This window comes from Elgaria multicarinata, chromosome 13, assembly GCF_023053635.1.
Source record: "Elgaria multicarinata webbii isolate HBS135686 ecotype San Diego chromosome 13, rElgMul1.1.pri, whole genome shotgun sequence".
Taxonomy (NCBI): Eukaryota; Metazoa; Chordata; class Lepidosauria; order Squamata; family Anguidae; genus Elgaria; species Elgaria multicarinata.
The window spans coordinates 11,046,512-11,117,886 of record NC_086183.1 but is presented as its reverse complement, the minus strand read 5'-3'; the positions used below and the strand labels follow the sequence as shown (position 1 = coordinate 11,117,886).

Sequence of the window (71,375 nt, the reverse complement as noted above, 5' to 3'; positions counted from 1 at the left end):
TAGTTGGTCTTAATCATGCTCAGTAGTCACAGAATGCTGACTGACTGTTGCAGGGTAGGGTAGAGCCGGGCTGGTGGGGGAACAGAAAATTGGGTGGGTGAATGGAATGGAGCACAAAGGAAGATGTGATGGCTGGCTCACTGGGAAACTGAATAGGACATTCCACACGGCAACATTTTATTGCAGTTCCCACTTATATACACATATTGCATAAATAAATAAAATAAGTTGTGAACTAACTCACTAGAAAAGCCTTGTTAGCATGAATTCTTGGGTTCCTTCAGCAGCGAGGGTTGCTGCTGCTATGATGTTGTGTACTTTACCTAAGGTAACATATTAAAATTAAGAGGCCATGTGGAAGGAGTGAATGACATAACCACTCTCACAAACCACTGCTTCTCCTCCCTGGGAACTGACGCCACTAGTACAGGGAGTAACCAAGTCAACTGCCCCTCCCATGATCTCTTCCCTTTCTAAGCATTACCAGAGCAGTACATGATTTTATGGAAGTGGCAATCACAGCACCCATGTAATATAAGAATGCGTTGCTCCTCTGCTGTGCTTTTTTGGTTTTTTTTCTTGAACATCCAGCCAGGTGAAGAATTTTGATGATCTTGAAAGCTTGATGACTTTGTCACGACCTTTTAATTGGTCTTAACAAAGGCATTACCCAACTGTTCCTTACAAATGCCCCAGTATCTCTGTATATCTCTATCTTATTTCACTTCATGCATCTTTGCAGTAGTTGAGTAATTTCAGACTCCGAACTTAATTTCTGATGGGGATCCTCCCTCTTTAGATGGTAATGTGCATTACTTCACTGACTTCAAAATGTGATAAGCCAGACTTGGTTTGCGGGGATGCCTCCTGCTCATTCTGTTCCCAAATCCTGCCCTGACACATAGGGTGACCAACTGTCTGGATTTCTCTGGGTTTTTGTTCTATCCTAAGTGTCCGGGGGATTTTCTGTAATTTTCTATGAACGACATGTTTTCCCTAAGGCCACCCTTAATGTGACAGGGGGAGGACATGAACACTTTCCAGAGGTGCATCATCCCCCCCTCACTCCTCCAATTGGAGACTTAAAGGAGAAAGCATGTCATTCCTGGACATTATAGAAAAGGTGATGATTGGCGTGATGGTGGTGGGGGAAATGACAATCATAGAATCATAGAATCATAGAATAGCAGAGTTGGAAGGGGCCTACAAGGCCATCGAGTCCAACCCCCTGCTCAATGCAGGAATCCACCCTAAAGCATCCCTGACAGATGGTTGTCCAGCTGCCTCTTGAATGCCTCTAGTGTGGGAGAGCCCACAACCTCCCTAGGTAGCTGATTCCACTGTCGCACTGCTCTAACAGTCAGGAAGTTTTTCCTGATGTCCAGCCGGAATCTGGCTTCCTTTAACTTGAGCCCGTTATTCCGTGTCCTGCACTCTGGGAGAATCGAGAAGAGATCCTGGCCCTCCTCTGTGTGACAACCTTTTAAGTATTTGAAGAGTGCTATCATGTCTCCCCTCAATCTTCTCTTCTCCAGGCTAAACATGCCCAGTTCTTTCAGTCTCTCTTCATAGGGCTTTGTTTCTAGACCTCTGATCATCCTCGTTGCCCTCTTCTGAACACGCTCCAGCTTGTCTGCGTCCCTCTTGAATTGTGGAGCCCAGAACTGGACGCAATACTCTAGATGAGGCCTAACCAGGGCCGAATAGAGAGGAACCAGTACCTCACGTGATTTGGAAGCTATACTTCTATTAATGCAGCCCAAAATAGCATTTGCCTTTCTTGCAGCCATATCGCACTGTTGGCTCATATTCAGCTTGTGATCTACAACAATTCCAAGATCTTTCTCATTTGTAGTATTGCTGAGCCAAGTGTCCCCCATCTTGTAACTGTGCATTTGGTTTCTATTCCCTAAATGTAGAACTTGGCATTTATCCCTATTAAATGTCATTCTGTTGTTTTCAGCCCAGCACTCCAGCCTATCAAGATCACTTTGAAGTTTGTTTCTGTCTTCCAGGGTATTAGCTATCCCACCCAATTTGGTGTCATCTGCAAATTTGATCAGCGTTCCCTGCACCTCCTCGTCCAAATCATTAATAAAAATGTTGAAGAGCACTGGGCCCAGGACTGAGCCCTGCGGCACCCCACTCGTTGCCTCTCCCCAGTTTGAGAAGGTTCCATTGATAAGTACTCTTTGAGTCCGATTCTGTAGCCAACTGTGGATCCACCTAATAGTTGTTCCATCTAGCCCACTTTTAGCTAGTTTGTTAATCAGAATGTCATGTGGTACTTTGTCAAAAGCTTTGCTGAAGTCAAGATATATGACATCCACAGCATTCCCACAGTCCACAAGGGAGGTTATCCTATCAAAAAATGAGATCAAATTAGTCTGACAGGATTTGTTCCTGACAAATCCATGTTGGCTTCTAGTAATCATTGCATTGATTTCAAGGTGTTTACAGATTGACTTCTTTATAATCTGCTCCAGAATTTTCCCAGGGATGGATGTCAGGCTGACTGGTCTGTAGTTCCCAGGTTCCTCCTTTTTGCCCTTTTTGAAGATAGGGACAACGTTAGCCCTCCTCCAGTCGTCCGGCACCTCACCCGTCTTCCATGATTTTGCAAAGATAATAGACAAAGGTTCTGAGAGTTCTTCCGCTAGCTCCTTCATTACTCTTGGATGCAGTTCATCGGGCCCTGGGGATTTGAACTCATTCAAGGAAATTAGGTGTTCTTTGACCATTTGTTTATCAATCTCAAACTGCAATCCTGCCCCCTCAACTTCTGCTTCACTTTTTCCAGGGGGGTCATAGATCCGCTTTTGGGAGAAGACCGAGGCAAAGTAGGAATTGAGCACTTCAGCCTTTTGTTTGTCGTCTGTTATCAATTTGCCATCCTCATTAAGCAGTTGAACCACCATTTCTTTCCTCTGTCTTTTACTACTCACGTATCTGAAGAAAGCCTTTTTATTGCTTTTAGCATCCCTCGCTAATCTCAGCTCATTCACAGCTTTAGCCTTCCTGACGCCATTTCGGCACTTCTGCGCCACTTGCCTGTACTCTTCTTTTGTAGCCTGGCCTTCCTTCCACTTCCTATATGTATCCCTTTTTGTTTTCAGTTCATCAATAAGCTTTTTGTGGAGCCACATTGGTTTCCTCTGTTGTCTTCTATCTTTTCTCCTTGTTGGAATTGTTTGTAACTGTGCCTTTAAAATTTCATTTTTTAGATACTCCCACCCATCCTGCACTCCTTTTCCTTTTAGGCTCCCTTGCCACGGGACCTTACTTATTATAGTTCTGAGTTTATTAAAATCAGCTTTCCTAAAATCCAGAGTACGTGTATGGCTACGCTCGACTTTTGTCTCCTTCATAATCAAGAATTCAAGTATGACGTGGTCACTTTCCCCCAGAGTTCCCCTCCTCTGCTTCAATTTGGGCCACCATTAGAGTGGGGGGGAATAACACCCACCCACTCGGTGTCCTCTTTTTTGGTTTCCCAAATATGGTCACCCTATGACAGCACCGCTGCACCAATGGGGAAATGCAGGATAAAAATGAGTGGATGGCTTTGTTTTGTAAAACCCGATGAAGTAGGCTGTGACCTACAAAGGCTTCTACCTTATAACCACATCTTGCCTTTTTTTTAAAAAAAAAAAACCTTATCTGTGTCTCAGAAGGGAAAAGGGAATTTTCTTCCTGCTTCCATGGCAGCAGTGATATTGCACCGGATTCTTTGGCTGGTTTTCAATGCTGTGGGCAACTTGGCCGGGCTCAAATACAAGCCTGACTCATCTTGAAGCTTAATGCTGTTTTCCACTAAGTAGGTCATCAGGATATACTGAATTTTGCAACCTCCTTCTCCTAGTACGGCTCTGGGAATGAAGGGCCATGGCAACAGCGCTCCATTGGCATTTATAGATACTAATCCAAGCTGGGAAGAAAGGTACAGGTCCGCCGTGCAGGGTAGCCAATTTTTCTTTTCTTTTCTGGCGAGGGCTCCCACACTTCCTGAGTTTAACAGCTGTACGGCAGGTAGAAATGAAGCAGATGTTTTTCCTGCCAGGAAAAAGGTGTCCAATAGGGTGACCATATGAAAAGGAGGACAGGGCTCCTGTATCTTTAACAGTTGCATAGAAAAGGGAATTTCAGCAGGTGTCATTTGTTTATATGTGGAACCTGGTGAAATTCCCTCTACATCACAACAGTTAAAGCTGCAGGAGCTATACTAGGGTGACCAGATTTCCTTTTCAATACAACTGTTAAAGATACAAGAGCCCTGTCCTCCTTTTCATATGATCACCCTAGTGTCCAAGGTACGACTTCAGCCTGCGACAGGTGCTACACCTGAGTACCTGAGGAAAACCAGAGAGGAGAGGACAAATTCTCTGAGGAACATTGTCTTGTGTAATATCGCCCCACTCTGGCGAAAAGAGGGAACTACATTTTTAAAAATCCAACACCCGCTCCAACTCAGGTTTGAAGTGGTTTCAGCCAGGATTCTATCAGCTCATTTTATACCCTTTGTAGATCAGCTCTGCGTAAGGTGGCCATGTGGCCTACTTTACATCGAACTGTCCAGTCCAAATCCACTTTTAAAAAAGGTGGGGAGTGAGCCCGTGCTCTCCAGGGCCATAGCTAGACCTAAGGTTTATCCCTGGATTGTCCAGGGGTCAAACCTGTTCATCTAGGTGACACACAGGGGATCCAGTGCTCAGGCAGGGGTGAACCCTGGATGATCCCAGGATAAACCTTAGGTCTAGCTGTGGCCCTGATGTTGTTGGAGTTCCACTCCAACCCCGGCCTGTGTGGCCAATGGCGAGGGATGATGAGAATTGATGTCTAACAACCTCTGGAGGGTCACAAGCTCTCCACCCTTGGATTAAACATAAAGAAAGAGTTGGGAGAGCAGGGCCAGCCATGACAATATAAACATTTTCCAGTTTAGGAAATGCCCATGAGATCGAACCACTGCGAAATCCAAAAGGGGTTCTTCATAAATTGCACCCAGCAAATAATTGCTGTCAGATAATGGGCCAATTTCTACAATCACAATAACTACGACATAAAGCTTTTCCTGGATTTATCACTTCATGTTTTAAGTGGGGTATTGTATACTGAATGCTTTGTCGTGGGCTGGAGGGATTCTCCTTGCAGGTAGAAAATGTCAGAGAAAAGGACTTCTTCAAACAGCGCATAATTAAACTATGGAATTCACTGCCACAAGATGTGGTAATGGCCACCAATTTGGATGGCTTTAAAAGGGGGTTAGAATAATAATAATAATAATAATAATAATAATAATAATAATAATGGAATGCACTATACAGTCAGACATAATACAGCTGCAAAAATAATTCACCAACAACTGGCCATCAAATTCAACCTTATCAAACAACCTACACCATACTATATATACTCACCCAAAACAATCTAAGAAAATGCAGATCATAAAATATATTGGGACAGAACAATTCATACTTACAAAACAATACCTTGCAACCAACCAGACATAACGGTCATAGACAAAAAAGAAAAACACACATACCTCATCGACATAGCAATACCAAATGACAAAAATGTTGTTGAAAAGGAAGAGGAAAAGAAAGAAAAATATACACCACTGGCCATGGAAATCAAAGAACTATGGCAACAGGAAAAGGTCACAATTATTCCGTTAGTCACATCAGTCACTGGCATCACATCAAAAAACTATACAGAAAACCTTCAGAAACTGGGCCTACCAAAATACATTCACACCAACATCCAGAAAGCAATCGTACTTAAAACATGCTCAATTGTCAGGAAATTCCTGAATCTGTAAAAGACAGCATGACTTGGCAGTGCCCATCTAGAAAAACCGCCATGAGTGAGAAAAGGATTAATAATAATAATAATAATAATAATAATAATAATAATAATAATAATGATGATTTTATTACCCACCTCTCCATTTGGGTCGAGGCAGGGAACAACACTAAATACAATATAATACATAAAATTAGTTAAAAGTGTCTATAAAACCAATACAATATTAAAATAATTACAGCACCTTAAAATTCTTAGGTTTAAAATTCATCTGGGTAGGCCTGCCAGAAGAGACTAGTCTTTACGTCTGTCTTAAACTCAGATAGAGCCTTAAGCTGACAAATCTCCTCTGACAGGCCTTTCCACAGTCTGGGGGCGGCAGAAGAGAAAGTCCTCTGGGTAACAGTTGCCAGCCTAGTTGTGGCTGACTGGAGTAAACCCTTCCCAGAGGACCTGAGTGTGTGGGGCAGAATGTATGGGAGAAGGTGATCCCTCAGGGAACCTGGACCCAAACCATGTATACTTCGCCCAGAAACGAATTGGCAGCCAGTGAAATGATTTTAGTGTTGGTGTAATATGGTCACCCCTAGGTGACCTGGCTGCCCTATTTTGAACTAGTTTAAGTTTCTGGACTAGGCACAAAGGTAGCCCTATGTATAGTGCATTGTAGAAGTCGAGCCTTGAAGCATGCACTACCGTCTTTAGGTCTTCCAACTCTAGGAAGGGGCACAGCTGGCATATCAGCCGAAGCTGATAGTAGGCACTCCTGGCTGTCACATCTATCTGGGCTGTCATTTGGAGTGATGGATCCAGAAGCACCCCCGAGCTGTGAATGCAGTCTTTCAGGGAGAGTGTAACCCCATCCAGAACTGGCTGACACATGTCCAAACCCAGGTAAGGGCCCTTGACAGTAAGCACCTCCGTCTTGTCTAGATTCAGCTTCAGTTTGTTTTTCCACATCCACCCCATTACCGCCTCTAAGCATTCATTCAGAGGAGACACACTATCCTTAGCTGACGCTGTTGTCGAAGGCATAGAGAAATATATTTGGGTGTCATCAGCATACTGATAGCACCCCGCCCCATGCCTCCGGATGATCTCTCCCTGCGGTTTCATGTAGATCTTATGTGAACCACCCAGAGAGCTTTGGCTATGGGGCGGTATACAAATGCAATAAATAAATAGAATAAATAGATGCTGAACAGCATTGGGGATAGGATGGCGCCTTGTGGTACACCATACAACAGCTCCTTCTTTGAGGAGCAACTATCCCTTAGCATCACCATCTGGACCAGAACCGTTGGAGCACAGTGTCCCCAATTCCCAATCCCCTCAGGCATTCCAGAAGGATACCATGGCCGATGGTATCGAAAGCCACTGAGAAGAGATGGCTATCAGTGGCTATTAGTCCTGATGGCTAAGTGCAACCTGCAGTATCTGAGGCAATAAGCATATGTACACCAGTTTATTTATTTATTTATTTATTTAAAACATTTGTATCCCGCCCTATATCATTAGGATCTCAGGGCAGCCTACAGATAAAAGCATACAGTATAAAACAATAAATATACACAGCTAAAAACAAATTAAACCATGAACCAAGTTAAAACAATATATAATTTAAAACAGTCAAAACAATTAAAACAGTTAAAATAATGTGCCATCTTAGTGAATTTCACCATTAAAGGCTTTGTTAAAAAGCCATGTTTTTACTTGGTGTCGAAATGAAATCAGCGTTCGCGCCAATCGGGCCTCCAAGGGGAGGGCATTCCACAGTCGGGGTGCCACAACAGAGAAAGCCCTCTCCTTTGTCCCGTCATAGCGTATGTGTTGCTTTGGTGGGATGCGGAGAAGCGCTCCAACAGATCTCAAGTCTCAGGCAGACATATATAAGGAGAGGCGCTCCCTCAAGTATCAAGGTCCCAAGCCGTTTAGGGCTTTAGCCGTTGCTGGAGAACATGGGTGGGAGGGTGCACTGTGTCCTGCTCGTGGGTCCCTGGTTGACAGCTGTTGGCCACTGTGTGAACAGAGTGCTGGACTAGATGGACCCTTGGCCTGATCCAGCATGGCTCTTCTTATGTTCTTAAAAAGGATTGTCCCTTGACATGCTGTTTTTCTATGTACATGGATTTCACACACACGCACTGGCGGTGGAAGTGTTAAAATGCAATTTCTCATCCACCTGTTTACCACCATGTAATGTGTGTGTGTGTGTGTTTTCTGGTGTGGTAGATGATCATGTGAATCCAGCCTGAGAGGATATCACATAGGATTCTGCAGATAGCTTTCTTGGAATCATTACCTAAACCACTTCATTAATAAGGGAGTAAATTGTGATGAAATCATGTTTCATTTGCACTAATCCCGGATGATTGGATATTCTTTGGAGAACAGGGTTAAGGCAGATGTGCATGGAACTGATTTTCAAGATTCAAACTGCTCTGTACAGACCACAATGATTTAGGGTTCACTTCACTCGCCCTACATACGTGCTCCGAAGGGGCACGGCTATGATCACGGTTAACTCCATGATGATTTATTCAGGTGAGATGTATGCTGCACCACTAGATCGATATTAGATGAGGAATTCCCAAATGGTAAATGTACAGTGGGCATAATAAGTGCAGCTGGTGTTGGGAATAATGGAAGCAAAATGATTAACTGAGCGGGGGTGGGGCGGGGCGCTGTCTTCAGGGCGAAGTATCGTTCTATTACTAGTGTTCAGGTGTGAATGCTGTTGTTGCTGACGTAGCCAAAATGGCACCACCCGTGCCAGGATTTGGAGGGTCCCTTGGGCAAGACAGCCTCAGTGCCCCCCTCCCTCAGGGAGTCTGTCTTGTCAATGCCATTGTTGCCAGCTTCTCTTGCTCCTCATCTTCCTTGTCATCATAGCTACCGGTTGCTTGCTTGGCGGGGGGGGGGGGGAGAGCCAGGGAGTACGCAGGCTGTGGCGTCTCCTGTTCCTCCTTCCTTCTCATCATCGCAGAGAGGCAGGCAGGTTGCAGTGGAGAAGAGGAGAAGCAGTTCCAAGGGGCGGGATCTTGTTGGTGGGCTCATCCTGGGGCATGGGCCCTTAGCTGGTGCCCGACCATACCTACCCTTGATGCTGAGGGAGATATCAGCAGCGAAATCTGAAAGTTTTGCAGAAGTAAAAAAAAAAAAACCTTAAGGGGGGGGGAAACTTAAGGAAACACCCCCAAAACTGCCCAATGAGGACAGAGCACGCTCAGTAGCCGTGGAATGCTCACTGGCTGTTGTTGGTGTTGCATTTATATCCTGCCTTTTTGCCTCCAAGGAACCCAAGGCGGTGTACATAATCCTCCATTTTATCCTCACAGCAACAACCCTGTGAGGTGGGCTGGGCTGAGAGTCTGTGACTGGCCCAATGTCACCTAGTGGGCCGGGTGGGGACTAGAACTCGGATCTCCCAGCTCCCAGTCCAACACCTTGGCCGTTACACCATACTGGCTCTCAGTTGGAAGTGGGGGGACAGAAAATGGGGTAGGGGGTGGAATAGAGTGCTTGGAAGACCAGCACTCCGCACGGCCACATTTTGTTGCAAGCCCCACTTGTTAGAACTTGCATTCTTGTTCAAAATAATTGTCCAACCTTTTTTGCAGACCTGGGTGAAAGTACAGCCAGGTTCTGCTTTGAGTTGGACTGGATCAGCAGCTCCCACAATTGGAAACCAAGTCTACATAGAAACATGCTGGGGCTCAGACCTGGATTAATAGTAACCCCTTCTGGATTTGAAGCCCTTCTCCTTATTTATTTATTTATTTATTTATTATTACATTTCTATACCGCCCAATAGCCGGAGCTCTCTGGGCGGTTCACAAAAAGTGTGGTTGTCAGGGCTTGGTGGGGATTACTAATGAGTGAGAGAAAGGCACTCTGTGTGTGCTCAGAGGCACTTCCCCCTCTTTTATTACTTCCTATGCTCCAGAGTAAATCGATGGAATGGCTTCTGCTAGATGAGAGTTGTGGGATCAGGGCCGTCTTAAGAGCATTAGAGGCCCCCGGGCAAGGCAGTGCACTGGGCCCTGCCTACACAACCACTCACAGGAATAAAAATGTAAATTATCAATAAAATAAACTTATATTTATTGGTACCTCCAACAAAATCAGTGTTTTGACATTAAAAACACACACATGCTGTACAGCAAAGATTAAACAGTACAAACGTTTGGACAATATAACATGAGCCTTGAACTTGAAAAACAAAAAATTCAACATAAAAATGGTACTTAGTTGGTAAATCATACTGACAGGGTTAAGATTAGGGTGGATGTAGATGTGGATGATATAGTTGAAGGAGCAGTACTAGTGGCTGACATTGCACTTGGATTGGACCAAGATGTTAACTTTGGAAGTTAGTTCGTTTTCTCTTTCTTTTCTGCTGCTCTTTAAAATTCGTGTTAAATTCTGGTCTGTGCATAGATTAGCATGGGGCCCCTATGCTCGTGCCCCCCCCCCGGGCAACTGCCCAGTGTGCCCATGCGTTAAGATGGCACTGTGTGGAAGGGAGGAGCCAAAAGGCAACCATATATAATTGGTATATGGTTTTTGTAATGACTATATGCCACTTGGGTAGAAAAGTGACTCATAAATAGATAAAATAAAATAAAAATTCTGGCATTTGGAATAAATGCTGTACCATGCCATTGTAGTCAAAAGTCTCTACCGAAATTAAAATCATTACACGATTGTAATTTGATGAAACGTTAGCAAGTGCTAATGAGTTTGCACAAGACTCCGAGGGAGGCCTTGGCTGGGTTACCGCCATTCCCTTTGATCTCAAAGCACTGGCAGCCGGAGAAGCCGGGCAGAAGATTCTCATAACGCAGGAGCCTGTTCCCAACCCAATGTGCTGCAATTGCTGGGTCAGATGATGACCTTCTCAGGGTACCATCCCAAATGAAGAATGTGATGATTCTGTGGTTTTAAAAAAATGAGCCTAGAGGATTGGGGCCCGTGTAAGGGCTGAGAGGTTTGCTGAAATATCAGTCAAACATGGTGGGTAGATTTTGTAGGAGCCGGGAAGGTACAATAGAAACAGTGGTGCAGTTATGTAATTCTAGACCCTGGTTTTATAGAAACTAGGGTGACCAACTGTCAGGATTTCCCCGGATTTGTCCTGGTTTTTGTTCTTTCCATGGTGTCAGGGGGGATTTTCTATAATTTTCAATAATGTCCTGGAATGACACACCTTCCTCTTTAAGGCTGCCATTAGCATGGCAGGAGGGAATGACATGCTTTCTTGAGGCACGTCATTCCCCCACCCCGAGCTCCAATTGAGGTCTTAAAGGGGAAAGTGGGTCATTCGTGGACATTATAGAAAAGGCCCCAATTGGAGTGGATGGTGGTGGTGCAGAATGAAATCCTTTCCCCTCCTCCACTCCAATCGGGTTCTTTAAGGTGGCGGGGGAATAACGTACTTTCTGCAGGACTCAGAAAGCTGCTTCCCCCCCACACACACACACTAGGTGTCCTCTTTTTTGGTTTCCCAAATATGGTCACCCTAATAGAAACCCCCTTTAGATAGCTATGTGTATTCCTGAAACAGACAACTGTGACCAACATCTGGGGCTTTCCTCCAAGTGCCTCCTCCAAGGGGGGCTTGGAAGGTGGCTACAAGGGAAAGGGACTTTTCAGTGGTGCCCCCCCCCCCCCGGTGATAGACCCGCCTGACCACCAACACTGCTGTTTTCTCGGCGCCAGGTTAAGACTGTCTTCTACTCCCAGGCATTTAATGCCATATGATGGGGCATCATGCCTAGTGGCCTGAACATGTCTAGTATTCTATAGTAATGTTTTTTAGCTGTTTTAAATGTTTTAAATTTTGTTTATTTAAATTTTTATACAGTTTTTTTTTTAATCTGTTCGTTGTTGTGAGCCACCTGGAGAGCTTTGGCTATTGGATGGTATAGAAATGATGATGATGATGTCCCAATTCCTTCTACATTCCAGATATGTTAGAAGAAGAAGAATAAAACTGTTTGCCAACCTTGATAAATAAATAAATAAATAAATAAAATATTCTGTGCAATTGTGCATTTTAAACTAATTTAAATCATAGCACCATTATGACTACAGGAATAAAATGGAGTTTTATTCTGCTACGCTGTTGATCCCTTCACCTGCCATTCTCTGGCTGGTCATTTGTGTGTGTGGGGGGCTGGCCTGTGGGGCCCAAGCTGCCCCCACTGAATAGAAGTATGAAGGAGATCAACATAAGGAGATTCATTTATTTATTATATTTCTATACCACCCAACAGCTGAAGATGCAAAGAGTTTGAGAGCTCCTTTGGGCAGAATCCAACTAAAGCCCTACTTAGAGTAGTCCTATTGAAATGAGTGGGACTGAAGTTAGTCAAGACTAACTGAAGCTCCATTCATTTCAATAGGAGTACTCTAAGTAGGACTTTAGTTGGATTCTCCCCCTTGACTCCTCTAAGCCTAACAGTTTGTTTTCTCCTTCCCCCCACCCACCACCACCGCTAGTTTTTCCGAGTCCAGTGGCATCTCCCTGGCAACCGAAAACGAGGCGTCTGAACCCCAAAGATCACGTGACATCAGGAGAGGCCTGTTTCGCATCCAGCACAGCATGGAGAAGGTCACCGGTGGCTTGCGCCCCTCTCAGAGCCGGTCAGGGGGATCCGTTGCAAGCGCTTCATTCAAGTGGAAGAAGACAGTCCCTGATCCACCAAAGGAAGAAGCAAAACCTTCTTTTAGCAAAGGGCCAGCGATATCCCTGATGGCAGAGAGAGCTGGCATCCGGGCCAGAGCCAACAGCCCCTCTAGAGTGTCCGTGTTGCTCGAGGCCTGGGAGAATGGGCTTGTCGGGATGGACACCACTGGCCCGTCTTCCTCAGCAGACACCAGGCGTTCCCGTTCCCCAATGCATACCAGGCGCTTACTTTCACCCCAAGTTTCTTCCTGTCCTCTTTCCCCAGCAAATGACAGGAGTTCTCTTTCATCAACAGATTCTTCGGCAGACTCCAGGCAATCCCTTTCTTCAGCAGATACTGAGGGATCCCTTTCTCCAGCACACCCCGGGTGCCCAGCAGACACAAAGAGATTCCATTCTCCATCATATAGCAAGCAGCCCCTTTCTCCAGCAGAGACCAGACGATCCCGTTTCCCAGCAGAGTCAAGGAGATCCCACTCTCCAGCTGAAACTAGGAGGTCTCTTTCTCCAGTAGATAGATGGCGATCCCTTTTCACAGCAGAGAGAAGGAGATCCCAGTCTCCAACTGAAACAAGGCAGTCTCTTTCTCCAGTAGATAGCAGGCAATCCCTTTTCGCAGCAGAGAGAAGGAGATCCCAGTCTCCAGCTGAAACTAGGCAGTCTCTTTCTTCAGTAGATAGCAGGCGATCCCTTTTCACAGCAGATAGAAGGAGGTCCCAGTCTCCAACTGAAACAAGGCAGCCTCTTTCTCCAGTAGATAGCAGAAAGTCTCTTTCACCACCAGACCCTGGACAAACCTTTTCCCCAGCAGAGACAAGGAGATCCCATTCTCCAGCTGAAACTAGGCGGTCACTTTCTCCAGTAGATAGCAGGCGATCCCTTTTCAAAGCAGAGAGAAGGAGGTCCTGTTCTCCAGCTGACGCTAGGCGATCATTTTCGCCAGCAGATACCAGGCGGCCCTTTCTTCTAGCTGACACAAAGGAGTCCCATACTCCAACAGATAACAGGCATCCTCCTTCGCCAGGAAACACCTTTTCCCCAGTGGAAAGTCAGCATCCCCTTTCCCCAGCAAATACAAGGGACTCTTGCTTCCTAAAAGATACCCAGTACTCATCATCTTCAGCAGAAGCCCAGCATTTGTCTTCTTCAGCAGAGAGCCAATGCACAGAAGATAACCATCACTCATCTTCCTCAGTGGATATACAATATTTATCTTCTCTACCAGACATCAAGTCCTCATATTCTGTGGCAGATATCAGGCGCATATATTCCTCAGCAGATGCTAGGCGCTCAACTTCCCCAGCAGGCAGTCGGCAGCCATTTTCCTCAGAAGAAACCAGGCGCTCATCTTCCCCGGCAGAAAACAGGCGTTCATTTTCCTCAGCAGATGCCAGGTGCTCAACTTCCCCAGCAGATACCAGTCGCTCATTTTCCTCTGAAGAAATAAGGCGCTCGACTTCCGCGGCAGAAACCAGGCGTTCATTTTCCTCAGCAGATGCCAGGTGCTCAACTTTCCCAGGAGACACCAGGCGGCCATTTTCCTCAGAAGAAACCAGGTGTTCAACTTTCCCAGGAGACACCAGGCATCCGTTTTCCTCAGAAGAAACCAGGCACTCAACTTTCCCAGGAGACACCAGGCGGCCATTTTCCTCAGAAGAAACCAGGCACTCAACTTCCCTGGCAGAAACTGTTTCTTCATTTCCCTCTGAAGAAAACAGATGCTTGTCTTCCCTGGCCAACACAGGGCATTCATTTTCATCTGGAGAAACCAGGCGCTCATCTTCCCCAGCAGAAACCAGGCAGGCATTTTCCCCAACAGATGCCAGGCGCTCATCTTCCCCATCAGAATCTCCCACATCAGCAGCAAGGCGCTCTCGTTCCCTCAGCCCACGGAGAGATTTTACAGCTCATGGGCCTGTGTTTGCTCAAGTATATTCCCCAGCTCAAAAGCCAAAGATCCTGTTAAAGACTGAGACACATGATGCTACCAATAGCACCATAATAGCAGAATCCCAGGGGGGAAAGTGCTGTCGTGATGTTCCTAGTACCCTTCAGGCCACTGGATTTCAGAGAGACAGCCACATGCCAAGCACAGATGGGTCTCAGGAGGAAAACCTTCCTTCTGCTGCTGTCAGCACTGGGATAACAGAATCCCAGAGGCAAAACCATATGCCAAGCAAGGCTAGCTCCACTACAGACACTGAATCTCCGAGCAAAAGCGATCTGCTCCATGCCATGGCACTTAGATCCCCAACAGAAAGCTGCTCATCAAGACCTGCCGACGCCACCTCATCCTGTGGATTGACAGGGGGAACCTTCTTGCACCCCAAACCTTTTGGGGGATCCAGTCCATTAAATCCCAAGCCCGGTGTTGTTAGCTCCAGCACTGTCACCAACTCCCAAACCCAATGGTTCGGGCCCAAGGGCAGCAGCATGGTTGTCTTTCGATCTGAACAGCAGGTCATTGTACCCCAAGCTGGAAGTGCCACCGTCTACAATTCTGGCCGAGAGATTATTATGTCCAGCTGTGGGGCAGGGAACGCAAGCCAGCCCCAGCCGGAGAAGCCCCTTGCATTGAGCTCTATCAGCTGCATCCCACCGGAACAAAACTGGCAGGGCCAGGAGGAGCTCTCTGATGCCCAGTTCCTCAAAGAGATCCCTGCACCCCTCCCCAATGTTTGTGATTCCTCAGCGGCAGGGCCACAGCCAGAAAGCTGCATGACTCAACCCAGAAGTGCCGGTGTGAGAGAAGCCCAAAGGCAAAGGTGTATGCTTGTGCCAAACCCTGCGCTCACATCAGACGGAGATGCTACCACACTCGAGGAGGGAGTTGTTCCTTTCAGCACGCCCCAGAGAGACTGCAGCCCATACAGCGAAGCTGAATTCCAGAAGCACAGCAACCTGTTCACGGAAAGCAGGTCTGAAAGGGAGCAAAGCATGCCCGATACAGATGGCCCCTTAGCAAACGGGTCAGAACAAGACAGCAACCAATCAAGGGCAGAGGAGGCTGGTGCATCTAAATCCCAACGCATCCAGTGCCCATCAGATGTTGCAGCTGAAATCGGCGTGTTTGGGACTGGATCCCTGGAAACTGCTCTGACGGACCAGAAAGGCACCAGCCGAACTGAGCAAAGGGCAGAACAAACAGCCGGGACAAAAGTTTCCTCGGTATTTGCCCTGGAACCAAACGTCCCCCTTGCTGAGACGACAAGTTCCGCTTGTGAATTCCTGAGCCAGAAAATAGGGAGCAGTAACAGGACGGCAGAACAGGAACCGGAGGAAATTGTGGAGATGGAGCTTTTCGTAGACACCCTCCGCAACATGGAGCCCGCTGAGATCCGGAAGCCCTTGAAACTCCACCCCAGGGCCCCGCGCTCCTCCGTGCTGGCAAAGCATGCACCTCTTCCACCCATCCATGAAGACCACATCACGCCCAAGTCAAAGGTTGCTCTCCCGATGGCTCTGGGGACGCTGTATGCTCTCGCCGAGGAGAGAAATTCAGAGGAAGGAAAAGAAGAAACCAAGGAGGAGGAGGAAGAAGAAGACATGGAGGAGATAGAGAACCCATATCTCAGTGAGGATGAAAAAGTGCAGGGAAACAACTACACCAGGAAACCTTACCCTTGGGAAAACAAGTTGTACAAGACGGAGGAGGAGATTGGATCTTTCTTGGGAATGCTGCAACAGGGCCCCGACGACCTGAAAGCCAAAACCATTGCTCCTAAAGCGATTGTCAATCAGAGCAACTTGATCCGAGCCAACATCCTCAAGGGGATGTCTCTTTTGTCTGGCTTTGTGGACAAGAAGGCTGTGGAGGAGAAGCCTTATTCCCGCTTGGACAACAGCTTCCTCTACAGCAGGTTCATCTGCCCGGAGAAGTCCTCCCCCAAAGCCTCAGCAAAAGGGAAAGAGGGGAGATGCCCACCCCTCCTCCTGACTTCGAGTGTCCTGAAAGTCAACCAGGAATGCCAGACATCTCCAAAAGGGTTTGAGGTGGATGAAGCATATGAACATCTGAGCTTTGAGCCGCCACCATCTGGGCTCCAAGCTGAGCCTTCCTCTAGGGCGCCAGGTGCAAATGATAGCTCCGAGCAGATGACTGGTCTGTCCAAGGAAGAAGAGTTGCCGTCCCAGCCAGAAGCTCAGGTGAGTAAATCCATGCTGTGCAGCTGGGCCAAGCAGTAGAAGCTGGTGACCACTGCAATCATGCCATTGCTCCATTAAGAGGCATTCTCTTGGTTGTTCTGGGGCTTTTGAGAAATGTGTGTCGGGGGAACTCGTGTAGCACGATGCATGTGAACAGAGGGTTCTTCTCCTAGGATCTCCACCTTCATCCTGCAGTGGAACTGGTGGTACAACAACATCCCGATGGCTGCCAAGAGGCTTGACCAAACCTGCATTCAGAAGGGATAATGATTACAGGGCCCAAACCAGAAAAGTCTTTACTAAGCTGCCTGGTTCTCCTTGAAGTCACTGGGTGTTGCACCGCAAAGAAGGGTGCAAAGGGCTTAATCTTCATTATGCTGTTGTTTACTTTCCTTAAATGGCTGCTACCGACTCAGCGATGCTCATTAAGAAAATTGAAGGGAAGCGAAGGGGACCTCTTAGGTCAGGAGGAGAGATCAGACCCGGGTGGCTGAGCCTTTATTAGAGCCACATTTAACCACGAGGAGTGGCAGGGTGGGACCCACATTTAACCCATGATCATGTATGCCCCATTTCCCCCTTTTGCTCTTTCTTTTCCCTTGCCTTGCCTTTCTTTTCTTTTTTTAAATTAAAGAATGCTTGTTTAGGGCACAATCTTATGCATGACAAGACTAGAATGTCCTAGTTTTGCAACCAAGGATTGTCACTTCACACAATCTGTGCTTCCTACATAGCTTAAACCAGCCTTCTCAACCGGGTGCCCTCCAGATGCGTCAGGCTACGCCTCCCATGGCTGACTGGGGGAAGCTGGGAGTTGTAGTCCAATACATCTGGGGGCACCAGGTTGGGGAGGGCTGGTTTAAACCAGTCTTCCTCTTGGTTTGATTCCCTTTGCACCAAAATCCCATCGTTTTACAGACCATCCGTTCAAAGCCGGAATCTGATTCGTTTCCCAATATTTAGCACAAACTTTCTTTCTTTCTTTCTTTCTTTCTTTCTTTCTTTCTTTCTTTCTTTCTTTCTTTCTTTCTTTCTTTCTTTCTTTCTTTCTTCAAGCACCACCTTTGTGTTTTTTCTCCTGTTCTTTCTCCCCACCCTCTAAAAAAGAAGAAGAAGAAGCAAACAAATTGAAAATGGGTGTGGGGGCAGGCTTGACTCGCTTGATGGTACCACAAACCGTGTCTTCCTTGCCTGGGGCTGTGAAACTGTTTCAGCACCGAAGCCTTCCGATAACAAAAGTTGCATCTCTGCTCCCATCTTCAAGCCAAACCACAGGGTTGCGCCACCGTATCGGTGGTTGATTGCCTGGCCTGGCCTTGTGTTGTTGTTTTTTAAATACGCAACTGGGGTGGCAGCTGCCAGATTGTTTGGAGCAGGAGGGATGGGTGTTTCACCCTCCTCCGTCCACACTGGTTTTTGATCCAAACATGATGCACACGCAGGAGTTTCAGCCTGCACCAGGGCTGAAAAGATATGCGATCTTTCCCTGAATGGGGGCAAGTAATGGCTTTAGGGCAGTTTAGATCACGGAAGGGGCATGGAGAGACAGGGTTCAACATGCCATCCGCCACACACCTGAAAGGCTGTCACACAGAAGGAGCAGACTGAAGAAGAGCCCTGCTGGATCAGACCAAGGGTCCATCTAGTCCAGCACTCTGTTCACGCAGTGGCCAATCAGCTGTTGACCAGAGACCCACAAGCAGGACACGGTGCCACAGCACCCTCCCACCCATTTCCCCAGCAACTGGTGTATGTAGGCTTACTGCCTCTGATACTGAAAGTTGCACATAGCCATCAGGGCTAGCAGCTACTGATAGCCTTCTCCACCAGGAATTTATCCAACCCCCTTTTAAAGCCATCCAAATTGGTGGCCGTCACCACATCTTGTGGTAGCGAATTCCATAGTTTTATTATGCGCTTTGTGAAGAAGCCCTTCCTTTTTATCTGTTCTGAATTTCCCACCCATCAGCTTCATGGGCTCTAGTATTATGGGAGAAGGAGAAAAATGTCTCCCCTGTCCACATTCTCCACACCATGCATAATTTTGTACACCTCTATCGTGTCTCTCCTTAGCCTCTTAAACCAACCGCCGCTCCCACATTCGTCTATGCAGTGCACATTCAGGAAGCTGCTAGTGCTGGCGTCGGATCAATGAAACGGCTGCTGCATGGCCATAGTGTGGAATGGCACATGAGGAGGCATTTCTACATCGCTTAGCATTTTTAAAAAAAGTTTGCATGAAAATTCCGCAGTTTTGCATGCAATTTTCCTGACAGATGTATCATTGCAAGCAATTTCTCTTTACCATCTGCCTTTTTGCACGGCATTTTCCCCAACAGATGCATTTTGGAATGCTATTATTATTATTATTATTATTATTATTATTATTCAGAGAAATGTGTTGTGAAATTTGGAGGAGGGCGAAAAACCGAAGGAGAGTTGTGCTGGGCTTTGTGTTTTGAATCAGAAAGTGTGAATTTGGGTGGTTCATATTAAAATGCAAGCCAAATGCATTTCTCCCCCCATCCTTACTCTTTGGGGAAGGCATTTCAGCAGGGAATAAATTAGGGCAGAAAGGGGAGGGTTATTTTACTGCTGCTATGATCAACCGCTCACACTCGCAGAGAAAAAGGACAAATGGGCACAAAAACACTACATGGGAGTCACTACAACATAATACAGAACCCACAAATAAAGAAAGAACAATTGTATGAATGGATCAGGCAGTGAGCTATTTCCAGAAACAGAAGGATTCTTAATAGCATCATCATCATCGAATTGGGAGTCAGAAATCCTTCTTGAACTACTTCAACTAGATCAATGTTTCCCAACCTAGTGGCCTCCAGACATGTTGGACCACAACTCCCAGCATGCCCCATAGTTGGCTGAGGCTGGGAGAAGGCTGAGGTCTATCAGTAGGCCCCTATCTTGATTCTGCTCACCCTTGTGGTACCAAAAAAATAAAATAAATGGTTACTGTGTCACAGCCAGCCCCTCCCCAGATGGCAAAACTAGGACAAGCACCATAAAACAATGACTGTCACTAGTGAATAGGTTAGGGCACATGTCATAGAGAGACCGAATTCCACGCTAAGCATGGAAGCATGCTTAGAATTGGCTACTCCCTTCCTTTGATAAAAGCATGTGTGACAGGGAGCTGATTTGGGCTTTGACTATGGAGGGAGACCCCTCTACACACAGAGACACACCATTTTCCTGCCGAAAATTGCTAAGTAAACCACAAAGCTTTATTCAAGCAATAAACATCTCTTCCCACCTGAACAGAGTCTAATCTCTAGGAACTTTCTCCTAGGCAAAACTATGCAAACTAAGTGAGACAATTATCCTTTCAAAAAGAATGGAAAGCCCTTTCCCAAGACTAGTTCAGAGAGACTAGTTCTGAGGCCGCTTCTGATGGGACGCCAGCTGGGCTGACTTTCTCTCACCTTCCTTTAGCTCCGCCCATTTTAGTCGGTGGTGGACTCTAGGATCAGCTAACCTCTCCGTGCTCTCTCCTTCAGAAGAATGTTGGCTTCCCACTGACTCTGTATTATTTGCCCTTGATGAGATAAGCTATGCAGAGGGTTCAATCCCAGCTGGTGAAGAGCCCGTGAGAGCTTTCTACCCTACTGGTACAGGCTGGCCTGTTTCTGGCACCAACTCCTCCACTTCAGAGTCTTAATCACCTGAAACACCTTCTTCCAACCCAGGGGGAGCAGGGCTAGGCATGACATCAAGGATAGATCTTGCAGATGCAAACAGGGTAGGAGGAATGGAGGCAGGGGGGAAAGACACTGACATTTCTGGAACTTAATGCTTCATTCCAGACATAATTTCCGATTATGTTTAAATTGCAGCACGAAGAAAAGAAGCGCCCGAAGAAAGTCAACATGCGGCCTGGGAAGGTACGGAGGCAAAAAGCGAGGCCAGGTGCTGGATATCGGGCCAAGGGATGATGTGCCCATAGTGAGGGTGGAAGGGGCAATATTGTACCATTGCTCATCTCCCCTCTTTCTCCCCCTTTCTCTCTCCCCCTTTCTCTCTCTCTCTCTAGATCATTCTGTACTCTGAGTCAGGCTTTGAGGGCCAGAAGAGAGAAGTCTGGGGTGATATCACCGATGCCACATCCTGGGAGCTGTCCCACACGATCTCCATCCGAGTGGTCCGAGGAGGGTAAGGAAGCCTCTGGCAGATTGGCTGCGAGTTGCGCTAAAGGGGCGGAGGCAGTAAGACAGACCCCGTGTAAATGTGGAGGATCATCTGTCCTAAAAGGTGGTTTAAAAACAAATCAGGGGTGCAGTCCTATGGGATTTGCCCTGGGTACTTGTAAACCTCGGAACTTGGAGACTTGGAGTACCCTCTGCAGAGGGGAAGGTGCCTTGTGCCTCTCGCTCTACATTTAAGCTAGATGGGCATTTTCGCCCATCTAGCAGTAGCTTTGAGGAGAAGGAAGGAAGGGGAGGGAGGGGAGTTGGCGTAAGTTTTCTCATATGGCTGCCATCCTGCTTTCCTCACCAACCTGCCCCCCCAGGAATGCCTCCTTTTCCCCGTCTCTGCACTCCGCTTTGCAAGAGAGGTAGCTGGAGCAGTTCTTTCCATGCTGGCTATGAGGGGACTGGGAGAGGAGTGGGGTTTCCTGGCTCCCAGCTCGGAGCCCTTTCTAGAAAGTCGGAGCTAGGAAACCATGCAATCCTATGCCCCCACTCCCTAAGACGCTGTCTAGGGGGACATAGGATTGCTCCCTAAATCATAACATTACAGTAAAGGAAAACTGCAAGAAAATGATAGAACCGTTATTGTTATGAGTGCTGTATATTTATTTAAGATAAGTTTTACTTTGCCCAATAATTCAGCTTCTCTGGGCGTCATAAAATACATTGTAATCAATAAAAGAGAAATAATAAAACAATGCAGGTGGTAGCGAACAGCACAGCAGCAACAAAGAGCACATCAAACCAAAGTAAAACTAGCAGCAGTGAATGATGTGCAATGCTCTAAAAGCACTAAAATCAGTTCTTAATGTGCCTGGGAGAATTGCATTAATATTCTTGCCCTCCTCCAAAGAGCTCATGGTGGTATGCATTTTTATTTATTTATTTATTTATTTATAACATTTTTATACCGCCCAATAGCCGAAGCTTTCTTTTTGTCCACCATTTATTTATGCTGGGGAGGGTGCTGTTGCACTGTGTCCTGCTTTGTTAGTCCCTGGCCGACGGCTGGTTGGCCCCTGTGTGAACAGACTGCTGGACTAGATGGACCCTTGGTCTGATCCAGCATCAGGGCTCTTCTTATGTTCTTATCCTCACAGCAACCAGGTGAGGTAGGTTAGCCAAAGAGGTAATGACTGGCCCAATGATATTTATTTATTTATTTATTTATTTATTTATTTATTTATTTCTAAAATGTATTAGTTGCCTGATAATTAAAAGGGCAACGTACAATACACACAAAGATAAAATCAATGTTAAAACAACAACAATAAAAACCAGAAACAGCAAAATAAGTCGTTAGTGAAAAGCAGCAGAGGCTAGAAACAAGCCTCAGAATAAGAACTAAAAGTATAAAGCGAAAACTATTTAAAACACAGCATGGAAGCAGAGATAGAGAGGATTTAAAAGCCTAAGAATAAAAAGGCCTGATGTCCAAAAGGTAGCAAAGTAGGACAGGGCAGAGAGGGCGTTCCATTAATTGCAGGATGAGGTGGGAGTATTACTGGCAAGGACTGTTCCCAAGTCACCATCCACCCTACCTCAGAATGTGGTGGCCCTTGGAGCAGAACAGTTACGATCTCAGGGACTAATATCTGCGAAGCACCATGGCTGGCTGGGTATTTAGGAGCCAGTGCAGTGTAGTGGCTAGAGTGTTGGACTGGAAGTTGGGAGATCTGGGTTCTAGTCCCCACTCGGCTGTGGAAGCTCACTGATTGCCTTTGGGCCAGTTGCAAACTCTTAGCCCAACCTACCTCACAGGGTTGTTGTGAGGATAAAGACGGAGAGGAGGAGGATTATGCATGCCTTTTTCTGTGGTGGCCCCTTTTCTTTGGAACTGCCTGCCCCTGGAGGTCAGGCAGGCATCAACACAGTGCTGCTTCCGGCGTCTCCTGAAAACAGCTCTTTCCCAGGAAGCATTCCTTAACTGACCAGCCATGGTTTTTATTGGTATTCTGTTTTAAAATGAACGATTTTAATAAGCTGTTTTCATCTTTTTACTGTTTTATTTCTTATGTTCAATGCACCAGGATCTATTTTCTATATGGAGCGGTATATAAATATTGTAAATAAATAAATGGTTCAACAAACAACCCACGGTTCAAAACAACCCACACTCAACTTCTTAGTGTGGGTTAGCATGATGTGCGAACCCAGCCTCTTTCCCTCCCTCCCTCTCCCCCTCCCTCCCTCCCTCCTTCCTTCCATCCATCCCTCTCACCCAGTTTTAAAAAAAGGAAGGAAAAAAAGAAAGTTGTCAAGGGTTAGCCTGGATATTGTTTGCCCCCTATTTTATTGTTAAAGCCAAACAATACTTTTGTCAGATATTTCTGACAAGCGTTCCTGTGTTTGAGTAGTCCAGCGGGGAAGCTTTCTGCCTTTAAAGAGCTTGAGGCATGTGGATGAGTCACCAAACCATGCAGCAGTCCCCCCACCCTCTCGGGCAGCTGACACCGCCTCAAATACGAATCCGTGACCATGACTAACCCAATGCCCACTACCTGTGCTCTCTAGCTGGGTGATGTACGAGAAGCCCCGGTTCCATGGGCGGAAGTGCGTGCTGGCAGAAGGAGACGTGGAGATCACCAACCCTTGGACGGTGTACCACAAAGCCGGGGCTGAAGCGGAGAACACGCCCTTCCATATCGGTTCGCTGAAGAGGGTTGTGCGGGTGAGTAGGGCTGGCTTCTCTTTGCGATGAAGGTCTTCCTCCTCCTGGGGAGCCGGACAGTTGGCAATCTACAGCTCTGGGAACCTAGGAAGACAGGAAGCTGCCTTCTCCCGAGTTGGGCCCTTGGTCCGTCCACCTCAGTATTGTTTACTCCGACTAGCAATGACAGGTGCTTCACCAGGATTTCAGATGGGGAGTGCTTCCCTGCTCTACCTGGACATGCTGAGGTTTGAACTGGGACTGCATGCAAAATTGGTGCTCTGTCACTGAGAGGCAATAAACCTATATGCACCAGTTGCTGGGGAACATAGATGGGAGGGTGTTGCACTGTCTCCTGCTTGCAGGTCCCTGGCCGACAGTTGGTTGGCCTCTGTGTGACCAGAGTGCTGGACTAGATGGACCCTCGGTCTGATCCGGCATGGGTCTTCTTAAGTCCTCATGAGCTATGGTTACCTAGTTCTGTATACCAGGGGTGCTGGGCTTTTAGAGGACTCCATTCCAGTGGAGGGTGGGGCTAAAGGCAAAAGGGGCAGGGGAAGTATAGCCAACCCACCCACCTCTACATAGGGTTACCTTTGTGCCTAGTCCGGAAACTTCAATTAGTTCAAAATATGGCAGCCAGGTTGGTCACCGGTACACCTAGGAGGGACCACATTACACCAGTTTTTTTAGCCTGTGTTTTATTATAATGTTGTATTATGTTGTCTGATGTTTATAATGCTGTGGTTGTAATTTTTTTTGTGAGTTGTGAACCACTCACAACCCTCCCCCCCCCACTAATTGGCTGCCACTTAGGGCGTTGCTAGACGAGGCCTTAGCGCGCTTTGAGACCCGGTTTCCCTGCTGTACGTCCAGATGATGCACAGGGGAATCCGGGCCCAGGCCGCACTGAGGCCTCCTCTAATGCGCCATAAGCGAAGTTGCTTATGGCGCGCCTTTTTCGCAGCCCCGGCCTGAATTTTTTAAAATTCTGCTTTAAAAAAAATCATCTGATTCTATTGATGGGTGGACAATGGAATGAAAGACTTGACAATCCATGAAACAGAGTTGGAATGGATTGATCAAAATCTGCACATCCCTAGCGTGAACACATAGCAGTTAAGAGCAGGGAAGGCAATTGGTGCAATCTCAATGTTATCTCTCCACACCCTCCAAGCAAAGGGCTCCTGTGACCTGTTCATTAATTTTCTTTTAACTGAAGAGTCAATTCATTCTAGGTTTAAAATAAATATTAGCATACCTCAGGTGTTACTATTAAGGATATTTAATTTAGGTTTTGCTTAGCTAAAAGCAAAACCCAGAGAAGCAATGGATGAGTTGATTAATAAAGTGTTTCCAGAATTGTGGGAGGTGCCCAGTGCCATCAATATGGACCCTATCGCATAAGGTGCAGATTCAAATCCAATTAGATCCATGTTTGGAACTTACGACAAATGAACTGACTGATGAATTAATTAGGCCAACCTTGAAAACAAATCCAGAAACAGGTTTTCTAGCCTGCTTGTCTGCCTTTTAGTCATCTGTGATCTAAAAATAAATGAAAGAGAACTAAGTTTTGTAAAGATGTTCTGCTTGGTTGCCTGGTGGTGATTTTTTCTCACCCTAGGCGAGTATTTGTTTATAAGCCTGAATTCGGCTGCAATACCGCACCAATTTATGAATACATAAGTGGCCTTGATTGCATTGGTTCTTACTTGGGTGGCAGATTTCAGACACCTTATTTACAACCCTAATCTCAGCACAGGCCATAAGAACTCATCCAAGTCAGAAATCTCTGTTCCTGACAGTCTAGCTCATTTGGCTACTAAAAGGGTTACTGGCCATACTAGAATGTGTGTGTGTGCAGTACATTTCTGGAGGCCGAAAACTAGCTTGGCCAGAAAACAAGAGTTCTCTGCTTCCCCTGCACTTAACAGGCCAACACTTTCTGTTCCAGGACTACAGGATCCCTGAGATCAGTTTGTTTTCTGAGAAGAACGGAGAAGGCACAAAGCGGAGGTTCACGGATTCCGCAGAGGACACACGGATTCACAGGCAGCCCTTGAAGGCGGCATCTATCATTGTACACTCTGGCCTGTAAGGGACATGGGTTATATGTTTGGGGCATTCATGGTTTGAGAGGTGACCCAGGGGTGGTGTTCTCAAAGGTGAGACTGGAGCAGCTAAGGGTACTGTAATACTCACATTACATTGGCTCTGTTCAGACATCATAGAATCATAGAGTCATAGAATAGTAGAGTTGGAAGGGGCCTATAAGGCCATCGAGTCCAACCCCCTGCTCAATGCAGGAATCCACCCTAAAGCATCCCTGACAGATGGCTGTCCAGCTGCCTCTTGAATGTCTCTAGTGTGGGAGAGCTCACAACCTCCCTAGGTAACTGGTTCCATTGTCGTACTGCTCTAACATACTAAGCCATGGTTTAGGGCGCTTATTTGTTTGTTTATTTCTCTACTGCCCAATAGCGGAAGCTCTCTGGGCGGTTCACAAAAATCAAAAACATAACTACAGCATAAAATATAATACAAAAACTTAAAACCACAATCTAAAAACAAAGCCGGAATAAAACCAAGCAGCAATGCAGAGATTTAAAGTACTGATTTAAAATGCAGATTAAAAACAGCAGAATTAAAAGACCAAGATTGTAAATTGCTAAAATAAAGCATAAACGGCAGTTGGGTGGAGTTGCAGGTGGGGAGAGAAGTGAAATGTTCGTTATATGCATCTAAACACACACACCCCGCCCCCTAAGATAATTAAGTCCAGGTTCTAAAATTACCTAGCTGCACCTTTGGGTTGAAGACCCGACAACTCTTAAAAGGCACAAGCTTTGCTCAGAGTCCTAGCGCCCACCTTGGGAGGGTGGGTGTTTGTTACCTTGTTTTCATACACAGCACAGGTGGTGCTGGGAGGAAGATGGAGCAACACTGGATCCTGGCCTGTGGGAAGACAATTATTTTACTAACATATTTATAGACTACCTTTCAGGGCAGGATCCCCTCCCAAGGTGGCGTACAACCGTAAAATGCATATAATATTCATAATTTTAAAAATGTTGCAGGAAGTTCCACAAAGCGACGAACATCAGCCAAAGACAAGAGCATACGGCATAATGACAGTCTGGTATAACATAATCAGAGGAAGGCCAGAGTAAAGATCTTCAGGGCCTTCCTAAAAGCCGGCAATGATTGGGTCCGATAGGCCCATGATGGCAGCTGATTCCAGAGGTGTGGGGCCACCGTGGAAAAGGCCCTGTCTCGTGTACTTGCACCTAGCTGCTCTCACAGGTGGGCAAGTGAAAAGAGCCACTTTTGCTGAACTCATATTGAATCTCAGAGAGCTCCTTTAGAGTGCTGACTGAAACCTGGACCGGATTCACCGCCCCACTGACATCGGAGCCGCCCGCCTCCACGGGCGGGTACATATAACCAAGGTTTGCAGTCATTCATGGTTCTCACTCTGCTCCACAGGTGGCTCGTGTACTCGAAGCCATTCTTTGACGATGACCCTTACGTCTTAGAAGCTGGCGGGTATCCCAGTTTGCAAGCCTGGGGTGCCAAGGACCCTTCCATCTGCTCCATGCATCCCATTAAGCTGGTAAGAGATCTTTGGCTGCGTCTTCCTCTCATTCTAAACCTTACCTGTGCATAGGTGTTGCCTGCTACCTGTGCAGATCTGCTGATTCCATTCTCCAGAGCAGGGATGGGAAAACTTCAGTTTTGCAGGTTCAACGTTTAGTAGGACCCTAACATCCACCAACCAGAACCAGGTGCAAAATAATGGCGGACATAGGAATCTAGGAACACAGGAAGCTGACTTATACTGAGTCAGAATTACACAGACTACTAATGTATATAATTAGATATCAAACTGGGTTGCACAATTCTTGAATATATATATATATATATATATATATATATATATATATATATGCTGTACCCGGCGTAACATACGCCATTGTAGCATATCTTAAAGTTTATTAATTAAACATCATCGAGGGGGCTCGGGCTGCTTGAAGGTCTGGCAGACCTGGGGGGCAGGGAGAGCAGGTGTCCCCCTCTCCACGGCGTTCCTGTCAGCCTTGGGCCGCCTGCCCAGCTCGCAGCAGGTGAGCGGCCTCCCACCCAGCCACCAAGGGGCCCGGCCGTGCCTTGCTCATGATCTGGATTGTGGCGCTGCCTCCTTCATGGGGGGGGGGGAGCGAAGAGGCAGAAAGGGGGGTAGGATTACCTTGGAAAGCCCGAAGGAGTCGGGCGAGGGGCTTAGCAAACTGTATCAGCTGACGTTACACGTTGTTACTGTTGCTTAGCAACCTGTATCAGCTGAAGCCTGTACGGAAACATATCTAAGTATATATATATATATATATATATATATATATATATATATATATATTATCAACACTGTTACAGTGAAAATACAGAAATACAATCTTTATTACCTAGCTGAAACAGCTGAATAAACGATATTTGAAACAACGGTTAATTAGAGCAACAAGTTGCATCTTCAGTCATGAAGAAATCATAACAAAGTTAAACAGATTTCTTCAGTGCTATAAACAGGCGTCCGGTATATTTTCACCCTGTTTCGCGAATGGCTTTGTCAGCAATTCATATAACAACACCGTCTAATTGGCGGTGGATGATAAGAAGGAAATATTCTTCCACTCCCTATGGGGAATCACTTGAAGTCCTGGCCAAACTGGTAATGCCTCAAATGCGGTGAACTCTTCATTACAGCTGATGTAATGAAGATTTTTTTTCTCACCCAACCTGGAGATGCTGAGGATTGAAGCTGGGACCTTCTGCATGCAAACTGGGGCTCTTCCCCTGAGCTATGGCCTCTCCCAATTCTTCGACATACTCTAAGAACGAAGGAACAGGGTTCCTCTGAGCACATGCTTAGCCTAGGAATTTGTGATCAGTACCAAAACCAAGCCCACAAGTTCTTCTAAAACCCCCGCAACTGAATGAAATTCTTACCCTAAGCCTGAGTGACCACTAGCCCTACCTCAGATGGCCAGGGCATCTGGAGAAGGACCTCCTAGGACATGGGTGGGTAACATGTACCCCTCAAAATGTTGGACTGTGACTTCCATCACTCCTAACCAGCATGGCCAATGGTAACGGATTATGGGGGTTCATTAGTTCAACAACATCTGGAGTTGCCCACCTCTGCCCTAGGAAGATGTGAAGGGATGGGGAGGTTCATTTGGGAGAATATGGTCATAGAACGTTTTCACAGAACCGACACAATGACAACTTGAGAAGAAAGAGAAGTTCGGGCAGATTTATTCATGGCATTCTTCACTTTGCTGTGTTCTCATTTCAGGGTTGTCCTGTCGTAGAAAAGCCTGGAGAGCCGAAGGTAAGTTCAAAGGGGGTAGCTGCAAGGCACCTTGGATAGCTCCTTTAGAGTTCTGACTGGTTTTGACTGAAACCCGGAGCGGATTTACCACCCCACTGGCTTCGGATCCACTAGCCTCCACCAATTCAACATGCGAGAGGAAAAAACCCCATGGTAGCCCCTGTAGGGAGGCACCCCTGTACACACACCCGGCTTCCTGAGAAGCTCAGATTTTTCACAAACTCCCTCACCCAAGAGCTTGCATCTCTTTTAAGCTACATATGCTCGAATGTTTGTAAGCAAAGTTTGATGAAGGAGGTCACTCTCTTTGTTCTGTACTCTTTGTGCTTCTCTCTGCAGGTTCTGGTTTATGAGGAGCTGCATTTTCAGGGCCTCAGTTGGGAAATCAGCCGAGACATTTACAACCTGAAGAAGCCAGAAAACAACCAGGACTCCAAGATGTCTACCGTGGGCTCCCTGAAAATCATGGGAGGCTGGTGAGTGTTTGGAAGAACCCACTGCAGGCAAGAGGACGTGCCCATGAATGGCACATGGGAAGCTGCCATCTCCTGAGTCAGACCCTTGGTCCTTCCAGCCCGGCTTCGCCTATTTGGACCGGTACCACTTCTCCCAGGTGTCTGGGAGAGGATCTTTCTTAGCTAGGGTGACCATATGAAAAGGAGGACAGGGCTCCTGTATCTTTAACAGATGCATAGAAAAGGGAATTTCAGCAGGTGCCATTTGTATATATGGAGAACCTGGTGAAATTCCCTCTTTATCACCACAGTTAAAGGTGCAGGAGCTATACTAGAGTGGCCAGATTTAAAAGAGGGCAGGGCACCTGCAGCTTTAACTGGTGTGATGAAGAGGAAATTTCACCAAGTTCTCCATATATACAAATGACACCTGCTGAAATTCCCTTTTCAATACAACTGTTAAAGATACAGGAGCCCAGTCCTCCTTTTCATATGGTCACCCTATCTTAGCTCAATTACTTTTTTGTACTGTCTTTAATTCCCTTTTCTATACAACCGTTAAAGATACAGGAGCCCTGTCCTCCTTTCCATATGGTCACCCTATCATATACTATTTCTTTATTTACAGTCAACAGACCAATATAAAACAAGAAGATACACCATTATATAAAACAATACAGAGTAGGGATAAAAAAGAAGGAGTGTTACAAAATCACTAAAGATACTAGATTGTTGGTTTCTGAAAAGGGAACAGAATTGGGTTATTGGAGCCTAGCATAGTGAAAAAGGGAGGGATATATAGATAATAAAATTGCTAATCTGTGGATTTAAACGCAATCAACATCCATAAGCGATCTGGTGCGGATGGCCAAATTCAGGAATTTGGCCACCTGCTCAGTGGTAGATTTACTGGAGCCCTGAAGTAGACTAATCAGGAGTGACTCAGGGGATCGTCCAGGGAGACGTTGCATAATAGGACATAATAGGTCTTTTCTTGCCTGTTGGTAAAAATTGCAATGGAAGAGCACATGCAGAATGGATTCCACCTCGATGTTATTACATGGGCAGTATCTGTTTTTGGATGGAATTTTCTTATATCTGCCCTCCAGCAACTTGGAGGGGAGGACATTAAATCTTGCTAGGGTGAATGCTTTCCTGTATTTGGGAATGGTTAACCAACCCAGATATGGCATTCCATCTTTGCAAGAAGGGACTAGGAGACCCAATGATTGGGGGGAACATGGTCCCCAGGCAGTTCCCCGGAGCTCTTGGTGGTCTATATCCAGTAGTCTCTGTTTGGTGATCTGTTTAGCGCTGTCCAAGTCCAGAGATAGCAGGAAAAAAGGGGATAGCCCTATTGAGGTTACTTTTTGCACCACTGCTTGACTTTTTTGTACTGAAAAAGCAAGAGACTCTAAAATGCCGAGGGGGTGTCTCAAGACAGGTGAGTAGCCAGGACCCAAAATCTTGCCTCCTCTGCCACCGACACTCTGCCTCCGCTGCCAACCCAGCTGACCAATGCCACTTCGCCTGCAATACCTGTCAGCTGAACTCACAGGCCAAACCCTGCTCCCCTAGGCCTATAAAGCCCGGGTTCTCAACAGTGGGTGGGCCAGCATCCTGGCTGCCATGATTCCAAGCCCTCCCACCGAGATGTGAGACAATACAGAGATCTGCCGTGCAATTCATGAAGTTTTATTCGGTAAATACACATCTCTTCACACCTGAAGGGAATGCGGATGCTAGGATTTATCCTCTAAGTAACAAAGCAAGGCATACAACCATGACATGCGTATAATAAAATTCATAATTTTTTAAAAAAATGTTGCAATAATAAAAAGCAGCAAAACTTCGAAATTCGTGCCAACTCATGTAAATTAGTGCCGAATTTGCTCAAATTTGACCTTAATTTGTGTAATTTGCACAATTTTGGCCTTAATTCATGTGAATTGGTCAGAAATTTGTGCTAATTGCAGGGACTACTTCTTCCCTTGCAAAATTCCTGGCAAATCCACAAAATGTTTCAACTGGCAGCAGATTGAGTCGGGTGTTGCATTGGAAATCGCAATGAAGTCTGTGGGGCTGAGCTCATTGAATCCCAGCTCCGGCCTCTAACATCCCTCGTCCCTGGTCAGACCCTTGCTTGAAATTCGGGGGCATCGCTGCCCCAGTGTAGACAGTGCTGTGTTAGAAGAGGATCGACGCTCTGACTCTGTTTAAGGCAGCTTCTTAGGTTCCGTTGTCCCCACAGGCTAGAAGATTCCACTAGGCATAACAAAGGAGGACGTTTCTCCAATTTAATTAACAGAAAGGAATAAATATAGCACCAAGGTGCAACAGAGGTATCTCCATTGGCAGTTTAACAACATAAAATGGAGGCATGGGGGGGGGGGTTTCTGTCAAGGGCTGTAATCCCTTGGGGATTATCTGCCAGGGGACACTGTCTGGTTGTAGGTGGGACCAGAGTCAAATGTGAGTGGAACCATCTTCACTCTTCTGCCCCCCTTTCTCTGTCTGTCTCTCTGTCTCTCTGGCCATGGCTAGACCTGCCAATATCCCGGGGAACGCTCCAGGATCATCCCTGTGCATTCACATGAAACACAGGGGATCCCGGGAGCAGGAAGGGATAATTCCTCCCTTTCCCTAGGATATTGGCATAGCCTTTTAGCCTGCTTTTTCCGCGGTCTCGAGATGATCCCCAGACCGTGGAATGTGTGGGCGGGAGTCGCGGGTTGTCCTGGCTCCTTGTGAGTAACCTCGACGAGCTGGGAATGGGATGGGGGAGCAGGGAATTTTTTTAAAAAAACCACTTTAAAAAAACAAAATGGCGGGCGCAACGTCCTCTTCCTCCTAGGACATCGCATGCCACGTGTAGACAGGGAGATCTCACGCTAACCATATTGCGAGATCCTCCCTCCTCCGTCGCACTCGACCCGTAGGTCTAGCCATGGCCTCTGTCTCTTTCTCTCTCTTTGCCACCCACTTCTCTCTTGCTGTCCTTCTCCCCCTTTTCTCTTTCTCTCTCCCTCTCTCTCTGCCACCCACCTTCCTTCCTTCCTTTCTGCCACCCCCTCTCCTCTAGGGTGACCATATTTGGGAAACCAAAAAAGAGGACACCTAGTGTGTGTGTGGGGGGGGAAGCAGCTTTCTGAGTCCTGCAGAAAGTACGTTATTCCCCCACCACCTTAAAGAACCCGATTGGAGTGGAGGAGGGGAAAGGATTTCATTCTGCACCACCACCATCCACTCCAATTGGGGCCTTTTCTATAATGTCCACGAATGACCCACTTTCCCCTTTAAGACCTCAATTGGAGCTCGGGGTGGGGGAATGACGTGCCTCAAGAAAGCATGTAATTCCCTCCTGCCATGCTAATGGCAGCCTTAAAGGGGAAGGTGTGTCATTCCAGGACATTATTGAAAATTATAGAAAATCCCCCCTGACACCATGGAAAGAACAAAAACCAGGACAAATCCGGGGAAATCCTGACAGTTGGTCACCCTACTCTCCTCACCCCCGCCTTCCCCACCAGCAGGCTGCAAGGAAGGGACAGATCTCTCTTGCCAGAGGTCTGTATTGATCACTTGCAGAGGGCGCTTGAAATTAAGCCCAGGTCTGCAGGTTGCCCACCCCTGGCGTAAAAGGCCAAAAGACTGGTCTTTGGGGGTTGGTTCTTGCTGTAAACATTATTTCCTGTTGTCCCTTGGTCTGTGTGTGTATGTGCGCGGGGGGGTGGGGTGGGGGAGAAATGGTTGTATGTCCAGAAGACAATGGGGGTGATTTATTTATTTATTTATTTCCTTGATCGCACTCTGTACTGTTTCGCCTCTTCAGTTGGGTTGGTTACGAGAAGGAAGGTTTCCGCGGCCACCAGTACCTGCTGGAGGAAGGCGAGTATTGTGACTGGACGCAGTGGGGAGGCTACAATGAAGAGTTGGTGTCGCTTCGGCTGATCCGGACGGTGAGGATGCCCATCTGCTCACAGGGTTGGGGATCTACTACCACAAAAGAAGAAAATTCCCTTATTCGTAACCAATACCAAATTTCTAAAGATCAAAGCTATCAGGAAGAGAGGGGGCTAGCTCAGATGTTGTTGTTATTATTATTATCTCACTTTTATCGCTCGTGGCATTTGTTTCTAGACAGACATGACAGGCTTTGCCAGGTCATGCTGTCTTTTACTGATTCAGACATTTCCTGACTATTGAACAAGTTTTAAGTATGACTGCTTTCTGGATGTTGGTGGTGGATGTATTTTGGTAGGCCCAGTTTCTGAAGGTTTTCTATATAGTTTTTTGATGTGGTGGTGATGATAATAATGATGTTGTGCAGGGGTGAAGGCAGCTGCTTATACAGACAAAATGGCCTCACCCTACACACGAGGGAGATGTGAGCCAACCTGGGAGAACCTGATATGCTGCTATTGTTGCTGGAATGTTTTATGAGCTTTGGCTGATGGTCGGCATAGAAATGTAATAAATAATAAATTCATTAATTAATACACAATTCATTTTTTAAAAGATAATGCCTTGGGAGCGATGAAATAATATCATCATCATCATCATCATCACAGGACTTCTTTTCCTCACTAACCTTTTAATTAGATATTTGCCTTTGAGCCACAGCATAACTGAATGTCCCTTTAATTAGCAATTGCGTATTTCCTGGCAGTGGGCTCTTTGATATCTCATTTCTTCATTGCAGCTGAGGAATTACGCAATTCATAAAAAAAGAAAAGAAAGCAAAGCCTCCGCAGCAGTGGAGAATCAATCAGCCCTGCCCCTTCTTCTACTGCTTACTTCTCCCGTGAAGCTAGGGGTTGCCATGGGCAGTAGCCAACACTGTTATTCTGTTAGTGCAAATGACGTTGTCCTAGCGGAAACTAAGTTCAGAACTATGCGCAAGACAAGGATCTAACTAAAGTTACATTTGTGCAAATGCTTGTGCAACCCGTTGTACAACCAGCTGGGCATTCCGCAAGTGTAATGAGCAACCCCTTGCATGGCAAAAAGATTTAGTGGAGCTCCGCTAGCGCTATTTGAGCTCCCAGAATGACACCATTGGATACTGGCCCTAGTGCCCTCTTTTATGGAAGACAGTCCTCTGTTTGAAGGGCTGCCAGAGGACCGTCCGCTATTTGAAGGCTTCCTCTCTTTGAAGGGATGCCCTGTCCAAGTCCGGTTTAAAGATCAAATACTATCAGAACAGTTGCCCGTCCTCAGGTAGCACCTGGACAGCAGACTGTACAGGTGGGCACACAGGTCACTCGATCAAATCTTTCACACTATGGTGAAATGGACTGTATTTCTTTTTAAATGTTATGAACTATTTCTAAATGTGCATCTATACATATAAATCAGCATCTGCAAATTCTATGTAAATTCATGCCCTCCTTTTATTTTTGTCCTCTTATTTTGGTGATGCATTTCCTCTTTTGGGGGGCGTTCTGTAAGTGGCATAGAGAACAGGGCTCCACTGCCCATGTTGGCTCTGGTCTGGTCCAGTCCACCACCAGCCTGTGCCCACGAGACATTCTCCACCCGTGCATTGCAACTTCATAGAGCCTGAAGAAGGTCTGTTTCAGTTTGGCGTGATCAGAGCAGCACCTCCCTCTTCGAGATCAAATCCAGAAGAAGGGTGGTGCTACATTATGACACCTTTCATTGGTGCATTCCTCCCCTGGGCAGGACTTCTTGGATCCGGCCCTTGTGCTGTTCGAGGCCATGGACTTCGAAGAAGGTCCCAGTGTTGAGCTCAGTGAGGCGCTGCCGGATGTTGAGCTGGCCAGTTATGGGACCACAACGCAGTCCATCCACGTCCTGAGCGGAGTGTGAGTATCCTGGGGAGAGGCCCAGGCAAGGGGGGGGGGGGGAAGACACACTTTGGGGGGTGGGGAAGAAGCGATTGCAAAATTGTAAAAGGCAATCTAGAAACACGCAACTGTGTGAATGACTCCCATACCGTGGAGACATTTCTATTTTAAAAATTGCTGGCAGCCATTTATTTATTTATTTCTCTGGGCGGTTTACAAAGATTAAAACGTAGAGCATTAAAAACAAATACAACCGTAAAAAGCATAAAAGCAGATTACATACAATATCCATCTATTCTGGGCCAGTTAAAAACTCAACATATGCTCAAGAAGAGAAAAGTCTTGACCTGGAGCCGAAAAGATAACAATGTTGGTGCCAGGCGAGCCTCGTCGGGGAGATCGTTCCATAATTGGGGGGCCACCACTGAAAAGGCCCTGTCCCTTGTTGCCATCCTACGAGCTTCCCTCAGAGTAGGTACCCGGAGGAGGACCTTAGATGTTGAGTAGTGTACGGGTGTGTAGTGCTGGTTCAATGGAAGAAAAATCCAAAAGCCACAGCAGCATACTGCAATGCCTTTCTTAGGACCAACTGAAAAGTCTCAAAAAAGCAAGGGAGCTTGCTAGATGCAGGAAACTAACACACAAACCAGGTGAGGGTCGTGGCTGTGCTTGATGAGGAGCCAAAGTTGGCAGTTTTTGTAAGAGATTAAGACGGAATGGAGGAGATGGAATGAGGGCCGATGGAACAAGGGTTCACCATGCTTAGTGCAAAAAGGTTCCAGGTTGCATCAAAGACTGCCCTTCCTCGATCTTGCATCCTCCAGGAGTGTCTGACTACAACTCCCATCATCCCCAGTCAGCATGGGGAAGGGCCTTAGCTCAGTGGTACTGCACATGGTTTGCATTGTGGGAGGTCCCAGGTTCGATCCCTGGCGTTTCCAGGTAGGGCTGGAAAAACTCCTGCTTGAAATCCTGGAGAGCCGTTGCTGCCAGTCAGTGTCGACAACACTGGGCCAGAAGGACAGATGGTCTGAGTCAGTATAAGGCACCTTCCAGTGTTCCTATGGGGCAAGTTGGGGAAGGCTAGGCTGGAGGGGCTGAGAAGCAGAGTGGTGCCAGTGTACCACTACAGTTAGGTAGAACTGTAGAACTGAGAACTGTAGGTAGAAAATCCCCACGTTGGGGCTGCTAGGGGAAAGACCCTGCAAGACACACAATGGGCCAGGGGTGCTTTGGGATTGGATCTTAAGGATGGAGGTTGAGATAATCTCATCGCCATTTCCGTGGCCAGGTGGGTGGCCTACGAAGACAAGAATTTCACTGGGGAGCAGTATATCCTGGAAAAAGGAGTGTACCGCAACTGTGAAGACTGGGGGGCCACCAACTGCCAGATCTCTTCGGTGCAGCCTATCCTACAGGTAAGAAGCCAGAACGCTGCATTCATTTATCCCCCGTTTGTAAACCATGCCCCCAAATCCACTCATCTCCAAGCAAGGGGTTCATGCTGCCTTCCATCTCATCTTTCCATATAGGGTTGTGTGTCACCTGTGCCACTGGTCCTAAGTAAGAGGTCCATTCCTTTTTTAAAAATCAGTCTGTTGAGTGGAAGACACCCCTCTATCCCCTGTTCACCTGTGCTCACTTTATGTTCATTTATTTATTTATTTATTTATTTATTTATAGTATTTTAAAAAAAATATCCTGCTCCTCTGCCAGAAAGGCTCCTGGAGGACCTTGTGTGCAGTCAGTAAAACAGGACAGACCCTGCCCACAGGCTTACAAACTAAAAAGACACGACACACAAGGAAAAAGAGATGAGGAGGGCAGAGGAAAAAAATTAAGTCATCTTTCAGCAGGCCTGATGGAGTGGCCCTGCTTCCATTCTCATCCCCCACTGTACAGCTTGCTGGAATGGGTAGTGGTGATGGTGACATCCCAAACTGAGCTTAACTTTTCCAGCTCAAAAGCAAGGGGAGATCTGGGGGGAGGGGTTGAAAGCTTTTGCCAAACTGCCTCCATCGCCTCACCTTTTTTGCTGCTGCTGTCTGCTTTGTGGTCCCAGCAGCTCAGTCCTGAAAGTCCTGGCAGGTGCTATTCCCCACATCCCCAGCAGGCTGCAGAGTGAGGACAGGAATCATTGCCCTCGCTCCAATTAGGCTTCATGGCAACACTTTATTATGAAGACAAATCAGAGTGAGGGCAATACTTCCTGCCCTAACTCTGCCATCGGGGGGTGGGGGTGGGGAGAATAGTGGCTCCTGCCAGCAATTTTTGTCCCTTTCTGCACTGCCCTCTCCATCACCAAAATCCCACCCATATTTCACACCATGCAAAAAGGGTGACAAAGTTGTGTGGGGCCTTTTGACTCAGCTCTAGTAAAATAAATCTCTAAATCTAGGACTGCAAAAGAAACAGGAGAAAAGTAACAACAGTGTCCATCTTACGTTAATAAATTATGATAGTTGTGCCCCAATCTTACATAGCTCCCTTTCATTCTAATGGTAAATTATGCCCCATTGGGCTGATCTATCTGTCCCTCACTCTGTCACCCTTAACTGTAACCGTAAACCTGCCGCCTGAGATGGCCACTTCACTTTGCCTTGAGATAGGGCCACTTTTACATGCTCTGTGCATAAAAACTGGATCGGTATCTCTATGAGAGCACTTACAAGAGCCAGTGTGATCTTGTGGCTAGAAGAGTGTGGGACGACTGTTGGACCTGAACTGGAGAGACCCAAGTTCAAACCTCCCTCCCTCATGATGCCTACATACTGCCTCTGATCCTGGAGGTGGCATATCGCCATCAGGGCCAGCAGCCATTTGCATTTCTCTAGCCTCGCCTAAAGATTATGTATCATGCACCACTTCTCTCTCTCTCTCTCTCTCTCTCCCTTCCAGGTTGGGGAACACAGTCTACACTTCATTTCCAAGGTAAGCAGCTGAATGTTAGCAGCAAATCACGAGGGGTGTGTGTGTCCTACGCCCATCACACTATTTCTAACAGTTTCCAGGTTTCCTTGAAAAGAGCGAAAACGTATTCTTTTTTCTTTCTTTTTTAAATTATTACTTTTTAATACAATATACAAATACACAATCAGAGTCAAGTACTAAAGGAGCCAGAGGTAACACAACCATAATCATCATAAAAATTTAATTGTGAACTGTCCAGAGAGCCTCAGGTATTGGGCAGTATAAAAATGAAATCCATCAGTCAATTGTCATAATAAAGATTGAAATACTTCTTGTAACAGTGGGGGCTAATTCTTTACCATATACTTTTTGGAGAGGGAATGGCTATTCTTAAATGCAATTGCATCTGGAATTATGTTTAAGAATAGCCAATCCCTCTTAAAAAAAAAATATCCTGGCTGTCCTGTCTTTAACCCCTCTGGTTTGCTCATATCTGACCTTTTGGCTCTCCAGATCCAACTCTTCTCAGATCCAGACTTCTCAGGGACCCATGTCGCTTTCACAGAGGACCAGACATCGCTTCCAGAGAACTTCATCCCGCGCTCCTGTAGGGTCAATGGAGGCAGGTAATAGTCATGTTTCACCGGTAGGGCAGCTGAATGTAAATAGTAAAACGGCCTTGAATGATGGAATGTGGAAAGTCCGTCACCCTGGTTCCAAGAATTAAGGATCTCATAAGCTTCCTTGCACTCCTAACCTGGCGATTGGAGATTATCCCTGGTTCAGTGTTCATCTGAACACATGATGTTAGGTCATTCTTTAAATAGCCTTCCCCAACCTGGTGCCCTTCAGATGTGGACTACAACTCCAGGATTGTGAGGAGAAGCCATAGCTCAGTGGCAGAACACTTGCTTTGCAGGCAAAAAGGTCCCAGGTTCAATCCCCGGCCTCTCCAAGTAGCTGCCTGAAATCCCGGAGAGCCTCTGCCAGTCAGTGTTGACATTACTGGGTTTACATGGGCCAACGGTCCGTCTCATTGTAAGGCAGCTTCCTGTGTTCCTGTAGTTCCTGACCATTCCTGCTGACTGGGGCTAATGGGAGCTGAAGTTCAAAGCATCTGGAGAGCACCAGGTCACGGAAGGCTAAGCCTTAATGGAGCAATGGTCTTATGTTTGGACTCTCTGTACATTCTGTGTGCATTTCCTTTTGCTTTCTCCCTGCAAGTTCAAGTTCAATGCAGTCAAGGAAAGTCCCAAATTGTCCAGTGCTGTGGTTTCCCCCTGGAATTCCTTGCAAGCCTTCATTGTGGTCCATCCATTGGAAAGTGCTGCAACAAAAGATGTCACAGACATCTGATTGCATTCTACTGTTTTATAATTAGTACCATCCCTTGTACTCTGTGCAGTAATATGTGTGCATGGGGGTGTTTGAGGAGTTCATTTGGTCTGCATGTTTTAAGAAAACTGATCTGAGCCACAGGTCCTGGGTTAATGTACCGATGAGAAGACAGTTATTCTTCAGATTGTGCATTTATCTAAATTTTGCAGTACAGCTTGCCTCTTTTTTAAAAAAAGTACCAAAATGTGTATAAAAATGCACATGTGGAGTAAAATATGTACAAAAAATGTGTTTTAGGGTAAAATGCATAAATACCTATTTTATGGGGGGAATACATTCAAAAAATATCTGTTTAAATGCATAAAAACACACAGCAACCTTTTGACAGAAGATAAGTTGTGTTGGGAGGAGGTGAGACAAAAGAGAAGAACATGTAAATTATGGTAGAGATGGACATATCAAACTATTTCTGTTTCGCCTGTGTCCATTCATAAATCCATTCGTTCCCATTTGTGCATCAATATGCAATTTTTTTAAAAAAATGCACAAATATTAACATTATTTTAAACTATTACTTCACAAAACAATACTTTACATGTATTTTACCTTTGAGGCACATTTATGTAAACAATTTGTCCTAAAATATGCATTGCTTTACACATTGTAATCATAAATAAGCATTTCTGTACTTTGTGCTGAGAACTTAATTGCAGAATTCAGAGAAGTGAGAAAAAAGGAAGGATTGCTGTGCTCCGATCCGCTTCTTAGACTGGGGTAGTGGAGGCTGATGGCTCTGATATCAATGGGTTGGTGAATAATAGCTCCCTGGAAACCTCCTTTGGAGTTCTGACTTGTTCTGACTGAAACCTGGAGCGGATTCACTGCCCCGCTGACTTCGGAGCCACCAGCTTCCACTGCTCTGGGATGTGCAAATCAGGTCAATTCGCTTAAAAATGCAGACCAAGCTAAATCCTTAGGCATCCCTAGACCATGATAAAAGTGATCGTCTGTCTTCAGCTTCCAAAAGTACACACTGTAACACGTGAAATTCAGGAGAGGGCCTGAATGAGGCACGCTGTGCCTTCCAGAGCAGAGAAAGATTTTTGAATCATTTCTGCAGCCTGGAATGTGAACCGTTGCCTTGCATGTGACCGAGTCGCGTGCTTCTCTGTCTCCTTTCAGCTGGATTCTCTACGATGGCCAACGGTTTGATGGAGAGCAGCACATTCTCTCTGAAGGCGAATACCCGACATTGACCTCCATGGGTTGCCTCTTCACCACGGACATCCGCTCGCTGAAGAAAGTCCCCATTGTAAGTTGTTGTGACCGCCTGGGCAGCCGCCCTGGAGGTGCTGCCTGAGAATGCATTTAGGCCTCTTCTTATGGTCCAATATTGACTGGCAGAAAGTTCAGGACAGACGAAAGGAAGCTTGTCTGCACACCGTGCATAGCTTAGGTTCTGGGACTCTCTACTGCAAGATGCAGTGCTGGCTGCCAGATTCCAGGGTCAGGTTACATGCCAAAAGCTCAGGTGAACCAACATGTTTTTAATTGTCATTTAAAACTCAGCAACATGGGGGCCAACTGCACTTCCCTGGGGAGGTAATTCTAGAATCATGGTGCCACCACTGAGAAGCCCCTGTCTCAAGTCATCACTGCCTGAGCTCTTCCGCCTACTGGGATCACAAGCAAGGCCTGCCCAGCCAAACTTAAAACACAGGTTAATATTGGGGGAGGCTATATTCTAAGCAGTTTACATTATCTCAAAAATCTTTAATTTGGACACAAAAACCCCCTCATAGAATTGATGATGATGCTTTATTACATTTGTATACCGCCCCATAGCCAAGGCTCTCTGGGCGGTTTACATAGGATAAAAACACTTAAAAACCATATACAAAAATTGTAAATCACAAAAACATACAATTTAAAACCACAAAAACAAACCCAGGCTAATTACGTATTGCTAAATGCCTGGGAGAAGAGAAAAGTCTTGACCTGGCGCCAAAAACAACAATGTCGGCGCCAGATGGGCCTCGTCAGGGAGATTGTTCCACAATTGGGGGGCCACCACAAAAAAGGCCCTCTCTCTTGCTGCCATATCCTTATGAAAATTTCATATCCTAAGTTCATAGGTTGCCTTGTGCTGTACTTTTTGGCCCTGCCTGCTGCCTGTCTCCCTTTCCCTTCCCACTGTTACTCTCCCCTTGCTCTTTCCGCCCTCCCTCCTGGTCCATCCCTGTCCTTCATTGTCGTCGCTCTTTTTCATAGTTCTTCTCTGAGCCCTCCATCTTCCTTCACGGCTTGGAATGTTTCGAAGGGAAGGAGATTGAGCTGAACGGCGAGGTGCGCAGCCTGCAGGCCGAGGGATTCAACAACCACGTGCTCTCCGTCCGAGTAAAGGGTGGAATGTAAGTGAAAGATAACCTGTAGCTTGTCATAGTGACACACTAACAAATTGCATGCTGGGAGTTGGAGGACTTTTTTTCTGTCCAAACATGCATAGCATTGCGCTTTTAATGTAGCATCTCATAAACATTGACGGAGCGAAAGGATCTGTGCTGATGTATTTTTCCCTGTGCTTTGCCTCCCTGCCGGTTCCCATGCGCAGCTGGGTGCTGTGCGAACACAGCGACTTCCGAGGCCGCCAGTGGCTGCTGGACTGTGTGGAGATCACCAACTGGGTGACGTACAGCGGGCTTCAGCATGTTGGTTCCCTTTACCCCATCAGGCAGGTGAGTACCCCGTTCTCTAGGCTAACGAGTGGGGTGGGCAAAAGAATACCATTGTGCTTGGAGAATCAATACATGGCATTTGTCGCTCCAGATGACAGGACAAAATTGTATGGGTGGGTGTGCAAAGAAACAGAATTTGGTTAAATATGCCAAGGAACATCCTGATGGTAATATCTGTCCGACGGTGGGACAGACTTCCTCGGAAAATGCTGTGCTCTCCTTCACTGGAGGTGCTTAAGCAGCGTCCAGATGGTCACCTGTTAAGGATGCTGTCACTACATCCTCCACTGTGGATCTGGAGTTGAGCTGGGTGTTGGACAAGATAACCTCCAAGGTCCCCGCTCCAAGAGCAGTTCAGAAATGGAACCAGGGGTGGTGGGCTCTCCCTCTCTGTGGGTCTCCAAGCAGAGGCTGGGCAGCCACCCACCTGTTTGAACAACAGTCTAGCTGTGGATTTCCTGCATTGAAGAGGGGTTGGACTTGATGGCCTACGACAGGGGGCTCCAACACAGCGCCCACAAGTCCAAAAAAGTTGGGGACTCCTAGCCTACGTGGCTCCTCCAACTCTGTGCTTCTATGAAATGGTCTTTGAAATGAGCCCATTCTGTCCAGCCCACAGTGTGCCACAAAGAGTATTTTCGCTTTTCCGTTTCCATTTTAAATCTGATGTTGTATTTTAATACTTTGCACTGCCGCTGGGTTCCATTTGGTTATTATTATTTTTATTTTTATACTGTCATTTTAAACTTAAAACTTTTTATATTTTGTTTTATCGTCTTGTATTTTACGGCTTTAACTGTGAATGAATCAGAGAGCTTCAGCTATTGGGCGGTATAGAAATGTAATTCATACATACATCAGTAAATATGCAATGGGGCAGTCCAAGATTTTGCATCCCAAAAAGCTGGAATCTCTGTAGATCGTGCCATTATGATTAAGGAAGAAAAATCCAGCTTCTTTTATCTTGCATAATTCTAGTTGTGCAAGCCATGCAGACGGGCGCCAGAGCTCCATTCATGAACCTATGGAAATCTTATTCAGATGCCCTAACTCTTGGTTTTGAGATTTCTACAGGAATTCTGGCAGACTTTCAGGCATATCTTCACAGCCACAGGTGCTAGAAACTTGTTCTTATTTTTTAAAAACAAAACAAAAGCAACCCACCCACCCCAAAAGCTGCATCTCTTTGAAAGGTGAATTCTTCAGCCGAATTTTGCACTTCCTGTGTGCTCCGGCAGAACTGTTGCAGGTGTACATGCACTGACCTAGCAATGGACACTGTGGACATATTCCTCAGTATGAGACTCACAGAGCTAACAACCCCAGGCAATGCAAACTAAAATACAGCGGTGTCATTTCTCCCCCGCCCCTCTCACCTTTCGCGCCACCCTCCACAGAAACGGATTTACTTCCGAATAAAAAATGAAGAGCTGAAGACCTTCCTGTCTGTTCCGGATGATGTTGAAGACATGAAAGCCGGCCGTGTTCTGGTCTCAGAGCTCAACGACAAGATCAGCTCCATTTGGTATTATGAAGAGGGACTTATGAAGAACCAGGTAAGGGCTTCTCTCCGCTTCCTCCCCTCTCAGGTGGCTTCCTGCGGACAGAGGCATTTGGGAAACACAGAAAGCAGCCTGAACCTGGTTCAAATGGAGCCCAAACACTAATCCGAGGTTCAAATAGTTTCACTCCCTCTGAGGTCCACAGTGGAGGCTGGAGGCTTCGATTTTTATGGGGTTGTGATTCCATTCTGGGTTTTAATCAGCCAGAACTCCACAGGAGCTATCCAAGGTGCTGAATCCTATCCCCAAACTGGGTTCGGCATCTTGGATAGCTCCTTTAGAATTCTGGCTGGTTCTGACTAAAACCCAGAATGGAATCAAAGCCTCCACTGGGTCCACATCATATATCACTAAGCCAAACGGAAGGAATATCTAAATAAACTAATACCGAAATAACTGAATAGTGTCACAAACAAGCGGGAGCCTGCAATGAAGTGGTGCAGCGTAGAGTGCGTCTGGTTAGGATTTCAGTCGCACCATTCGATTTCCCTTCCCTGGTGGATTTTTCTCTCCCCACACACCCCAGCAATATTCAGTAAGCTTTCTGTGTCCACTAGTCATGCTTCAGTCTCCCCTTTAAGGTTTGCCCCCCCAAAAATATTTTGGGTCTTTGCAAACTTCGGGGGTCCCCCAAATCTCCTGATACATCCCTGTCATGCCTGGATGCTGCAGTTCTGACAACATTAGGAATGGCATGGCCAGCATGATCAACAGAAATAGAGGTTACAATAAATAAGATGGCTAAGATGGGGCATCTGTATAGCTGCTTCATACGTGACATTATTATTATTATTATTATTATTATTATTATTATTATTATCATCATCATCATCATCATCATCATCATCATCATTATCATCATCATCATCTGTATACTGCCCCATAGCCAAAGCTCTCTGGGCAGTTTACATAGGATTAAAACAGTTAAAAAAATATCCAAAATTTAAAACTACAAAAACATACAACATACACAGAAACATGCATTTAAAACAACTATAAACGGCTTTAAAAAATAAATCTAGGATCAGTAAAGTGCATCACATTTTGCTACATGCCTGGGAAAAGAGAAAAGTTTTAACCTGTCACTGAAAAAATATTCCCCTATAAGGGAATAAGATGGGGACTGTTGGGATAGAAGGAAAACCTGTGCCAGGGGGCCATGGCTCAATGATACAGTGTCTGCTTTGCATTGATTGCCTGGTTCTGACCCTGGTATCCCCAGCTAAAAGGACCTGGGACACCGAGTGATGGGGAAGACCTTAGAGGGCCTCTGCCAATCAGATTAGGTAGTATTGGTAGACAGATGGACCACTTTTGTGTCATTCCCATAAGAACATAAGAGCCCTGCTGGATCAGACCAAGGGTCTGTCTAGTCCTGCACTCTGTTCACACAGTGGCCAACTAGCTGTCGGCCAGGGACTAACAAAGCAGGACATGGTGCAACAGCACTCTCCCATCCATGTTCCACCGCAACTGGTGCACAGAGGCTTACTACCTCGGAAACTGGAGGTAGCACATAACCATCAGGGCTAGTAGCCATTGATAGCCTTCTCCTCCAGTAATTTATCCAACCCCCTTTTAAAGCCATCCAAATTGGTGACCATCATTACATCTTGTGGTAGCGAATGCCATAGTTCAACTCTGCACTGTGTGAAGAAGTCCTTCCTTTTATTTGTCCTGAATCTCCCACCAACCAGCTTCATGGGAAGACCCTACCTAGTTCTAGTATTTTGAGAACATCAGAAGAGTCCAGCTGGATCCCACCAAAAGCCTATCTAGTCAAGGATTCTGTCCCTGCAGTGGCAAAGAGCCTTTGCCACGAAGTCATTTTCATCCAACATGAACGTGACTTTTCTTGGATTTCAGGTTGCGCCCAACATGAGCCTCCAGGTGATCGGTCCGGCGGGCAAGGGCACCAAGGTAGTGTTGTGGTCTGAGAGCCGAGTGCCCCGGCAGACTTGGAGAATCGATTCCTTTGGGAGGATCTGCAGCCAAATGTTTGAAGACAAGTTGCTCGATGTGAAAGGTAAGACCTTGGCTTGGAAGGATGGGGCAGGATTCATATGTGGGGCTGGGAAGGAGTTCCTGAAGCCAGAAACCAAGAGGGATGGTTCAAGAAGGGGGTGAAAACAAACCAGACAGGCTTCAATTCAACAGAATGTTCTTCTCTCCCCAACCTCTTCTGTCGCTGCTTATGTTCTGATTCCTGGAAATTTCGTCCATGTAATCACTCTGTGTAATGACACTTAGTTGTATAGCATAACCTTCCCCAACCTAGTGCTTGCTGGTTGTTTTGGGATACAACTCCCAGCATTCCTGAACATTGGCCATGCTGGCTTTAGCTGTAGTTAGGGACGTTGCAGGTGCCCAACTGAATCCGGGAGGCAGTAAGCCTATACATACCAGTTGCTGGGGAATATAAATGGGAAGGTGCTGTTGCATCATGTCCTGCTTATTGGTCCCTGGTCAACAGCTGGTTGGCTACTGTGTGAGCAGAGTGATGGACTAGATGGACCCTCGGTCTGCTCCAGCAGGGCTCTTCTTATGTTCTTAATCTTTCTTTTGACAAAGGCCACATTTTCTTGGAGGTAAGCTCTCTGGGAGAATCGCAAGCCAGTGGTCAGTGGGAGCTGGCAGAACCAAAGGGAGGCAGCCCTTTCTCTTTCTGCCATCCCTTTTTCTCTCCACCTCCTCTCTGCTTGGCATAAACACATCCTGAATAAGCACCAGAAGCCCTGAGGTCTCACCTCTTGGAGAACTGGGGTGCACATAATGCATAATTTGTAACAGGGACAAGTCTAGAGAAATGGAACAGTGCAAGATGGAGATATTGGGAGAAATGTCTTTCTTGTGTTCAACCGATTTATGTCCTCCCTTTTTTGTCTAGGAGGCAGAAACTATGATCGGGATCATGCCATTCTCTGGGATTCCTCAGAGGAAAGACCCACACAAATCTGGGCTGTCCAGGTGCTCTGAAGAAACCAGGAATGAGAGGGACGTGTCGTGTTCAGAACCAGAATTTGCCTTGCAGGTCATCAATGTTCCCCCTTCCACGACCAATCAGCACTTCCAGGACTTAGTGCTGATAAGGATAAATGTTTGGGTGCTGGATTTGATCAGCATATGATAATCTTTTCCCTTCAGACCACAGTCCAAAAAAAAAGCAAAGCACATTGTTTTTGTACAGACCAGAGATCGGTCCCCTTGGGCTTCTTCATTCCTCTGGGGATGGGCCTGTGTTGGGAAGGAAGCAAACGCAACTCTCTTTACAGCCATTTGGAGCGCAGCCCAACATCACGGAGAGTTCCAAGAGGTGAACCATTTGTGGAAAGACAAGGTCGGGCGGCATCTGCGCATGCCCAAGAAATTGAGCTGTCGAGGGCTCTCAGGCGGTTCCCACTACCGGTTCACGCTTGAAGGGGAATCTGAAATGAACATATGAACGCACATGCATGCACTTATCCCTGTCTCTCTTCTTTCTAAGGGGATGGGCTACCCCTTTTGAAGCCTCTATTTATGTACCTGTGTATGATAGGATGCCTTTTATAAATCCATCTCTCTGGCTGGTTTGTTGGATTCTCTTCTTGGCCACTGGGACACATTCACGGGGCACTGGCTACCATAGGGTTGCTTGAAAGCAACCGTCCGTCCGTCCCCCACAGACCCAGTGCCCCTGCAGATGTGTTGGACTACAACTGCCCTTATCCCCAGCTGGCTGGGCTGATGGGCTTGTAATCCAATACGTCTGGGCAGCACTACAGTGGCAGGAAGGCTGCTGTATAAGCACACCGATGTAAGACATAAAACAAGTGAAGGGGCTGTGATCAGGTTAAATGCCTGCGATCAACATGGAGACAGACAGAACATCTCGGGGGAGTGTCTGCAAGGTTAATTTTATAGAGAGCTGTTGAACATCTGGGCTTTGTATGTTCAGAGTATGTCAAATATCAACCCACGCTAGTCCCAAGCTACTCCTGATGGATGCAAGGATGAGGAAGGCTTACTGTTTGCATAGGATCATCACCAATGTGGGATTCTTCTGACTAGAAGCATTCACTCTTATCAAGAGTCTGTGGCCCTTCCAGTTAATAGGGAGCCTGTTCACACATCATGTTAAGCCATGGTGGTTTATATAAGCCACGCACAGGAGCTTATTTTGCAAATTGTCCACTGTGCCCTGGCTGATGATTGGACAAATACGCTACACAGCATAGGTTCCCCCCCCCCCCTTTGGCTCTCCTCCGTCTAGTGCTCCCGCCCAGCCAGGCAGGTCTCCCAGTTTCCTTTGTGGATTTCAAGACTTTGACGGGTCTGCTTTGACGGGAGGCTCTAACTCCTTGAAAGCTGGCAGAAACTGAACAAAATTTAATATGCAAGTCCCCCTTACGGGAAGCTTCCACGTGCACTAATGGATAAACATCTTCATAGAAAAGGGAGGATTTGTCCAGACATGAAACAAACCATTTGCTTCTCTTCCCTTCCTTTTCCTCCCGACTCCTCCTCTGCTGAGTTGAGAAGGGGTGGTCTGACTGGAATGGAGGGATGCTTACACTGTATCAAAAAGTGTGTGTGTGTGTGTGCGTGCGCACGCGTGCTTCAACTCCTTGAAAGTTAGCAGGATTGGGATGAGATTCAATATAAAGTTTTCCTTATGGGAAGCCGCCGCATACACTATTGGATTTATGTGGGACTTTGCATTTTCATGGGAAAATGAGGATCTATCCACATGTGAAATCATTTGGGAACCATGCTGGAGGGGAGGTGAACTTATTTGGAGTCGTGGACATAGCTGAATGTGGCTCAGAGATCACTCGAGACTAGCAGAGGGGCGACAGCATTTTTGACCACTCTTGCTGAGCGGCTCTGTAAGTGATCGCCATAGCGCACGTTGGTGTGACAGATGACACTCTAATCCACCATAGGTAAAATAACCCTTGCTGCAGACCGTGGGTTCCCAGGGTGGCTTATTTGGGGGGAATAACCCACTGTGATTGGGAAAAGAGCTCACAGATGACATGCTAAGCCATCATGGGTTAAATAAATCATCACAGTTTATTTAACCAACCGTGGGTTAACATGACATCCGAACACAGTCAGGGTCTCAGGTGGCTGGGCTGGAAAAATGCTCTGCCTACCATTTTGGAGAGAAACTTGCAGTAAGATTTGACTGTGCTGGGCTACATATACCAATAATCAGAGCTCGAATGAGGTGGATTTTATGCATTTAGGTGTTCATAGCAACACGTGAGTCTGGGAAGCTCCTGTATACAGGCACAAGAGTTTGTTTTGGTGATATGGATGCTGTGAAATAAACAGAAAGTGGCATCTCTCTTTAGCACAGACCCATGAAGAAGCCTGCAGACACAAATGAGTTACGCAAAAACAAACTCCCCCTACTAGGATAAGGGGCTATAGTTAGTAGATGTTGCATGCATTGGGTCCCAGGTTCAATCCCAGCATCTGCAGTCAAAGGATTTCGGGGAGCATGACTGGAAATGATCCCAACCTGCTATTTTAGAGGTCTCCTACCTGTCAGAGTATACCAGCTTCCTCATCCTGGTGTTAATCTGGTACAAAAAGGATTCAATCATGTTGCCCTGATGAGGCTACTTCAAACTAAACATGGCTAATTTAATCTGGAATGGTTGAATGACCTGAGTGAGGATTTTGGGGAAATTTACAAGAAGACCCCCCTGAAAGACCCCAGACTCATCTTTAAAAGACCCTAAACTTATATTCCAGACCCCTGCACCATGGGTGTGAAGACCTTGAAGTTTTGATTCTATGCTAATTGATTTTACGTCATTAACTAAGACCCTAAGACTTGCAGGACTGTCTTTGAAGAAAAGGGGGGAAATGCTGTTGGCTTTTACAAGCAGCTTCACAGACCTTGTTCAAAGCCAGAGTGTGCCGGCAGAGTGTATGAGCGGGCTGAACAAAAGAACTGGACATGCTCAGATTCCCACTAAGAGAAAGAAAAATACTGTTTTGACTTCTCGTAGTGTACACCTGCTAAGAGAGTGATCTCATGCCTTTTCCTTTGACCAGAACGAGTGTATAAAAGCACAGGTAGCGAGGGCTGCAAGGCACTTTTGGCTGCTTCACCTGTGATTTTCTTTAGATCAACAGACCCAAGGATTTGGGGGTAACTATGGAGTTCTTTAAGCTTTTAGACTTTAGGACTTAGGATATTGTCTGAAGTTAGGACTTTAAAAAGTTGTTTCATGCTAAGAAAAAAGTAGAAAACATAGGGAAAGGATATGCAAGGGATTAACAACTGACTGGCCATATAGGTTAAAAGAAAGCCTTCTTCTTCTTCTTCTTCTTCTTCTTCTTCTTCTTCTTCTTCTTCTACTGTCTCCCTTCAGACACAGCGTTGTGCTTGTCCTAGCCATCAAGGCACCCTTGGCAAAAGAAAGCCTTCTTCTTCTTCTTCTTCTTCTTCTTCTTCTTCTTCTTCTTCTTCTTCTTCTGCTTCTGCTTCTGCTTCTGCTTCTGCTTCTGCTTCTTCTTCTTCTGTCTCCCTTCAGACACAGCGTTGTGCTTGTCCTAGCCATCAAGGCACCCTTGGCAAAAGAAAGCCTTCTTCTTCTTCTTCTTCTTCTTCTTCTTCTTCTTCTTCTTCTTCTTCTTCTTCTTCTTCAACTGTCTCCCTTCAGACACAGCGTTGTGCTTGTCCTAGCCATCAAGGCACCCTTGGCAAAAGAAAGCCTTCTTCTTCTTCTTCTTCTTCTTCTTCTTCTTCTTCTTCTTCTTCTTCTTCTTCAACTGTCTCCCTTCAGACACAGCGTTGTGCTTGTCCTAGCCATCAAGGCACCCTTGGCAAAAGCAAAGTAGTTTTGTGAAGGCTGAGCTCCATCCTAGCAAAGCAACCTTGTCTCCAGCAGCTACAGGTCTCCCTCAGCAACCCTGGAACTGACTTCTTCCTTCTCAGCCCTTCAGCGAAATGTGTCCTGGGTAACAGCGTTCGCTCTAATCTCTCAACAGACAGCTCAACGCAGGCCAGGCCAGCTTTACTTCCAACAGCGACAGGACCGGACGCATGTTTCTATATTGTGTCAATACTCCCATTCGCAGGGTCCTTTGGGGGGGTCTTGCTGTCCCACTTTGTCAGGATGAACCCTTCACCCTTCCGCAGAACAGTAGAATCCTTGAAGAACACATGTATCGCATGACTGGACTTCTAGGAGGTTCAGTTCAGCACAAGGTCTTCAAGAGGCAACATTTTTCAGAGAGGCTCCCAAACGGAGACTAGGCCTCAGCTCAGGCCAGGTACAATTAAGGCCAGTTTGACACACACACACACACAGAGAGCTGATATACCTGCCATTGCTCAGGCCCCCTAAGATGTGTGTGAGGTAACCACCTTAAAGTAGTAAGCCAGTGCTAGGCCTGTGAGTTAACTTTTAAATGAATTAAATTTGTTTCTCTCTCTCCCCCTCACGACAACCCCACAAGGTAGGCCAGCATGAGGCCTGAAATAACTTTAAAACAAATTAAATTTGTTTCTTTTCTCTCTCTCACACACACACACACCCCTGATGCAGGCCAGGGCCGCCTTGAAGCCGCAGCTCGCCATGGCCCGCTTGACCATCTTCTGCTCGGGGCTCTTGGCAGGCACTAGGAAGCTGAGGACGGACGGGTGGAAGGCCTGCATCTGCCTCTGCCCGCGCTTCTCGTCAACCAAGTGCTCCAAGCAGCAGACTGTACTGAAGTGCTGGGGCTGGCCTGGGCACTTGCCCCCACTTTGTCAGGCCTATTCAGGCCTGAGGAAGAAGCCAGCACTATGATTTTGCTTTTCCCCTCAGAAGAACTACAACTCCCAGCATGCCAAAGCCTGCTAAGTCTTCCCTCCCACCCAAGGCATGCTGGGAGTTGTAGGCATAAGCCTAGGTCCCTGAATAACATGTTCATCTTTGAACATTGTCTGAGGTGTGGTGGGAGACAACTGGAGAGCAGGCCTTCTTAGTTGTGGCACACTGCTATTGGATTTGTTTTCCCCCAGGCAAGCTGGCCTAGTGAGTACATTAATGGCTTTTCAGTGCCATGGTGTTGTTGCTGTTATTTTCAAGACCTTTTAACTCGATGATTTTTTTTGTGCTGCATTTCCCCCATTATAACTAAACTGCAACATTCCAAGACAGATGCAGGAATTACTGAATGAAGTTTATGATTTTTATGTAAAAGCCTGACTATACCATTGAAACAGAAGAGTGAATGGAGCAATGACTGATAGCTGAGGCTGGAATAGAACAGTGGGCAGGGTGAGTGGCGGTTGGAGAAAGTCACGTAGAAGGAGAACAAACACTGTGGAGTTAGCTAGACCTTATTCCAGGCAAATGGAGGGGTCGGCCCTGCCTGCTCCCAGTATCCCCTGTGTGCCATTTGGATGTACAGGGATGATCCTGGGACGATCCTGGGATATAGGCCTGGTCTAGCCATGGTCTGTCAGTGAGAGGTCAGGAAAGTGGGAACTGAGCTAGGATTGAGAGACAGTGACTTGGTTTGTACACAGTGACCTGAACCGGATCTACACTACTGCTTTAAAGCGCTTTCTAACAGTTATAAAGCGCTTTAACTGCTTTAAAGCGCTATAAAACTGTTATAAAGCGCTTTAAAGCAATAGTGTAGATCCGGTTCTGGTTTGCTAACCCATGCTTTATTTAAAATCAGTCATTCTACATGCCAGTACTACACCTCCCAGCATGTCTTTGGTGGCCCACAGGTGCCAACGTCTTCTGAGAGGAGGTTCCCTCCTCTCATTTCCAATGCTGCTCCTCTATAGAGCATTGAGGAGTAGCATCGCTGAGGAGGGAAGTAAGCAGCTGTCAGTGAACATGCCCGGCTCCGGACAGTCGTGCTGGGACTGCCTTGGCTCATGCTTCTCACTCACCAAGTGCTCCGTCAGGAGCCTGTACTGAAGGGCTGGGACTGGACCAGGCATTTGCCCCCTTCATCAGGCCTGTTTCTGGGCATGCACAGAGTGCCCCACACACACACTTACAACTGTTGGGGCCCATGACACATTCCATATACTGTTTTCAAACCACTTTCATAGTGTTATAGCCTGCTTGGTGTAGACGTGAAAATTGGATCACTTTGTGTAAAAGCCAGACCTGATCTTCCTGTTCCCCCCACTGAGCTGCCATTTTGTGAGGAGGATCTAGTCCAGAGCTTTCTAAACTTTTCATGTTGGTGACACTTTTTAGACATGCATCATTTCGCGACACAGTAATTCAGTTTTACTAGCAAACCGGAGGTTAAACTAACCCCTTATAAGAGATACGGACACATACATAAATTGTAATAACGAAATGTATGGGGACACAACATATCTCATGAAAACCTTTCGTTTATATTTTTAAAAATATATGATTTGCAAGATAATAACATACATTTCCAAGACTTTTCACACTGAACCAATTTTGTCGAGCTGCGATCGCGCGGCGGTTGAGACGGTGTTCTATCAAAAAACTGGACCCATGGAATTTCTCGAATGCGTCACTTCAGGTGCAGCCGTGTCACCGGAAGTGACGCGGAATCAGCTGTTTCGACCCGATTATGCATACTGCGCATGCGCAGTACCTGTATGATCCCTCAACCGTGGTGTGCATACACGGATACGACGGAAGGGGAATATACTAGTGCGCCATACTAATTGGCACCTTTGCTGCATAAAATGCATGCAAGTTGGTATTGCTTATTTCACATAGACTCAGAGGTTTCGCGTTACGTTCGCGTGACACACCTACACACTGCAGCTGACACACTAACATGTCGCGACACACAGTTTGGAAAGCTCTGCTCTAGTCTTCTCTAAACAAGCTATTTATAGCACGCTCATTGGCCATTCACAGAAGTTTTCAGGTGGATTACATGACACTGAACAAGCAGGACGTCTCCGGCAGTTCCCTCCCCCCCCCCACTTATTTTGTTTTTTAAAAAAATCAGAGATAAACTGGAATAACCCCCTGAATGGCGCGGAATCTGTAGCGTGTAATGCTGACATTGCGCTGTAAATTTGCCCAGGAAGGACTTTCCCTGCTATCGGAAGGAGAAGATCTGGTTTACTCCCAAGTAAGGGAGACCCTTCAATATGCTAGATTAGAGTTGTGCTTGTGATTCTTTTAATTTTTTTCTTCTTTCTATTAGTTTGTGCTAGTAGTTCCCATGTTCAATGAGGCTTACTCCCAAGCAGGGCCGGTGCCAGACTATTTTGCGCCCTAGGCAAGGCGAGCTACTTGCACCCCCACGTCCAAAATTGCCAAGTTCAATCCAGCTGTTCCAGAAAAGTTTCTGAACTATTATATTTTCCTTTTCTTGTGTTTTTTTTTTTAAAAACAGCTAATTTGTATAAAACTTAAAGGTCAGTACTGTGCCCCTCTGAGGTCTGCGCCTTAGGCGGCTGCCTAATCAACCTAATGGTAGTGCAGGCCCTGCTCCCAAGTAAGTTTTCCAAGGGTTGCAGGCTTACAGGAAAAAAAACATTTTTTCATGATAGCTTCAAAATTTTACGTCTCTAGCATTAGTTGATGTTTTCTACAATCCTTTCCAGCATTGCATGCTAGATGGACATTAAAGTAAAACAGCCTGTTTTGAAGTGGAGGCTGCCTCTGTTGTAGCCAGCAAGGTGCTTTTGGAATTATTCACCCAGTTCATTGTAGTGGTGCTGCCATCCTTTAGGAAAGACAGGTGATAAGTGTTTTATGGCCATGTTCCAACTGGAAAACTTTGGGATTTTGCAACGAAAAAGCCAGTGTTTTGGAGTGTTTTGCAGTGTTACTTCAGACTAGAACAAGAACGATGGCTCATAATGAAGAGTGGAAACAAAGACAGTTGAGGCCAGCATTGGGAAACCTCTGGCCCTCCAGATGTTGATGAACTACTACTCCCATCATACCTCATAATAGGGCAGGCTCGCTGGGGCTGATGGGAAGTGGAGTCCACGAACATCTAGAAGGCCACAGCCTGATTCACCAGCCCTGGTTGAATAATAGGTTCTGCCCCATGTTGGGTCAATGGTCTCTCTACACCTGAAATCTTCAGGCCTATCAACTAATCCCACATTCCTTGAAGGTAGAGTCCAGCTGTGAGGATGAACGTACCACATAACACCTTATACAGCCGTATTTTCTTCCATTTCAAGAACAGTGTTAAAACACCACAGTTGTGCAGCCACATGCTATGTATGTATGCTCAGAGGTCGGTCTCAACTAAGCATACCTAGTTATACAATTATTGTTATTATATTATTATTATTGTTGTTGTTGTTGTTGTTGTCTATACCACCCTTCAGTAAATACTTCCAAGGCAGTTTTATAACAGAAAATGTCAACTCTACAAAACCCAGCTAGGAATACACCCCATTAATCTCAATGTAATTTATGTCCAGATTGTGTGTGTTTTAAGTATTTACTTCTTCCAAGTGACCTTATTTGCTGTTATGATCAGTGAGCTATAGCATGTAAGAGTCAAGATATTAAATCAAAGCAAAACTCCCATTTTCTTCAGATTAACGAGATTAATCATAAACTCTGCAGTATTTTTGGCACCAGATTAAAATATTCATGTTTATCCAGACATTTTGATGAGAATTTTAAAACTGGGCGTTTAACTCCACACAAATCAATTTGATTATTTCCTTTTTTTAAAAAAAAAAAAGTTTTACACCTCTGTTTAATTGTACTGTTATGTCATATTGTTTCTAGTGAACTCTAGTGAGCAACTGGAAGGAATGACCGTTTGGATGCCTTGAATAGCAAGCTCTCATTGGGGTTGAAGGTTTTGGGCAGGTGCCTGAAGGGAAGGGATAAAGCCACAGTTCTGGTGCTGCCAAGAATGCTCTTGCTTCTGCTAGCCTTCTCCTTGCTAGCCATTTCTGGGAATGGGGGTCCAAGCCATAATAACACAGTCATCATAGGCATGAGGCTGGAGAACAGCACCAAGCTAGGGACTGGCATCTTGGAAAAGGGGATCATTCAAGTGGTTGAAGACAGCAACATCCAACTTCGGATTTATGGCCAGGGCATCCATGAACTCACCTGGCAGGTCGTCTACTTTGCTGAGATGTCTGCCTGGGATGCTGCAGCTGGTGTCCTGAGCAAGGATCCCTGCTCTGAAAGGACCAGTGACTTGCTGGTGCAGCCGTACAGTCTAGACGTACGAGATACATCCGCAGTGCTGTCCGTGATCGTCCAGACCCTGCGGAAGGATGTCCATGACAAGAACTACGTGATGTGCCTGGCGGACGGTTCTGGGAAGCCACGGAACTGGCTCAAGGACCCCGACTCGTTTCTCCGAGTGGTCGAACATGAGACCTTGGGCCTGCCCTTCTGGCTCCACATCATCCTAATTTTTCTCCTCTTGGGGCTGTCGGGCATGTTTAGTGGCCTCAACTTGGGCTTGATGTCTCTGGATCCCATAGAACTGCACATTGTGCAGAACTGTGGCACGGCCAAGGAGAAGAAATATGCCACCATGATCGAGCCCATCCGCCGGAAGGGCAACTACCTGCTGTGCTCTTTGCTGCTAGGCAATGTCTTAGTCAACAGTTCCCTCACCATATTGCTTGACATTCTTTTGCAGGGAAACCTTGTATCTATTGTGGTCTCTACTTTTGCCATTGTCCTCTTTGGGGAGATAATCCCGCAGGCCCTCTGCTCCCGTCATGGTTTGGCAGTGGGGGCCAACACCATCTTCATCACCAAGTTTGTCATGTTGCTCACATTCCCGCTCTCTTACCCCATCAGCAAAGCCCTGGACTATGTGCTCGGTAAAGAAATGGGCACCATATACAACCGGGAGAAACTGATGGAGATGTTGAGGCTGACGGAACCCTACCTTGACCTTCTCAAGGAAGAGCTGAATATCATCCAAGGAGCCCTGGAGCTGAGGACCAAGACCGTGGAGTGTGTCATGACCCCCTTACACGATTGCTTCTTGCTCAGCAATGATGCCATCCTAGACTTCAACACCATGACGGAGATCATGAAGAGTGGTTATACCCGCATCCCCATCTATGAAAAGTCAAGGCCTAATATCGTTGACATGCTGTATGTCAAGGATCTAGCTTTTGTTGACCCTGATGACTGCACTCCACTCCAGACAATCACTAAGTTTTACAAGCACCCGGTTCATTATGTCTTCCACAATACCATGCTGGATGCCGTCCTTGAAGAGTTCAAAAAAGGTATCAAAATGGGGGATCCAATCTCAAGTTCTGGTTCTTTTTGTAAGATTGATGATCTTTAGGATAGTTAAAGGCGGAGGCCTAGGGGCCAAATCTAGCCTTCCAGGGTACCTGAGTTAGCCACACCCCTTTCCCCTGGCCCTACGCCCTTCCTCCAAGCATGGATTGTTTGGTGGTTCCTGGATTTTGTGCTGGTTTTCCTTCATTCTAAAATGCTGAAATGGCTCTTAAGGACTCTATTATTATTATTATTTATTTATTTATTTATATAGCACCATCAATGTACATGGTGCTGTTCAATGTACATGTGACTCTGTTCAGATGACACACTAAGCCACGGTGGTTAAGCATTTTGAGCTAAACATTATGGCTTAGCGTGTCATGTGGCTACGTAACTACGGTTTAAACACACTCACTCACCATTTACTGCAAAAGGGTTAGCAGCTCAACCATGGCTTAGCATGTCATTTGAACAGGTTCAGTGACTGGCAGTCACTAATATTCTGGGTGTTTTGGCCCCACCCCCTTTGTCTTTGGCTCCGCCCGCTAGGATTAGAGAAATCCACATTCAAATCACCATCAGACATGAAGCCACTGTGTGACCATGAGCTAGTCACCACCTCTGAGCTAATTTACCTTACAGGGTGTTTGTGAGGATAGTATGGGTGGGGGAGTTAAATAATAATAATAATAATAATAATAATAATAATAATAATAATAATAATTTATTTCCTTGGAGAAGAGTGTGGTTTTAAAAAAGTAATAAATAAAATGAAAGAAAGTGAGATATCCCCCCATTTTTTTTAAAAAAAATACATCAACAGTAGAATTATTTTTATTACCTTTTTCTGTTGAAAGTAAAGGAGTAAAGGTGGATAGGGGAAATGTGGATCAGGAGCCCACCCATTTTCAAAATGGAAGCAAGGCCTGTCTATAAAGTGTTGTCAGAAAATCTATTATGTGATAAGAAGGCAGAACAGCTTTCCTCAACCGGGAGCTGTCTGAATGTGTTGGACTACAGGCTCTTCTACACAACGCATTTATCATGCACTCATCATTCCCTACTCATAGTCATTTACAGGTTCTTTAGATGATGTTGTAACCTGCCAGGTTCTCTTCTGTGTCTAACCAGCACTTTCAGCAAGTTTTTTTTAGAGCAGGAAAAATGTGGCATTTAATTGTGAACGCAAAAGAAAATGTGTTTTCCACTTGTGTATTTCCGCTGCTCTGCTGTACCACAGTGCCACCTAGAGATCATGTACCAGAAATGTCAGAGAGGAAGTGATCCTCGTGTAGTACTTGAATCCCAATTCTATGATGAAACTGGAAGTAGATGCAAAGAATTAACAGCCGATTAACAGCCACGAGTAGAAAAGTTGTACAACCCCCAACCTCTCGCAGCCAGCATATATGGGGATGCTGGGAGTTGTAATCCTACACATCTGGAAGGCAGCAGGTTGGGGAAGGCTGGTGTGCTGCATATACATGTGACGTAACATAAAGAATGTCCAGGCAATGAAATTCTTACTGTATTACTTATTGAATATACTTCTTAAAGTTTTTAATGACAGTAAAGCCCAAGGAAGGTTTGTTTTTTTAAAGAACCATCTAGGATGACCCTGACCACAGTAATATAACGAAAGCCAGTGTGGTGTAGTGGCTAAAGTGTTGAACTGGGAGTTGGGAGATCCGGGTTCTAGTCCCCACTCGGCCATGGAAACCCACAGGGTGACTTTGGGCCAGTCACAGACTCACAGCCCAATCTACCTCACAGGGTTGTTGTTGTGAGGATAAAATGGAGAGGAGGAGGATTATGTACGCCGCCTTGGATTCCTTGGAGGAAAAAAGGCGGGATATAAATGCAATAATAAATAAAGTCTATCCCACAGGTAAATCCCACCTTGCTGTTGTCCAAAAGTTGACGGAGGCTGAGCATGACTACATCTGTGAAGTGGTGGGTGTGGTGACCTTGGAGGATGTCATTGAAGAGATAATCAACTCAGAGATATTGGATGAATCAGATATCTACAGTTAGGTTCCTTCCATGGTTGTATTTTTTTTCCTAGAAAATAGCAGTGTGTGTGTGTGTGTGTGTGTGTGCGCGCGCGTGTGTGCAAGACACACCCTACATCAGGCTTCCCCAACCTGGTGCCCTTCATATTGTTTGGACTACAATTCCCATTAGCCACAGACAGCACGGCCAATGGGCAGGAATGATGGGAGTTGTAGTTCAGAACAACTGGAGGGAACCAGCTTGGGGAATGCTGTTTGCTACAGAAATGGATGCGATAGTAGCTCACCCAGCCTGTAAGCTTTTCTACACGAGGCATTTATTGTAAGCTTGTGATTTCTTACTTTTGGTTGTTCATGAGTTCTTTAGATGGCATTGTGATCCTCCAGTTTCACTTAGGTTTTTTCAAGAGTGCTTCCCTGTTTTTTTTCAGAGTGGGGAAAATGGGGTATTATTTCCAAAAAAGGCATTTTCCTACTTGTGTGATTGTGATATTCCATGCTAGCACAGCGCCATCTAGACATTATGTAACAGAAAAGCGCTTTGTGTTGAGCTCAAATCTCAATTCTGCGACGGAACTGAAAGTAGATACAGCAGTTTACAACCTCGGGTAGGAAAGCTCTGTCTCAGAGACTGCTGCCATTGCTGCAGCAAAGCGGGTGGCCACGTGTTCTCTGCTTTAGAGTTCTCTCTTTGAAGGGCTGTCCAGTCCAACTCTGGTTTGAAAAGGAAGAAGCATACTACTACTACTACTACTAATACTAATAATAATAATGGATCGAGGCGGGGAACAACATTGAATACAAAAATACATAAAACTGATTAAAAACATATAAAACAAATACATTATTAAAATAACAGCCAAACATCTTAAAATTTGACTGGGTAGGCCTGCTGGAAGAGATCAGTCTTTATAGCTTTTTTTGGCAGACAGTGAAGTGATTTTAAAGTTGCCTTCCATCCCTGTGCAGTGCCCACAGAGCCCCTCCTGTGATCGTGCCCACCACGGCAACTTTTGCGGAGTGACCTTTGCTTTGCTTTCCTCCTTTGCAGCGGACAACCGCACCAGAAGACGTGTCGCCACCTCAAGGAAGTGGGACTTCTCGGCCTTCAAGGGCAATGACAACGAAGCAAAGATCTCCCGTCAGCTGCTCTTGGCTGCACACCGGTTCCTCTCCACAGGTATGAGCCCATATGGTCCACCTGGTCCATTCCGGAGGAGAGGCCACCTAGCACGACCAAGACATCCATTGTGCCAGATAACTCTATGTATAGGTGGAAATGTAGATATAATAAATAATGATAAATGAAATAGAAATACAATATATCTCAGCATGGTGGTGAAGTCTGACTAGGAGATCTGTGTACCTGCTCAATCATCTGCTGTCCAGGTTCTAACTGTGGATGTACAACTTCAAGACCCCTGCTGCTTTCCCTTCTTATGGTTCTTTGATTTTAAACTAGACTTGGACTGAACAACTGTAGATGGGCATAACTGTGGCTTTTCAATAGGAAGCTATTAATCCTTTGCATCTACTTTTGGTTTGTCGCAGAATTGAGATCCAAGAACTACAGAAGGAGTGTTTCCTTCCCTGCTTTTCCACTACATAACCTAGGTGGCACAGTGGTATAGCTGAATAGTGCAAATACCCAAGTAGGAACAGTGTTTTTTTCCATCATCAGAAATAATACTCCATTTTCCTTGCTCTGAAAAAAAAATCATGCCTTTGGACTCCTCTTAATGAGCGATTTGTAGCACACTCATGATTGGCCACTCATTGATGTTTGTGGGTCCATTAAAAACAGAGATACTACAATATCTAATTTATTGTGGTATTTCCCCAGCATAGCAGAGTTATATTTTTTCACCACTAGATGGCAATGTTTCATTTAATGGAATAGCATTCCCCAGAGGGGAAGTTTTCAAGTCAAAATCACTTGGTCACTTTCTAGAGAAGCCCATAATGAACGTAAAAGAGAGCCTGGTAAGAGTGCAGGTTTTTTTAGAATCACCTTTTATCATTTGACTAGACTTGCACTGGATAGCCCATCAAACAGAGGATACTGTCAAATATTTATTTATTTATTTATTTATTATATTTATATACCGCTCCCCATTGAAAAATTTCGGAGCAGTGTACAAGGTAAAATGAAAAACAAAAACAGAATAAAAACAGTTAAAACAAAATTTAAAAGAAGCAATAGAGGACTGTCCTCTATAAAGTAGGACACCGGGCCAACCTAGGGTAGCGATTCTGTTGGAATGGCGCAGCAGGACATTTTTTTAGCAGAGGGTTGGAGAAGAAGCTCACCATTTCAGGAAGAGGCTCACTCTTTCCGGAGTTTCCCTTTGGCGACTCTCTGACTCCCCTGCCCTCTTTCCATCATACAGAGGTCCTGCCATTTTCCCCAAACATCATCTCAGAGAAGTACCTGCTGCGTCTTCTCAACCACTGTGATGTCGTCTGTGAGTTGAAATTAGATGACGACAACAAGAACGCCCTGGGCCATTACTTGTATCAAAGGAATAAGCCAGCTGACTACTTTATCCTCATCTTGCAGGTATTTTCCCAACTCTCTAGTCCACCCTTCCCCAACATGGTGCTCTGCAGATATTTGAGTCTTCACCTTCCATCAGCCCTGGCCAGCTGGGCCAATGGTCAGCAATGCTCTACCGCTCTCTCCCATCAGCACCTATCACATGACCTGCCCAATATCATAATGCCCTTATACAAATCTACACTGGGAATACTGTGTACAGTTCTGGTCACCACCCCTCAACCAGGATATGTCTGGGACTGTTTAGCTTAGAAAAGAGGCAAGGAAGGGAAGGCATGGTGTGGAGGAAGTGGATTTCTTTAAGCCTCTCTCATAATACTAGAGCCCAAGGTTATCCCATGAAGCTGACTGGCGGAAGATTCAGGACAGACAGAAGGACGAATGTCTTCACACAGCGCCTGGTTAGATTATGGAATTCACTACCAGAAGATGTAGTGATGGCCACCAACTTGGGTGGCTTTAAAAGAGGATGAGACAAATTCACGGAGGATGAGGCTGTCAGAGTGGCTGCTGGTCACAATGGCTCTGTGTCACCCCCAGTATCAGGGGCGGTGTGCCTCTCAATACCAGTTGCTGGAGAACATGTGCAGGAGGGTGCTCTTGTGCTCATGTCCTGTGTGTGGGCTTCCCAGTTGCGCCTGGCTGGCCGCTGTGGGAACAGAACGTTGAGCACGACTCTTCTTGGGTACCCATGTAGCCCACTACTGTACCACGTGCCCCATCCAACCTGTGTGCAGCATCTGTTTGCCATCGATACGTATCCAGCAGAATAAGTAACATAATCTTTAAAAATAAGATAAAACACTCACAGCCACTGTGTTTTATTTCATTCTATCCCAACCCCCTTTGGCTACACCAGTCCCTCCCATCACTGCCACGACCCATCGCTAAATGAACTGATTCAAAGAAATGTTGTGCGATGTATTTCCTCTGAACATGCACAGAGTGCCAGCCCCAGGCAACTGCAGCTTGAGGAGCTTGGCTTACTCCCATGGTATCCCCACGTGAGCTTAAGCCTCCAAATCTTCTTCTTTTAGGGATGTGAGCTTAAGCCTCCAAACCTTCTTCTTTTAGGGATCTGAATCGTTATTGTCCGCAGGAAGGACTGGGCTGCATGGGAGTGGCCTGTGCACAATTCCAACTGCAGGGAGGTCCCAGGTGTGGCACAGGTGTGGCCAGTTTGATCCCTCTGTGCTGGAGCAGCCGGGCTTAAGGCTTTAACGTTGCCTCCCTGTTGCAGGGGAAGGTGGAGGTCGAAGCTTGCAAGGAAAACATGAAGTTTGAGAATGGACCTTTCTCCTACTACGGGGTCATGGCCTTGGGTCCGTCCACTCCAGGAGGTAACCTGCAACCCCTTTCCCTCTGCATTCACCCCCCCCCCTTCACCTGATAGCTGAGCCCGTAGCACTCTCTCAACAATCCCAAATGACCAGGAAGAAGATGGCAACGAGGAGGGGATCCTGCAGCACTGTTAACTGGGATTTGGGGAAGAGGGAGATCCAGCCCTTGGGTGTGCAGCACCGTTGTAAGCCCTGTTACTACTCTGAAGGAGGGTAGTCGGGGGAGAAGAACAGCCTAGAAGTGACCTGCTCCCTCCTTCTATGCCGTTTGCCAAAATAATAATTGAGCAGAACTAGAGATGTAAAATTTCTGGAAATTTTGAAGCCATGGGAAAAAACACGGTTTTTTTCTGGGGGGTTTCGGGAAAAAACTGACATTTTCAGAAAAATTGAAATAATGCAATATTAGCCCTTTTTACAGATTGAAATTCACTTTGTTACTTTAGGAACATAACATGTAAATATGTCCAAGTTGGTTTGGCATAAAATTATTACATTTGGTATATTAAAAGTACAGTGCATTAAAACAGTTATTACAAATTTAATTTACTTTTTTACTTTTTGGGGGTGGGTGGGTTCAAATGGATTTACAAGCTCCTGAACTGTTAGGAACACCTGAACTGTAAGGAACCTGTTTGGTCCTGCCAGTTTATGAGGAGCAGGCAAAAAAAATCAATTTTAAAAAACAACAGAAGAAACCACCAACATTAGTAACAAAGAAAATTATTTACGTCTCCACTAGTCCTCCAGTGTCAAGACATAAAGCCCCCATTCCCATAAAAAGAACTGAGAAAAAGCGAGGAGGACCAAGATTCAATGAATATGCACGAAATTTAATTAGACTCATTTTCTGACCTATAGCTATCACTATTAGTTTCAGTCTCTGCTTCCGTAGCAGTGCTCCCTAGAGGCAGAAGTGCATCTTGCTCTTGCATTTGAGAGTTGTAGTCTCAGTTTGCAACCTAGGACTTGCTTGTCCTTGGTGCACAGAAATTGTAATAATCTGAAACTGTACAGTTTTTAGAAATCACTTGGAGAAGTAAATATCTGAACACCTTGTCTTAAACATTTTATTCATCATGCTAAAATAAAACATGCTGTAATATGTTTTGTCTTCATATTTTTCCAATTTGGGGAGGGGGACCAAAAAAAGGCATCAGGGGGAAAAATGGGAAAAACCTGGTTTTTTTTCAATTTTTTCCGGGCTTTCACATCTCTAAGCAGAACTGGCATTTTTTGAGTTGAAGATGAGCAGCAGTATTCTCACGAAAGGGTGCATGGGGGAAAGGCTGCAACACAGCGGTAGAGCACATACTTTGGTTGCAGGAAGTCCTGGGTTCAGTGCCTAGTACCTCCAGGTAGGGCTGAGACAGACTTCTGCTTGAAATCCTGGAGAGCCCCTACCGATCAGTGCAGATGGACCAATGGGTCTGGATTAATATAAGGAGGCTTCCTATTCTCCTAAGAATCATGAGGACTGGAACCTTACTTTATATTTGTGGGTGGGCGGGAATCATAGCTCAGTGATAGAGCACATACTTTGCAAGCTCATGGGATCAAGCCCTGGCATCTCCAGGCTGATCTCGTGTACCTGCGGAGTAGCAGTATTTTCGCTCAGCGTACCTGTTCTGCCAAGGAGTTGCTCTCAACAGGTTCTGTTGCGCCCAGGAAAAGACAGGAAGTGGTGTTCGCAGCAGCAGAACCTGTTGATGTGGCAGAAGCTTGCGTGTCTAATGGAACACAAGTGCAGGCGCCACCCTCCACACTTGCCAGCACTACCCACAGGAGCAAAATAAACGCCACCGCTATTCGTTGTACTCTGTGGCTCTCGGAATCTGTGAGTGTTTGCTCCCCCTGTCCATTCCAGGTCTTCTCTTTGGTTCCTGGGAAAGTCTCTCACAAATCACCAAAAAGAGAGGAAAGGTATCACGGAAAAAAGAAAAAGGACAAAAGAGGACATTGATCTGCATAAAATGTGCATACGCTAATAATCCAGCTGTTCTTTCATATTGTTACAATTACTGTAATTTAAATAGAGCTACAGTCCATCTCACCAGACGACCACCACCAGGTGAGCTGTGTGCCTGCCTGTTCAGTCCGCTGTGCAGGTGCTAAGTGTGGACAGGCAACAGATCTGATGGTTCTTTATCAATAATAATAATAATAAATTTATTTCTTACCCGCCTCTCCCTTTGGATCGAGATGGGGAACAACATTAGAACAGGAATCAATACATCTTAAAAAATCATGATTTAACATTGATCTGGATAGGCCTGCTGGAAAAGGCTAGTCTTTAAAGCTGCCTTAAAATCACACAGAGAGTTAATTTTACGAATCTCCTCCGGCAGGCCGTTCCACAATCTGGGGGCGACAGAAGAAAAGGTCCTCTGGGAAACTGATGTCAGCCTAGTTTTAGCTGACTGAAGTAAGTTCACCCCAGAGGACCTGAGTCTGCGGGGCGGACTATATGGGAGAAGGCGATCCCGCAGGTAACCTGGACCCAAACCATTTAGGGCTTTAAAGGTGATGACCAACACTTTGTACTTTGCCCGGAAACTAATTTAAACCGGACTTGGACTAGACAGCCATCCAAATAAAGGATGCCTTCATATAGAGGATGGTCCTCTGACAGCCCTTCAAAGACAGGACTGTGCTCTGTAAAACAGGACACGTGGCCACCCTACGTTCAACAGGACCTTATGTCCTATGAGTTTGCAAAGGCAATGATTTCCATGGAGCAGCGAGAGTAACTTCTCTGCTTACCCTTTTTGGGGTGCTGCTTCTATTCTGGAAACTACCTTTGGGATCTCAGTTAATTGTAAGCATCGGCTCACATGGCACATTAACCTTAAACCAGGGCCGTATCCTGATCACGGGACAAATCTATTCAGGTGGGTCTGTGGTGGAAGCGCTTACTAAAGTGCAAATGGCCTGTTTCCTTGGTATTTCTGCTTCTAAGTTGTAGCCATTTCCCGAAGTCCCATACAAGTCACAGGAGCCGTTTCAATCAAACGGCTCCTGTGTAAACCGCCCAGAGAGCTTCGGCTATTGGGCGGTATAGAAATACAATAAATAAATAAATAAATAAATAAATAAAATTATTATTTGTAACTCCACTTCTGAAATCCCTTCATTGGCTTCCAATTCACTTCAGAATCCAATATAAACTTCTCCTGTTGACCTACAAAGCTTTTCACTGTCTAGCTCCTTCCTATCTCTCCTCTCTCATCTCACACTATCGCCCCGCTCATGCTCTTCGCTCCTCTGATGCCATGTTTCTCACCTGCCCAAGGGTCTCTACTTCCCTTGCTCGGCTTCGTCCATTTTCTTCTGCTGCCCCTTACGCCTGGAACGCTCTTCCAGAACATTTGAGAACTACAAGTTCAACCACAGCTTTTAAAGCTCAGCTAAAAACTTTTCTTTTTCCTAAAGCTTTTAAAATTTGATTTTGTTCTGACTTTTACTGTTAGTTTTACCCTACCCAGTGCCTGTTTACCCTACCCTGTGCCTGTTTGCATTCTCTTCCCCTCCTTATTGTTTTACCATGATTTTATTAGAATGTAAGCCTATGCGGCAGGGTCTTGCTATTTACTGTTTTACTCTGTACAGCACCATGTACATTGATGGTGCTATATAAATAAATAAATAAATAAATAAATAAATAAATAAATAATAATAATAATAATAATAATAATAATAATAATAAGGCCAAGTTCCAAATAGCTCCCGTTCTCCTCAATTTCACTCCCCCAGGGAAGTAAAAAAAAAGGAACTAAGGAAACATTGTTGAACAGCTGTTCATTGCCAAGAGGTTGATAAAGCCAACAAGAAGGAAAGCAAAGTCGGGAGTGATGAATTCAAAAGTAATAGGCCGGGGGGAGACACTTCGGAAGAGATAACAGCAGATATCAGTATATATTTTTCCCTCCTGGGTGTCTTTGGAGGCTGAAGGCATTGCCAGAGCAGGTACTGGTATGGTGCCATCTAGTGGTTTGATGTAGAAACAGTTTACATAGGTAGGTAGGTGCTTCGGAAATAAGGGCCAAACCAGACAAAGCTCAGAATTACATGGCTTCTTTTCTTTCCCTTCCTTCCTTCCTTCCTTCCTTCGTTCTTTCATTAAAAAGGGGGGGAGCAAGGGAGAGAGGGACGTTTAATGGATAACAGGCCTCCATCCCACCATTATTTCTGCCATTCCTCTCCAGAATTTGGCCAGAAGAGCCCTTTAAGTGAATTCCTGTTCAGACATGGCCATGACTGAACTCCTCTCCATTTCTTTGGTCTTGCGTTAGAGGGGAGCTCCCCGTCTCGCCTCAGCAATCTGAATCGCGTTAGCTACGAGTACATGATCCCTTCCTTCAGCAGCACCATCAGCGCCAACCAAGTTCTCCCCAGCACCAGCCTGCAGTATATGGCAGACTTCACTGTCCGTGCCCTCACGGACCTCCTCTACATCAAGGTAAGGCTTAGGTGGGTTTGTCTGAGGCCTGAGAAGGGGATTCTGGGAAAGGTGATGGGTGGTCATGCCCCAATAGACAGATAACAGTATAGCCATCCTTCTCCCATAATGCTAGCCCAGTGGAGGCTGGTGGCTTCAATGTCAGTGGGGCAGTAAATACGGACCAGGTTTCAACCAGAACCAGTCAGAACCCTAAAGGAGAGTCTTGGAGGCTGGTGGCAATAGCTGTTTATTGATAGTGATTCATCAGTCAAACGTTTTATCGCACGCTCGCTGCTGCTCACTTATGGATGTGCATGTGTCCTTTAGACAATGATGACGTCCTCCTCCAGCTCATTTTTCCATGGCAAAATTGACTCCCCCTTTTCCCCCTGACTTTTTTTTTTTAAGGAATGTGCTGCAATCTCCTGCTGTGTGCAGGAAAAGTGGCGCAATACAAAAACACCTCTGAATGGGCCACTTATTTTATTTATTTATTTATTTATTTAAGGATTTTTATGCCGCCATTCAGCCAAAAAAGGCTCTCATGGCGGCTTACAAAAGTATTTCTTGACAGTCCCTGCCCACAGGCTTACAATCTAAAAGACATGACACAAAAGGAAAGGGGATTGGGAGGGAGGAGGAGGGGGGGGGAAGGAAAGCAAATTCAGGCACTACAATCTTAGTTGGAAAGTTCAGCATTTACAGGTGACAGCAGGAGGGAGGGGGGCTCTCAGCTGGAGCTGGACCCAGGCACGGTGGAGAGGTGCCTGGCTGCTGCTTCCTCCCTCACTGGTGGCCTCTCCAGAGACACTTGGTAGCAGGAGGGAGGGGGCTCTCAGCTGGAGCTGGACCCAGGCATGGTGAAGAGGTGCCTGGCTGCTGCTTCCTCCCTCACTGGTGGCCTCTGCAGTGACAGTTGGTAGCAGGAGGGAGGGGGCTCTCAGCTGGAGCTGGACCCAGGCACGGTGGAGAGGTGACTGGCTGCTTCTTCCTCCCTCACTGGTGGCCTCTCCAGAGACAGTTGGTAGCAGGAGGGAGGGGGCTCTCAGCTGGAGCTGGACCCAGGCATGGTGAAGAGGTGCCTGGCTGCTGCTTCCTCCCTCACTGGTGGCCTCTCCAGAGACAGTTGGTAGCAGGAGGGAGGGGGCTCTCAGCTGGAGCTGGACCCAGGCACGGTGGAGAGGTGACTGGCTGCTTCTTCCTCCCTCACTGGTGGCCTCTCCAGAGACAGTTGGTAGCAGGAGGGAGGGGGCTCTCAGCTGGAGCTGGACCCAGGCATGGTGAAGAGGTGCCTGGCTGCTGCTTCCTCCCTCACTGGTGGCCTCTCCAGAGACAGTTGGTAGCAGGAGGGAGGGGGCTCTCAGCTGGAGCTGGACCCAGGCACGGTGGAGAGGTGACTGGCTGCTGCTTCCTCCCTCACTGGTGGCCTCTCCAGAGACAGTTGGTAGCAGGAGGGAGGGGGCTCTCAGCTGGAGCTGGACCCAGGCATGGTGAAGAGGTGCCTGGCTGCTGCTTCCTCCCTCACTGGTGGCCTCTGCAGTGACAGTTGGTAGCAGGAGGGAGGGGGCTCTCAGCTGGAGCTGGACCCAGGCACGGTGGAGAGGTGACTGGCTGCTTCTTCCTCCCTCACTGGTGGCCTCTCCAGAGACAGTTGGTAGCAGGAGGGAGGGGGCTCTCAGCTGGAGCTGGACCCAGGCATGGTGAAGAGGTTTATTAGCCTTTGTTTATTTCTTCTTTCCCCTTTGGAAGAATGAGGAAGTGCAGAGAAGCGATGGTAAAGAAACACGATCCCCCCCCACCCTGGTGTGAGAGAGAAATGGAGCCGATGGAAGGCAGTGGATATTTAAGCAGCTCTAGGCTGATGTGCCTGTTCTAAAGCAGTGCCGGTAGCCCCACAGTGCAACGGTACACCTTTGCAGCTCCCCAAGGCTGCTACTTGCAGCCGGTGGTGCAGCTAGGAACTTCACGGCAGCCTTTTAGATGGACAGGTGTGAAGCACACAATGACAGCCCGTGTAGTGCAGTGGCTAAAGTGTTGGACTGGGAGTCGTGAGATCCGGGTTCTAATCCTCACTCGGCCATGGAAACCCGCTGGGTGACTTTGGGCCAGTCCCTGCCTCTCACAGGGTTGTTGTTGTGAGGATAAAATGGAGAGGAGGAGGATTATGTACGCCGCCTTGGGTTCCTTGGAGGAAAAAAGGTGGGAGATAAATGCAATAATCTATATATATATAAAAGCCCAGACTGCGCCTCCAAGGCAGTTATAATTTTTGCCCTCTGGCGCCGTCTAGGGACGTTCCTCAGAACTGCAGCCTTCTATGGAAGTTCCAAGTTCTGAGAAATAGTTTTTGCCCTCTGGCGCCATCTAGGGACATTCCTCAGAACTGCGGCCTTCTATGGGAGTTCCAAGTTTCGAGAAAGATAACTGCCAGGAGCTTCCGGCCTCGCAGAGGGGCCAAAACCCACTAACCTCCTCACCAGACTGCTCCTCTACACCTGTCGTACAGCGGGCTTTTTTGCTAGTACATACATAAAAGGATACGTGCAAGATTATAAGTGCAAGACAATTGCCAATATGTCTCAAGTTTCTGCTTTCTTTTCCCTCTCTCTCTGTCTCTGTCTCTCTCTCAAACAGATCAGACGGAACCACTACCAGAACTGTCTGATGGCCTCACTAGTAGAGAGCAGCGCTAGTGATAACCAGCCACCTGAGCAGGAGCATTTCTAGGTTCTTCAAAAATCCGGGGCCCATGACATGAATTTGCATTTGCATATAAGTTGAAGAAGGGGGCAGACAGTGTGCACCTCTTACAAAAGTAAATGTTTATTTGTTGTTTCAACCATCATGGTCATATCAAATTTACAAATGCATACACCAACAATACAGATAAGCATACAAAAACTCTATAGTACAAAAGAGTAAAATGCAAAAAGATACGAGCAAAGGTTTTCATTAGAAGGTGACCATAAATATGTAAAAAATAGTTTTAATACAAAGGATTAAAATAAGAGACACTAAGAATTTACATTGAAAAGTCCATAAATGTATCAAGATTAATACTACTGATACATTAAAACTTCATGTTAAGTTTCATCGTTACAGTTCACCATATTGACCTCTGTGAATCTTCTTCTCAACTTTTGGGCAGCCAGTGCGAATCTCGCAACTTTCTCACAAATTTGTCAGCTCATAGAGCAAATATATAGCTTTAACTTGACCATCACTGTGAGACATATCTCATAATAGACTCAAAATAAACTTTGTCCTAGATTCAGAATACAGAGAACAATATAGTAAATAGTGGTAGAAGTCCTCTACTACTTGAGCACATACATACATGCCTTAGAAGTGTGCACTGATCTCCCACCCCCAACTGCAATTCAGACCCCGATTCAGCAGTTTGGAAAACATCCGGCTTTTGCTCAGGCCAATTTGGAGTCAATCCGCTTCAGCTCAGTACCAAACCTGAGTCAAGGTTCAGAAAATGGAGTCTTGATGCTTCCTTTTGACTATCATGGAAAATTAAAACCAAAACACTAACCTTTTTCTCTTGCTCAGAATTGCATGGTAACTGCAGGCATAGTAGCCCCATAGGAGGAGATCATGTCTGCCAAATGTCAGAATGATAGCCACGCAGGGGGGTTGTGCACGATACTTATTTCCCTATGTTCCTTGTGGACCACAGTTCTGAGATATCACTAAATAAGAAACCAGCAAAGTTTCAAAAGGATAGGTGCAGCAATTCATATGGAAGGAGACTCCTCCAATTCGGAGGAGGGGGTAATTTGCTTTCCCTTCCCTTCCACCTCCCTCCATGGTTTTGGGGTAAATTTGTATGAAAACGCACATTTATGTATTTATTTATTATATTTATATACCGCCCCATAGCCGAAGCTCTCTGGGCAGTTTACAAAGGTTAAAAACAGGGAATATTAAAAACAAATATACAAAAATTTAAAACCATCAAAAGCACAAAAACAACAATATCCATTTAAAACAACTATTCTGGGGTCAGTTAAAAACTCAGCACATGTTGTTAACTGCCTGGGAGAAGAGAAAAGTCTTGACCTGGTGCCGAAAAGATAACAATGTTGGCGCCAGGCGAGCCTCATCGGGGAGATCATTCCATAATTGGGGGG

General features: G+C 46.1%; 2 protein-coding genes across 2 annotated transcripts; both read left to right on the top strand.

Moving 5' to 3' along the window:
• Window positions 1-14,817: 14,817 nt before the first annotated feature.
• Window positions 14,818-46,845, top strand: CRYBG2 (crystallin beta-gamma domain containing 2). Its single transcript, XM_063140127.1, has 19 exons — window positions 14,818-16,639; window positions 20,497-20,544; window positions 20,694-20,812; window positions 23,365-23,521; window positions 25,458-25,597; window positions 26,990-27,116; window positions 28,851-28,886; window positions 29,226-29,362; window positions 33,174-33,300; window positions 35,027-35,169; window positions 36,443-36,569; window positions 38,050-38,082; window positions 38,575-38,687; window positions 40,582-40,711; window positions 41,671-41,810; window positions 42,011-42,134; window positions 43,532-43,690; window positions 45,563-45,722; window positions 46,584-46,845. The coding sequence occupies exons 1-19, from the start codon at window positions 14,927-14,929 to the stop codon at window positions 46,670-46,672; spliced, it is 3,822 nt and encodes a 1,273-aa protein (XP_062996197.1). The 5' UTR covers window positions 14,818-14,926; the 3' UTR covers window positions 46,673-46,845.
• Window positions 46,846-55,549: 8,704 nt separating this feature from the next.
• LOC134408325 (metal transporter CNNM4-like) lies at window positions 55,550-69,963 on the top strand. The gene is made up of 7 exons (XM_063140578.1): window positions 55,550-56,885; window positions 58,775-58,915; window positions 59,950-60,078; window positions 61,289-61,458; window positions 62,696-62,795; window positions 67,088-67,254; window positions 69,871-69,963. The coding sequence occupies exons 1-7, from the start codon at window positions 55,619-55,621 to the stop codon at window positions 69,961-69,963; spliced, it is 2,067 nt and encodes a 688-aa protein (XP_062996648.1). The 5' UTR covers window positions 55,550-55,618.
• The last annotated feature ends 1,412 nt before the right edge of the window (window positions 69,964-71,375 follow it).

Coding starts and splice junctions, on each gene's coding strand:
- CRYBG2 (XM_063140127.1), top strand. CDS start 14,927: ATGGTTGTCTTTCGATCTGAACAGCAGGTCATTGTACCCCAAGCTGGA. Junction 20,813..23,364: donor ATCCGAGTGGTCCGAGGAGG/GTAAGGAAGCCT, acceptor TGTGCTCTCTAG/CTGGGTGATGTACGAGAAGC. Junction 38,083..38,574: donor GTCTACACTTCATTTCCAAG/GTAAGCAGCTGA, acceptor TTGGCTCTCCAG/ATCCAACTCTTCTCAGATCC.
- LOC134408325 (XM_063140578.1), top strand. CDS start 55,619: ATGAGGCTGGAGAACAGCACCAAGCTAGGGACTGGCATCTTGGAAAAG. Junction 58,916..59,949: donor GGATGAATCAGATATCTACA/GTTAGGTTCCTT, acceptor CCTCCTTTGCAG/CGGACAACCGCACCAGAAGA. Junction 60,079..61,288: donor ACACCGGTTCCTCTCCACAG/GTATGAGCCCAT, acceptor TCCATCATACAG/AGGTCCTGCCATTTTCCCCA.